The sequence below is a fragment of the Medicago sativa genome, chromosome 5, assembly GCF_051527215.1.
Source record: "Medicago sativa cultivar Bolivia chromosome 5, Bolivia_mono, whole genome shotgun sequence".
Classification (NCBI taxonomy): Eukaryota; Viridiplantae; Streptophyta; class Magnoliopsida; order Fabales; family Fabaceae; genus Medicago; species Medicago sativa.
Window position 1 is genome coordinate 19,380,891 of NC_140753.1, and position 72,089 is coordinate 19,452,979.

General features: G+C 32.5%; 4 protein-coding genes and 1 long non-coding RNA gene across 7 annotated transcripts in view; 4 read left to right on the plus strand and 1 right to left on the minus strand.

The window, feature by feature from the left end:
- The first annotated feature begins 27,063 nt into the window (after nt 1–27,063).
- On the plus strand, nt 27,064–31,788 carry LOC146920810 (Glycosyl hydrolase family protein). Its single transcript, XM_085714257.1, has 6 exons — nt 27,064–27,806; nt 29,399–29,565; nt 29,672–29,769; nt 29,878–30,225; nt 30,553–30,969; nt 31,055–31,788. The coding sequence occupies exons 1-6, from the start codon at nt 27,075–27,077 to the stop codon at nt 31,660–31,662; spliced, it is 2,370 nt and encodes a 789-aa protein (XP_085570383.1). The 5' UTR covers nt 27,064–27,074; the 3' UTR covers nt 31,663–31,788.
- Nucleotides 31,789–37,834: 6,046 nt separating this feature from the next.
- LOC146920811 (uncharacterized) lies at nt 37,835–39,290 on the plus strand. Its single transcript, XR_015011932.1, has 3 exons — nt 37,835–38,300; nt 38,718–38,805; nt 38,979–39,290. It is a non-coding gene; the product is annotated as an uncharacterized LOC146920811 (long non-coding RNA).
- A 17,896-nt stretch (nt 39,291–57,186) lies between these two features.
- On the minus strand, nt 57,187–59,259 carry LOC146920812 (F-box protein At1g47056-like). The gene has a single exon (XM_085710738.1). It carries the CDS (start codon nt 59,239–59,241, stop codon nt 57,505–57,507), a length of 1,737 nt encoding a protein of 578 aa, XP_085566864.1. The 5' UTR covers nt 59,242–59,259; the 3' UTR covers nt 57,187–57,504.
- Nucleotides 59,260–62,325: 3,066 nt separating this feature from the next.
- On the plus strand, nt 62,326–64,128 carry LOC146920813 (uncharacterized). 2 transcript variants are annotated; one of them, XM_085710739.1, is made up of 9 exons: nt 62,332–62,480; nt 62,683–62,739; nt 62,821–62,874; nt 62,965–63,000; nt 63,159–63,194; nt 63,276–63,395; nt 63,508–63,579; nt 63,691–63,720; nt 63,808–64,128. In XM_085710739.1, the coding sequence occupies exons 1-9, from the start codon at nt 62,432–62,434 to the stop codon at nt 63,903–63,905; spliced, it is 552 nt and encodes a 183-aa protein (XP_085566865.1). In that variant the 5' UTR covers nt 62,332–62,431; the 3' UTR covers nt 63,906–64,128. The 2 variants fall into 2 exon arrangements, with proteins under 2 accessions (XP_085566866.1, XP_085566865.1); XM_085710740.1 differs by lacking the exons at nt 63,508–63,579; nt 63,691–63,720 and having other exon boundaries at nt 62,326–62,480.
- A 7,251-nt stretch (nt 64,129–71,379) lies between these two features.
- The window catches only part of LOC146920814 (uncharacterized), a 2,371-nt gene continuing 1,661 nt past the window's right edge, over nt 71,380–72,089 (plus strand). For both annotated transcript variants that reach the window (XM_085714258.1, XM_085714259.1), the window contains exon 1: nt 71,380–72,089. This exon is cut by the window's right edge and continues 525 nt beyond it. In XM_085714258.1, coding sequence (XP_085570384.1) covers nt 71,422–72,089 — 668 coding nt within the window. In that variant the 5' untranslated portion in view covers nt 71,380–71,421.

Genomic DNA, 72,089 nt, shown 5'->3' on the forward strand with positions numbered 1-72,089 from the left:
AAATTAGTCGGGCAAAAGCGGTATGAATCTCTCACTTACAATAAGCTGATGACACTCTGATTCAGGGAGAGAAAATTTGGAAAGACATCATAGTTGTAAAATCCAATCTCATTATGTTTGAAGTAATTTTGTGGTTGAAGGTGAATTTTGTGTTTTGACTGCATTCTTTTCTTGTATCTTGATCTATAGATAGACGGTGATTCGCTAGTTAAGATTTCGGTATTTGTTGGTTCAACATATAAAAAAAAGTCATTTGGGTGAAGAATCGGGAATCAGTCTTTTGATAGTCACTAAGTTCTTCTGAAATCGGTCATGTCCTCGTTACTGATATACTTCATTTCCTTTTCAAAGTTCTGACATATATCATCTCCTCTATTGAGGCTGTTTCGAAATTTAATTTCTAGGTGTTAGAAAGAAAAAAAAAAACTTCTTGAATTAAATGAGACCCTCTTTGTTTGGATAAGGAGAAAGGAGGGATATGGGTTCAAAGGATTAAGGAGTTTCATATGGCTCTGTTAGGTAAATGATGTTGATGTATGTATGTGGAGCAGAGGACCATTAAGTTTACAGTTTTAGGAAGGTCCGTATCGGGAGGAATGTGGCTGTGTGAACAAGGGAGGGTGAAGGTCAAGTTAATGGAAATAAATGGTGGGTATTCATAGAGATGTTGGGCTCGGGGTTGACACTTGGTTTGATGATTATTTGATGAGGGTTGTGGGGCAAAAAAGAAATTTTTTATCAATGATTGGAAGACAGTCCTTTACTAGATAGATTCATACGTCTTTATGATTTGTTTGATAATCGTTTGGTGTCAGTGGTTGAGATGTGTTATTTAAGGTGGGGGTGTTGAGGGAAGAAGACTGGCCGGAAATGGCGAAGGAGGATATTAGTTTGGGAGGATGAGCAAGTGGGGGATTGTTATCAATTGTTGTATAACATTTTTTTTACAAGATGGCGTGGAAGACAAATAAGACTGGAATCTTGATCCAGGTAAAGGATACATTTGAAGAAGTGTCTCTCATGCATTTTCTACTCTGGAGTAGGTGGATCGATCTGACACATCTGATATTGTCTAAGACAAAGATGTCCATTTGAAGGTTTCTTTATTGGTTTGGCAGTTGTTACTCAATCACATACCAACGAAGGATAATTTGATTTGGCATGAAATTATTTCGACTAAATTTAATTTGTGTTCGAGTGGTTGTGGGTTGGAGGAACGCGTTGATCATTTGTTTTTGAGTAGTGATTTTTATGGTAGCATATGGTCTCTCATTTGACAATGGTTAAGTATTCACTATCCACATATATATTTTTTATCATGTCATTCAATTCGAAAGTTTAAGAGGTGATCCTAGAAAAAATTGGTCTTCTGTTCAATTGATTTGGTTGTCTTGTTTTTGGGTTATTTGGAAGGAAATGAATTGTCACATTTTTCAGCAAAAGGAGTTGTCTCTACATCAGTTAATTAACAAAGTGAAGCTTCTATATTTTTTTTGTGTGGTTAAAGGCTAAAAACGAGATTTTAGCTTTTGATTTTCAACTCTGGTGTACTAATCCTCTTAAGTATTCCTCCAAACATACCGGTTGGAACCCTTATATCTCCAACCAAGAATTTAACTTCTATTAACCCTTATATAAATCAAAACCCAACCAAGAAAAGGTATATGATCTCTAAACATTATAAATCAAGGAACAATTAAAGAATGGCTTAATAGCACTTTTGGCCCCCTATGTTTGAAAAAATTGCGAATTTGGCCCCCTATGTTTGAAAACTACAAAACCGCCCCTTATGTTTCGGTTTCGTTGCACTTTTGGCCCTCAGGGTCAATTTTGACCTGGTCCACGCTGACATGGCATCCACATCACTTATGTGGGGGGCCAAAATCGCAACTTTTGCAAACATAGGGGGCCAAAAGTGCTATTAAGCCTATTTTTTATTTTTTTAATTCATTTTCTTTTTTTTCCATTTTTTTGTTTTGAAAAAATTAAAAAAAAGAGGGAAAATTAATAAAAATCGAAAATAATGAAAAAAATACTGAAAAAATTTAAAAAAATTGGGAAAATTAATAAGAATGAAAACAAAAATCTGGAAAAAAAAAATTTCGAATGACATGCGTGTATATACATACCACATCATTAAATCATTTTATTAATAAAAAAACATTAAAAACTGAAAATATTTTAAAAATAACAAAAAATCAGATTATTTTTTTAAAAAATAAAAGATTGATTTTTTTCGAAATTTAAAAAATTAGAAAAAGTTCGGTTTTTTTTCGAAATTTAGAAGATATTTAAAAATACTAGAATTTAATTTTCAAAATAAAAAAGTTTAGATTTTTTTGCAAAATAAAAAACTGGAAAATATTTAAACTTTTAAAAATCTGGATATATATTTTTTAAAATCCAATTACAATATGAAAATTAAATTTTGAAAATCATATAATCTGAAGGAAAAAAAATCAATTTTAGTTCAAAAGAGATTGGAAGAGCAACTTGAGGTACTCACTTTTTAAATTTTAATGTCTCCTAAATAAGACACTTTTTAAAATTTTACACGTATTAATAATTCTTTTTACAAAAATATTCCTATGTAATTCAAGCTTCTCAGATTTTTTTCCTAAATTTTTAATTAAGCTAAAATCAATTTTTTTTCTTCAGATTATATGATTTTTAAAATTTAATTTTTCTATTGTAATTGGATTTAAAAAAAATATATATCCAGATTTTTAAAATTTTAAATATTTTCCAGTTTTTTTATTTCGCAAAACAATCTAAACTTTTTTTATTTTGAAAATTAAATTCCAGTATTTTTAAATATCTTCCAAATTTTGAAAAAAATCCGAACTTTTTTCTAATTTTTTAAATTTAAAAAAAATCTAAATGCCTTTTCTGCTTTTTTCTTTTATTTTTTGAAAAAAATAATCTGATTTTTTGTTATTTTTAAAATTTTAAAAAAAATCAATCTTTTATTTTTTTAAAAAAATAATCTGATTTTTTGTTATTTTTAAAATATTTTCAGCTTTTAATGTTTTTTTATTATTAAAATGATTTAATGATGTGGTATGTATATACACACATGTCATGCGGAATTTTTTTTTCCAGATTTTTGTTTTCATTCTTATTAATTTTTCCAATTTTTTTTTAATTTTTTCATTATTTTCGATTTTTATTAATTTTCCCTCTTTTTTTTAATTTTTACAAAACAAAAAAAATGGAAAAAAAAAGAAAATGAATTAAAAAAATAAAAAATAGGCTTAATAGCACTTTTGGCCCCCTATGTTTGCAAAAGTTGCGATTTTGGCCCCCCACATAAGTGATGTGGGTGCCATGTCAGCGTGGACCAGGTCAAAATTGACCCTGGGGGCCAAAAGTGCAACGAAACCGAAACATAAGGGACGGTTTTGTAGTTTTTAAACATAGGGGGCCAAAATCGCAATTTTTTCAAACATAGGGGGCCAAAAGTGCTATTAAGCCTTAAAGAATAAATAGTTTGGAACCCTTCACCTCAAGAAAACAAAACACACAAGGCAACCCATAAGGATTAGTAATAATACATTTTCTGCCAAGGGCTGCATGAGTTGGCAACTTATCAAGTAACAATCGCCTTTTAAAAATTCCCACTTTCGAAGAAATATTGTTCTTCCACAGTTGATTCAACATGACCAAAATATATGGACAAAGATCATCCAAAACAAAACCCTTAAGAGATTTATAGATGGAATTAACTGAAAAAATACATGAGAAGGCTAATCAATTGTTGAATTACACATTTATGTGCTTGAAAAAGGGAAAAAAAATAAAGTGGTATGCTAGACAAAACAAAATGTAACAAAATAACTCTACCTCTTGAACAAATAACATCGATTTCAAACAAATAATCTTTTTGACATAGCCTCTAGAACTGTCCTCCATGTTTCTCATCTCCTTTGATTAGCACCAACAAGGGTACCCATAAATTTAAAAGAAATAGATTCAGTACTACAAGATAGAAATGTTGCAGCAGTTGAAAGAAACTTGTCTTCCAAGTTAATGCTATACAACTTGCTTTTAACAAAGTTAATTTTTTCGATCAAAAAAAAACAAAGTTAATTTTTAACCTAGAGATTAACCGAAATCCTCTTAAAATTGTTTTGGTCGACCAAACATTTTCCCAACTCTCTTCACCTACCATCACGGTATCCTCTGCGAATTGAAGAACATTGAATTGAAGAGAATCATGAGCTTTGAAGCCGATAAATTTACCAATTTCAACGCCTTCTTTACCATTCCAGTTAGACTTTATGTTGCTATTAAAAAGAGAAATGCTAACAGCAGATCGCCTTTACGCAACCATTTACCAACCTTTAAATTTTATGTCGGACTTCCATTCACGAAAACCGACATTGAACTTTCAATGATGCAAGATTGCATCCACTTCAACCCACTTTTTGCATATCCCATCTTCACCATCATAAGCTCCAGGTACTTCCAGCTAAATGCATCATCCTCTTTTTGATGATATCATGAAAATTTTCAATTCTTAGACTAAATATCAATTAGAAAACTTAGCGTTGGAACACAAATAAAATACTCGAATTTGATACATAAAAGTGATCTCAAACTACATTAATAGGAAAAAAAATCAATTTTCTTTCAACACGTTAGGTTTACATATATGAAGTTATAAACTCGTTACTCGAATCAAATCACTTCGAGTTGGTTCGTTTCAAACTAAAAAAAAAGAAAAAGAAAAATGATTATAGTTCATTTACATATTAGTTAAACCTTTTCTTTTGTTACATTTTTATTAATTAATAATATATATTATTCATTACAAATTTTGTTAACATTTAACATAACAATCTCCCCTAAAAAAAACATAACAACCTATCATAAACTCGTATAATATAACAAGTATTTGTCAAATTTGTCTTTAAATTTAAAGAAAATGAAAAGCATTATTATTCTAGATCATAAAATAATGCCACAATATACATGCATGCCATTGACATGTTGAAATTTTGTCCTGCCTCTGCTGCTGTGTACCAGATGAAAGAACTTTGTACTCGAATAATTCTCTCATTGCTATTGGCACCAACCCAGTTTTCATCCTTGTACATATTTCAGTTCACTCAGCTCTCATTTTGTCATTTAGAATCTATTAACTTAATTATTTTACGTGTCGTTTTCACTTAATTTATTCTCTTTGTAAATTACCGTAACTTGAACTACCTCCTCTTTTGCTTCATTTGTTCAAAATTTCGTAAATTGCAATCATTGAGTTATTAAATATATTTTTAGTTTGGTCCTTGAATATAGTTTAATTGATATGAACGTCGCAGCAAGCAAGGGTTGATAGATTTGTAGATACTAGATTATTTTGACAAAAAAAAAATATTTGTAGTTTTCGAAAAAAATATATTAGTTTTTATAAAATATTATTTCTTGAGTTTAATCTTTCTAAAAATTATATTCCTTTTTAATTTTTATATTGTACGAAAACATTATACTTCTAGTTGCTGCAGAGAGAAAGTATCATACCTTTATAAAAAAATGCAAAGATTTGAAAAGGAAAAGGATAAGAAAATGTTAGTACTTAAACTTGAAACTCACTCAACCCTTTATTTTTACGAATTTATTATTATTAAGGCAAGTGATGGCTTTTAAGCTACAACTTGATGCGATCTTTTTATTTTTTAATATATGCATGTTTAAAGTTTTTCCAACAAATCATTAAAAAAGTGAAGTTAGTTAATTAAATCATGCAAAATAAAAATAAAAACTAATAATAACGGCTGGTACGATTGCTTTCACAATTTGCAAGCGTGTGAGAACTCAATTATGGAGATTTTTATGTCTGATAAACATATCTTATATTATTGCTAGATCTCAATGATAAAGTGAGACAAATGAAATTTTATTGAAGGTTGAGGACGATGGCTAAAAGAAGATGATGGTGATATAAGGGAAGAAAAAATGTATGTATATATAACAAGTCACATAATAAGGACTCAAAATCAAGGGGCAGTGCCCACAATATTGAGTTCCATATCGCATTCGAAACCGCTATCTATTTGTCGATTTCCTATGATTTATGGTCCCACTTTTGTTTATGTTACATTAGTTTTTAGACACGTCCTCTACCTTTAGCATGCAAGATGTTCCCAATAATATTTATTTATTTAGGGGGCTCATATATGGTACTAAGTGAAAAGTTTTTATACAGTTAATAATTGGATTGGAAATAGTTAATGATATGTTGATCTTTAGGACATGTTTTGTGCACATAAGATAGCTAAATAGTGGGTGAGTGTTAGGGTTGATTCTAGTTTGACAAGGATTATGTAACACATACGTATATAATTCATGATTATATTTGAAGTATTTATAAAAATAGGGTTTTCTTTCATAGGCCTCATTTACATTTATTTTTTCCAATGAAAAAATTCTTTTGATAAAAAAACTACTATTTAATTATCAATTTAAAAGTAATATTGAGTTTTAATTTATATAATTCGAGCTAACGACTGAAACGAGTCATTTACGAATATAAATCGAATCGAGTTTTGGGTAAAGAAATGTTTGTATATTATATCATACTTAAGTTGAGTTTTGAAATGAATCAATTTTTATAAAGTCAAATCGAGTCAATTTATCATTTCAACTTTATTTGCCTAACCTAATATTAATAATACGGCCCCATAAGATGTTTTTAGGCATCGCCCTAAAAATATTATAGATGAGTAATTCATTTATCCATTTCACATCTATTAAAGAAAAACAATTAAAATTGAAATGGTCGTTCATTTTGAATGGTGGTGGGGGATGATTTTTGGTGGTTTTCATACATGTTGAAAGTTGAATATAGAGATGAGAGGAAGGGATATTGGTAACTTTTAATTTGGACCAGTAAACGTTGGGGTCTAACTTGGACCAGTTGAAAGCTGATATTTGATATATTAATAATTAATACCTACGGTTGAGATTGATTATTTGGTACTTGTTATACAAGTCTTGTGTAAGATTGGCTACATTGTAACATTTTTGTCATTTTGTAAAAATAGGTTTATGACATGGATCTTTGTCATTTTGAATAACTTATTCTTTAAAAAACTATTTTTACCATTAAAAAACTTAATCTTTAAAATAAAAAAATTTACCAATTTTTATCATTGAAAAATTTATTCTTTAAAAACCAATTTTTATCAATTTTTACCATTAAAAAACTTGTTCATTAAAACATTACCATTAAAAAAACTGATTCTTTAAAAAACAATTTTTACCAACAACACAAAGTGGTATTCAAGAATTAGAAGTGTTTAGTGCTTAAAGTGCCTTGTTCGGTAAAACCCTGAAGGTGAAGGAATTATTTAGATCGGTGCCGCGCTTAATTACTACTACCCAGCGTTATATACTGTATACACAACAACTAATTTTGAGTGGTCTGTTTCTGAATCTAGCATTTAATGATTTAATTACTACCCAGCGTTCCTTGATTGTGGAATATCTTTGAGTATACTGTAGCATTTGAGAGAAATATTATGGAAAATCAATTTTACAGCTTACTTGGGATTAATTGGGGAAAAGTTCAAATTAAGACAAACTGTGAATTTGTTGTTCGTTATTGTCAATAGGAAATACAGCAAACCATTCGCAGAACACAAATCAGATGTGAAGATTGGGGGTTTTGAAAGATAACAGTGAATTAATCAAAACCCATAGTTTCCTTGTTTAGTTGCAAAATTGGGTTTTGCATTCATCACCTCATTTTACATCTGAAATTGGTTGTAAGTTAATAGATCTGAAAAAAGTTGTCTCTAAGTTCTAATGAAAAATTCAATTCGAAGCGTTGGGGTTTGTTGGATCTAAACAAAAAATGATAACTTTTAAAATTAAATTAAAAAACGGGATTGCTAGTGTGCTTTTGGATAATAAGGTGTATAGTATGGTTTGACCGGAAGGGAACCTACAATAGTAGGTCATTTAACTGGTGTAAGTTGGACCAAAACATACACTGGTCCAAACTAAAAGGACCCAGTGATATTATGTATGGATGGTGAAGAGAAGAGTGCAGTGTTGCCTTTTAGGGTGAAGCCTGACATAAACGTAAGAACACCGTACAAATCTTGTATCTTACTCCCTCCGTCCCGGAATAACTGACCCATTTTCTAAAAAAAAGTGTCCCAAAATAACTGACTCATTTCAATTTTCAATACAACTTTCATCATTCCCAATACAATATAACACTAAATAATACTACTTTTATCATTCCCAATACAATATATTCCACTTTCCCCTTTATTTATACACTTTTCTTAATCTGTGTGAAAAACCAAAGTAGATCAATTATACCCGGACGGAGGTAGTAGCAATTACTCATGGGGTCGTATCTATCTTCCTATGGATCACCACAAAAGAGATTGAGACCTCCAAATTATGAGGGCAAAAAGTTTCGTAAAAAGATGATAATTCTAACTAACATTTCAGTAGCCAGTAGGAGGGACAGACCTATTGCTCCAGGGTGTTCACGTTCAACATTTTTGGTGTTGAGAATTGCACTTTCCATTTTCAAATCACCATTCATCATTAGGTATTCTACTATTTTCGGTTCTAGAACTGATTTAATTATTTATTTATTTATTTTAGTATTCATTTAGGGATAAATATGTGTTTTCTTTGACTTTTTGAACCTTCAAATTTCAAAAGTTTTTCACCACCGGTCCACCATTTTTGGTCTATGTTTTTAAGTCAACTCATGTCTATCATTAAAAAATTCGAATATTCTTTGCAGGCATGTTTAGTATATTATAGAATTATCTCTTGGAAAAGTATACATTTTTTTAACTAGGGGTGAATTAAATATGAATTTTTATGTTTTTGTGGTTTAAAAATTCATATTTAATTTATGTTTTATTAAAAATTATAATATTTTTGGAAGATATTCTTTTTTTTTTGACAAATTTTTTGGAAGATATTCTTATAATATTCTTAACATTCGTGAAAAAACTCATTAATTTTTTTTAGTGATACATATGAGTTGACTTAAAAGCGTTGACTACAAGTAGGGTTTCAAAACTTGTAAAGGTGGATTTGGCATTTACATGCATCCAACAAATATAATGTTACAAGTGCTTATAACCACTTGTTGTCATCAACAAATAACAACTTGATAGCTAATCACATAACTGAAATTTGGAATAAGGAAGTGCCTTTAAAAGTCAGTCTCTTTGCTTGGCGTCTGATGCGTAATAGGTTACCAACAACAGACAATTTAGTTAAAAGACAAATTTTACAACCAAATGCTCAACTTTGTGTGGGTGGATGTCGCATGATGGAAGACGCAAAACACTTGTTCTTCTCTTGTGATTTTTTTGGTAAATTGTGGTATGGTATTTCTCACTGGCTCAAGTACCACATAGTGTTTCCTGAACATGTGTCAGATCATTTGTATCAATTTGGCACCTTAGGCGGGTTTTCCAAAAGCAACCGCTCAGCTTTTAATCTCATATGGCTTTCTTGTGTGTGGGTAATTTGGATAGAAAGAAACGCTCGGGTCTTTCATCAAAAAGAGGTCCCGTTACATCAATTATTAGATAAAATTAAACTTCAATCATACTGGTGGCTGAAAGCGAACCGTCCTAGCTTTGCTTTTTCCTATCATTTGTGGTGGTTGAACCTTTTACCTTGTCTGGGTATTTATCTGTAATGGGGGGTTTTGTCATTTGAACTTGTTTTTTTGTTACCCTTTGTTATGTGGTTGTAATTTGATACTCTTTCAGCTGGGGTTTTTGCACTTCTTGTGCTGAGATTTCCAGTCTACAGTAATATATTTCATTTTAGCTTCTTCAAAAAAAAAAACTTGTAAAGGACTAAAAATCAAAGAATTTTTTTAGAGGGACGAAAACAAAAAGTTGAAATATTAATTTATAGAGAATAAAATATATTTAACCTTTCTTTTTATGAGTATGGTCATTTTGGTTTGATATACTTTACAACAATAATTCAAATATTTGTTCTATTTTTTTTTGGGAAGAATATGAACTGCCTTTTATCTATAAATATATTGAAACAAAATGTTAGTGAGAAGTTATGAAGCCCGGATACTCTAAAGTGGAGACGTACCTATATCGGATACAGATACTCTGCTGATATTCGCGGATATGTACCCACGAAGTATCAGAATTAATTATTTTAATTTATAATATATATTTTATCGGATACTTATAAGATACTCGATAAATACATGCAGATATTTATAAGATACTTCACAGAGACGTATCCTGAAGAAAAAAATGAAGGGTAAAAAAGTGAGAATGTGTTTGGAAAATTCAATGCAAATGTATATGATTTAATTTAAGATATGAATCACTATAATTGTTTTTCGATTAACCAATTAAAAATTATATATATTTTTGGCAGATGAAAGTAACGAGAGAGAAGATTCAATCAATCAACATTAAACAAACTTTGTTTTATGTTCTTTTATTGATGTATTTATTCATATTCTAACATATGAATGAGACAAAAAGAAAAGACAGAAGAAAAAAGAAAAACAAAAGAACTAACGCCTCATGAAGAGGGTTCCCATTGCGTCCGTCCTGAGAAGAAGGAGTAAATCCTCTGGAGGAGAAGTATGGATTGTAAACTCAGCATTTGTTGAAGCTCCTAATTTAGCCATGAAATCCACACATTGATTGCCTTCTCTAAGGGTATGTTGAATCATAGGTATTCTGGTGATTTAGATTTAATCATATTATTTATAGGTATTTTGTTGTTGTATGCTATTACCTTGGGTGATATGAGTTTGTTCGCAAATTCACCCTTTACGTTTTTAACGATATTGATCATGTTATTGTCTCTGATGTATTCTATCAATTTAAATGAATGAATTGTTTTGTTTTCGTCAAAAAAAAAAAACAATAATGAATTATTAATTTCCTATAACACACTCAAACAAAAGGCTAGTGTATGCCGGTAGCAAAGAGAGGGTGCAACACACTCAAACACACCCTCTGGAACGAAAACTAACCCTAAACACTGAATCATTACTTATAACACACAACACATTACATGCTAGTGGTAAAAGAAAAGTAAAAAAAAAAAAAAAATCATATAAAAAACTTGCTTATCAAGTTTGTTGAGAAGAGATCACATATTAAAAATATATTAAATCAAAATAAAAAAAATTAAAATCAAACAATTAAATATATTTTGATGAGAGACTCTAACTCCCATCAAAATATTCATAACCTTTAATCCTCAATATCTTTTATTGTGGTTTAATACATTTTTAACTGTGCAATATCTTTTCGGAAAACTGGTAAACAAGTTTCATTTAGAATTTTTTAAAATTTGTTTTAACCATAGCATATAATATGACGTGTTTTATAAAAAATGATCAAGAATATTGGGTTAGTTTTGATTTACTAAATGTGTTTTGAGTGTCTCTCACTCGCTCCCTTTGCAGCCACCCTATGAAGCCCCGATACTTCAAAATGGATGATGTATCGTATCCCCTGCGTATCCTGCACCGATACTTGCCCGATACTTTCCGATACGTATCAGGAGAGTATCCAAAGATTAAATTTTATTTTTTTAAAAAATAATTATCCGATACTTCCTGATACGTATCAGCAAGTATCCGATAATTATCTTGCACCGATATCTGTCCCAATACATCCCAATTAATGTTAACTAAAATAACTAAACTCTTGAGTATATTGCTTCTTTTTTGGATCGATATAGTATAACACTAACAATGCTCCTTTTGGATATAGTATAGCACTTATGGTGGTCTTTTTAGGATATATTGTGTATGTAATTGACTAATCATCACTCTCTTAATCGTCAATATTATTTATATTTATATTTATGTTGATGTGTTACGAGCATATGACTGGTTTATTTTTTTTGTTAATATATTTGTATATTAAAAAATGGTTATAATTATATTGTACATTTAATTATATAATTTTTTTTATTAACATATCCCAGCCGTATCGTATCTTGATTTTTGAAATTTTTCCGTATCGGCGTATCGGTGCAATATCGTATCCGTATCGTATCTCGTATCCGGGCTTCAGAGCAGCCACCATGTATATGCTTTTTGTAGTCTATATATATAGTAAATTTAAAAATTGTTGATAAGCTCCTCTGAAAAGAAAAAAAAGTTTGACAAGCTCAATTATTAGCACCATTCTTAGCTAGTAGTAATTAATTTTTAATTTATTATTTTCAGCACAAGACTAAACTAGTAGTGACTAAATTATGCAAACTAAATAACTAAAATGAAAATGATGCTAGATTTTTTTTGTGATCAGTTCCTTTCAGTTTACTGTATTTGCAAACTAAAATTTTGGATTGCTCGAAAATAACGAAGTTTCCGTCAAAGTTTATTAGAGTGGGTTTAAAATTGGAAAAAACTTTTGAGGAAATGGTTTTTAAAATCAAATTTTAAGGAGTAAATATGCTATTACTCCTCGAAATTGTAAGTTTCGTCAATTACCTCCTGACATTAACAAAACTTTAATTACCCCCATAAAATTGCACAACGTTAGTTAATTTATCTCATCCGTCAAATTCTTCAGTTAGTCAACATGACGTTTTGTAAATACCTCACTGAAGTTTTGCACTTACCCCCTGACATTTACAAAACTTCAAATACCCCCTGAAGTTTTGCAAATACCCCTTGAACTTAAAAATTTATATATATTTTTTTTTATACTTGAATCAAAAGATATTAAAGGCAAACAATTAACAGTTAGCTTTAATATTTAATTTATTTAAGACGCATTCTCTGAATTATCATGATAGAAACTGGTACCAAACATAGAACACTACAAAGTAGTCATAATATAGCTGGCTAATCCCGTTTTGTATCCATGTATGCAATCCTACCTAATGACTATTTTGAACTACTTCTTTTTCTATCAAAACAATGTTGAATTGAAATTCTTTTTGGAATTCTAGCTTATGACTCCCAACATAGGTGTCAAACACATCAATATTGCCAAATAGTGTTAGACTCCATAGGGTAATGCTTATGTTGATTGTCACGTGCTCATTGTATTCACAAACGAATTATTATCGAGTTTGGATTTCCCAATCTACTAAAGTATTACAAAGTGGTTATGGACTAGTATATTGTTTTGCTTTTTGTTATCTAAAATACTGGATTGTAATAAAGGATCTAAATGTTAATTGTATTGTAATATTGCAGAGTTTAAGGTATTAAAATTAACTGTTAATTGTTTGCCTTTAATATCTTTTGAATCAAGATAAGAAAAAAAATATAAATTTTTAAGTTTTGGGGCATTTTGCACATAAGTGCAAAACTTCAAGGGGTATTTGCAAAACGTCATGTTGATTAACATAAGAATTTGACGGAGGGGGTAAATTGATCAACGTTGTGTAATTTCATGAGGGTAATTGAAGTTTTGTTAATGTTAGAGGGGATAATTGACGAAACTTACAATTTCAGAGAGGTAATTGCCTATTTACTCAATTTTTAGTTTAAAAGTTGATTTTAGGCAAATAAGATTTTTTTTGTGGTGGCCGGGGTTTGAACCCCAGACCTTGCATATATTATACATTGTTCATAACAACTGAGCTAAGCTCACAAGGACAGGCAAAGAAGATATTAACACCTTAGAACACCGGTTAAAAACGACCACCTTTATTTAATTGTGTAAAATTTATGTTAACAATAAAATATTAACATCCGGTTTAGGTTTTAAGAGTTGTATAGTGAACAAACTAAAAGATGATTTAGAATGGCGACCAGATACAAACTGATTTTTTTCTTCTGCTTTCTTTTAACAAACTTTTGTATTTGAAAGATTTAATTTAATTACAATAAAGAAAAGAAAAGTACTCTTAAACACAACTTTTTTTTTTAAGATTTGGTTGAGAGTCACTAGATAGCCCATTTTCGTTACCCACACTCCTTCAAATCCAATTAAATCAAGAACAAGAAAAGCATGATAATAATAATAATAATAAAACAATATAACAAAAAGCAGTCCATATTTTTGTGTAAACGCTAAAGTAAAACCTCACATGCTGAAAGGGAGAGATGGAATGAAGTCTATATTTTTTTGTTGGGATGAAGTGGTTTGTTGGTGATTATATTTTGTGAGGTTAATGCATGGTGGTTATGACAATATGATGGAAGTATAAGCTAAGGATAATGGTGGTTTGTGGAATGGTGAAGAAGGTTTATTACTACCATTCTCTTCTATATTTTTTGTTCTCTCTTTTTCTTCCTCCCTCTTGTGCTTGATTTTTCTTCGTTATTTATAAACTCTAATGATCAATCTTTATGTTCTAGTTTTTTGTGTGTTTTTGCTGAAAAAAGGGAGATATAAAAGGAAAGAAGAGGTTAACCCTTTTTGATTAAGTGTAAACTTGGAGGAGATTAAGTTTTATTTGGAAAAAGGAGAACAACAAGAGTGTAGTGGCTGATGCAAACATGAGAAGAAAAAAAAATAGCAACCGTAGAAAAGGGAAGTTGGCCTTACACTCAAAGTGTAGTAATCTGCTTTGCCTTGCTTTTCATGTCACTTAATATTAATAATTTACTTAGGAGATGGTTTGCATGCTGAAGTCGTAGCACATTGTTTGCCAAAGATAAGCAACTTGCAAAATCAAAGGATGAAGGTGTATTTTACTATGGGATAGAAATGGCAAGGGCCAAGGAGTTCACCACCTATTTTTGCTATTTTTTTTCTCTTTTGAAATATTACCATTAATTTCTCATCGTTTTTGTATGTTTTTATATTTGTAAGTTTATTTTTACTTTTAACCAATAATTGAAATGAAAGAATATTTTTGAGTTTTTAGGTTTTATGATAAACTTAAAAATATTGGCTAACATAAAAAAAAATTAACATATTATTACCTAATTTATTTGAATTTTTTTACTCGGACAAAATCAGAGTATTAAAAATTTACAATGATAAAAGGCCTTTAGCAAATTTTATAAAGAGGCATTTTAAAACAAATAAAAAAATCAACACAATGCTTACAAAAAACGTAAAAAAAATAAATAAATAATAGTCAAATTTTACCAAGTTTAAGGTTTAAACCTAAAAACTACGGAGATTTACAGCTCCTATCTTACGAACTCCAACTGAGTTAGGTAATATTATATATTTATAACTAAATTAATTTTTTTTAGGATCAATTATAATGAAATGCTAGTGAAGCTATCAGAGAGTATTATATTTTTACCTTGCTAGCTAGTTAATCATATGGATATATGATCAAAATTTCTATACATAATATCATCATATTGAGGTGACCATAGAGTTGAGAAGCCCACAACTCAGTTGTAGTCAAGGGCTAAACATGCGAATATACACTTGATGTAAACTTTATAAAACTAAATTATTATTTTTGTAAAAAAAATCCTTTTTCCATTTATTGTAATTCCATTTTATATTGAAATGATCCAAATAGCTTTATAGGTAACTATTGTAACCTCTAGCTAAAGATCGAACACCATCTTGCTTGGATTTAGTTAGGACAAATTCTTTTTCTTAACAAGCCAAAATAAGATGTATTGATAACAATGATGATTCATCTCGCATAAAGTGTGCAAAAAAAGAAGCGCCCAAAAGAAATACAATGTCACCGGTGCCAAAAATGCAAAGACACCATAAAAAAAACAACAAAAATAATTTCATGTGGACATCTATACTCAATGATGGCATCTAAAATCTCAATGATAAACCAATTGACACATAACTTTGCTTATAAAAGTCCCAACATAGATTTTGTATTAGCTATCATTTCCATTTGCTTTCTTTGCCATGTTGATATCACAATATCGGTACTATATCTACTATCATTGTCATTATCGAATAAAACTCATGATTTTGAGCTTTATAGGCTTCTAGCTATTAATTAAAACATATGTAGCTCCATGTGGAGACATATATAGCTCCAATTTTTCACCTATTTTTTTGTTAGTTTTCATTATCGTTTAATAATGATTAATCTTCGTCGGAGAATTTATAAGACGCATAATATAGATTCTCTCTTTCAAATCGAATTTTATTCATACACAACATTTGGAGATCGAATTTCTGACCACTTGCTTAATTAAAGGGACCAAGTCACTAATGAATCGGTATGTTTTCAACTATTTACAATGCTCAATCACACCCAAGTGAATTTTTTTTTTTTTTGGGTACATAAAATTAAAACTTCTATCAATGTCTGTATTTACTTGTTTGATTTAAATTTCACTAAGTTACCAAATCAAATCATAGGTATTTAGTTATGTCAAAACTCATATGCTAGTTTCAATGGAATATGTGGAAAATAGGATGGTCCATTAACTAAATTCCAAAAATGAGATCATGAATATTATTAGATTCTCGCAGTAACTTGTATTTGCATCCAAGAAAATAATATTATATATGTGCAGCTGTAAGTTCTGTTTACAGTGGTCAATTAACTTAGGCATGAGCTGGATTAGGTCACAGGTTTAACATAATTTCAACCTTCTAATGGACCTCTTCTAAAATAAAATAAAATAAAAACCTTCTAATGTGAACACAAGTTTTGATCAATTATTCTAAATAAACAAGCAAATGTCTGATGTGAAGTGGCTATTAAAAAATTCATTAGGACCACTCACAATAAACATATCTCTTTTAGTGACATTTTTCAATAATCTATCTCATAAATTACTTCTAAGTTTATTCCATGTTTTGAGAATATAAATGTATAATTTAGTAGATTCTCAAGGTTGTTCATCAATGAAATTGGGTCATCATATAAAATGTTCATTTTTATATACTACTAATTAAGCATTGCAACATCACAAAAATTTGATATCCTGAAAAAAGGGACCTTAGGCTATCATCCATGGATTATTCTTGTAAATGGTTGCTATTCCAAATATAAATTTCTCACACACACTCACAAAATCTTTTTTTTTTGAAACGATAAAATTTATTAACTGACAAGCCCGTGCGAGGAGTACTAATAAGCTCGGGTGGGAAAAAAAAAATACAAGGGGAAATCGGTTGCCATACAAAACTTGGCTCGAACAAAAACCCCTTTATTCTATCTTTTATTTGTTTAATCATTTTAAAAACAATTTAAAATTAATTTATACATTTTGCTATTTGTTTTTTCATAAGTATGTCTAAGACATGTATGTGACCAAGAAAGACTCGTTCATCATCCATCTCAACCATGCTCACCTATCCTCAAATGCAATATAAAATCAACTTAGATTGTGGACGAAGTTAACTCTTAGTACTGTGCTGGTTGTCACTTGTCACTCACTTCACTGTCATCCAGCATACACATGCAACATACATTCATATAGAGATTACATATAGGAATGACAATGGATGGCAAATATAATGAAAATTACTTGATGATTTTGTTTTTGTGACTTTGATAACTTTATTGTATTTTGATGAGAAAATTGATTAGAGCATCATTATCGATTGAATATATTCGTGTCTTAATATCTCCACATATGTATTACTTAACTGATTGGTAGCTGAAATATTTGTATCTTCTACCCAAAGGTGCCTGTTACGCTAATCATTTCGTGTTTGTGATAGATTTTATACGTGGATTACTTGCATGGACGAATACACATCTTTGAACTACACATTTTTTCTTTACCAAATCAAACATTAATTAGTTTTAGATAAAAAAAAAGGGAGCTTCTATGGCGCAGTCAGGAAACTGACTTTTTTGGAAAAGTTAATTTTGAAAAAAGTTAATTTTGATTTTAATGTTTGATTCATTTTTAAATTGTTGATTACTGATTAATGATCAATATAATTCATCTAGTAATGCTTGCAACATCTTGGACTTACATGTACCCTTTTTTCGTTGGCATCTTTAACATGCAAACAGAGTTGATGATATTATGTGATAGTCTTAAGTGTTACACTTTATGGGGTGTTACACTTAAAACAAGGTAGGATATAATTAGATCAAATGCAGGCTTGTTAATCTGATGAATTGATGATACCATGGGGACTGAACTTTTGATGTCACTATACAAACAATGGGGTGTTACTCATTACAATTTTGATGTTATAATGTTAACTTCACCAGAAAAGTCATTTTCATGACTTCACCATAGAATTTTTCAAAAAAAAAATCAATATTAAGTTACACCTTAAAGTATCTTTATGAATGGATCTTCTCAATTATTTCTCTCTCATGCTTCTCCATCTCTACCTTAAATTTGTTCTCCATTTATTTTATTGTAAACCATATTTCTCTCTTATTTTCAATGGATGGTGATCCGAATTGGATCTAGATCGATGACCTAAGAGACAATTGAGTGGTTGAAGACAAGCACCGTACCACAAATGGAGTTGTGTATTTGCAATTGTTCGGACGTCGATCAAGTCAGTCAAAGATTGCAAGTGCGAGTGTTTGGGGTTTATAAATTGTGTACCTCGACTTGGGTCATTAATTATCATTTATAAGAGGAGGATTAGAGTTTCTAGGATGAAAATCTTACTTGAACATCTGTGTTAGATGACAATTGTGAACCGACTATAATATGATCTTTATCACACGTTCATGATTTGATCCCTAGACCTTCTTAGATGTGTGGTATGCCTCTAGGACATTTCCATAGCATGTCCATGTTGGGTTGATACATTAGAAAAACGACCCGTTTCGGTGTTGGATTTGGCTTTGGTCGAGTCCAAAATAGAATGTGAGGATTTTAATGGTCTTTCACGTTGCATGAGCGAGCTTTTCTTATACCTTTTATAAATAGACTCTTTCTTCTCCCACTCTATTGATTTCTCGCGCATCATATGCAGTTCGAGTTATATAATCCAAACGACATAAACACCTCATAAAAACCTCCAAAATACGTCAAGACATTTTAGATTTTAGAATCTGAATAGAGCGCACGAGAAACTCATAGAGTGAAAAATGTAATTATCTTACATGTGTTAACCTCATCTTTCTCTAGAGTTTGAAAAGCATACGACTCTTGACAACGTCAGATTAATTTTATTATCTTCTTGGTTAATTTACATCATGAGTGCTTTAAGTTTGAGATTTATAATAGATTGATCGATTAAGTTTTTTTTTGGAGCAAAATCGATCAATTAAGTTATTTTGGTCACACATAAGTCTTTTTAAGTTTGAGGTTTGTAACAAATTGATTTTAAGTTATTTTAGTCACACATAAGTCCTTTTAAGTTTGTAAACGTTTTACAAACTTCAAACTTAGAGGATATGTGGTGCAATTTAGCCTATCTTTTTTTATGAATGATTATTGAAAGGTTTGTCCAAACAAACTTTTAATCGACTAGTACATGGTGTGACTCGATTCTAATTTGTTATTATGGTTTCTTGAAGAATCTGTTACGAGATTACCCATCAAATAATTAAAAACATATGATTTGTTTCTTCGAACCATTGGTCAGATTGGGTCAAGATTCTCCTTATTATGGCATCAATCAAATGACATACTATGCAATATTCCAAGACAAATACTAAATAGAGCCTTACTTACTAGAACTTAGAAGCACCAAAAATAGAGAGGGCCCACCCAAACCAAACAAAACTTTATTCATAATTTTAAGTTTTAACGAATGAATTAGAATTAATTTGGATAAAATAAGATATTGAGGACTAGACTAATGTGGAATATGATTTTCGTCGGTTGAGATTAGGAATAGGGAATCTAACTCATTCCTGCCAAGAAAGGGGTTTGTTTGTTCTTTTCGAATAATGTGAAGAGAATATATTCGCTAGTTTATGAGATTACATTATTCATATAATATAATGTACAATGTTTATATATGTTCTAGTAACAGAAAATAAATATTTAGACGTGGATAATTGCATCAGAAAGGTTGCTGAATATGGTTTTATTGGAAGAAAAAAAATGCTGGTGCATATGGTGGTGGTGTGAAAATTAAAAAAGAATTCTTTGGGCCTATACTGTCCTTTTGTAGTTGGATCATTAACTTAGACGTCATATCCTTCATCACAAAACAAAAAGGTGAGTACTTATATCACCTCCCTAATGTGGGTTTTTACCGTAAGTAAGCTTGCAATGATGTATTTTGAGATATTTGAGCAGTGAAAGATAAGCAATAACCAGAAATCCAGAATTGCTTAAAAAAAAAAAAAGAAGCAATCGCCAGAATTTAATTACCCGGTCTTACTTCAAGCCCAATATATTTTAAGTATTAAATTTGAAAATTTAAGATATAATTGTTTGTTCCAAAATAATTTTGAGTTTTATGAAAATTTGAAAAATTTAATTGTCCTCAAGTAAGCACATTGATTAGAGCAGTTAGAACTTATTTTCATAAATTTTGTTTAGGGTTTATGTTGATTGATGTTTTGTATTAGAATTATTGAAGGAAGAACTAAGTTAACTGTTACTCCTTGATTTCATGCGTGTTTGTTTTTGCGGTGCGTTTACCATCTCCGCAGTGATAAACCACGTTCACGCAGAAACTTAGGTTTTAGAGCTTCTATAAATTGCAGTGAATGTAGCTATAAACATGTGTTTAACGACGGAAACGTAAAACCAAATATGTACTTCATGGACTAATTCCAAAGAGAATTGATATTTGACCAACCACTTTTAAACAACTTTTGTGACAACTCTCTCTCATACTCTCATTTTACTTTTAGTCTCTCTCTCTCTCTCTCTCTCTCTCTCTCTCTCTCTCTCTCTCTCTCTCTCTCTATTGTTATTGTCCAATAAGAAAAAAGGAAAAAAATTGTGACTAAAAGTTGTTTAAAATTAGTTGTCAAAATATCATTACTCAATTCCAAATCGACTGACTAAAATAATAATTGACTCACTGATCAATCTTTATCTATAGATTTTGACATTATCATTTTCAATAACTTATTTACGAAGTTTGTTTTGAATATACTATTAATGTAAAAATGTGCAAATGGTTCAGTTAATTTTGTGTGTTCAGAATAACTTTTCTATAACCCTATTCTTCAAGTTTTTTTTTTTTTAAGGGAACATATTCATCAAAGTTGAAGAGCTAATTTTTAACTACGTGGGTTTTAAGAAAACGGGTCAGAATAATTTGTATATATTGGTGGTTCAATTTTTTTTTTGAATGGCAAAATATATATATAAATAAAGATAAAGAAAAGTAACAGTACAAAAACACCGAAAGGACGCCCGAAGGCGCCACACACCAACACCGAAGGAGGGAATCCCTCGCCCCACACCCGGGGAAAGAGAAACACCAAGGGACAACCAAAAACAACAAAAAAGCACGAGAAAAAGGAACTACAAACACCAAAGAATAAAAACCACCAGAGATGCTTCCCCTAGGGGAAACGCCGCATACACCAGAACCTGTAAGAACACAAAGCGCAAAGAGAAACCTTGAAAGCCAGGCCAGAAAGGTAAAGGCTGCGAACCCCCACACAACCCCCCAAACACCCCGGGAAACCAACCACCACGACCCCCTACCGATGCCAACACAGGACGGGCTGCACCTCCCACTCATGGTAAGTGCAAGAACTAGCAGGGCACTTAGCTAAGAACCACTTCCAAGCCAAAAGTTTCGCTCTATCCACCATAGGCTCCTCTCGAAGGGCGCCACCAGAAAAAATAAGGTCATTCAGGGACATCCAGATGGTCCAAATAACAACATGCCAAACCAGGAGTAAACCTAATCTAACTCGCTTCCCCCCACCTAAGCTCGTAAAGGAAAGAAAATGATGGGCTAGACCTAACGGACGCACAAACTACCAGATGGTACAATTAATTTTGATAATGATGTTGCATCCTATGATGACATATTATTTGAGACCATTGATATATATATATATATATATATATATATATATATATATATATTTTAAGAAATCAAAATGGATTATATAAACACCAACAAGCTATCCCCCAGCACAAGGTGTGCGAGAGAGGATAGTCCAAAGTTTACAACTGAAGAACAAACAAAATAAACAAATAATTAAGTACCACCCAAGCACAACCAATGGTTTTGGCACCAATCATGAAACCGATAAGGGAAAGCTACACAACTAGCTTTACGCCACCAAAAGGAAAGAAATTTTATATTTTCCAAAAGCTTAAGAATTGAGTTCTCTTTTCCCCGGAAAATTCTGTTGTTTCTCTCCTTCCAGATAATCCAAGAAGTCGCAAACCAAATCATAAACATGAAAGAGCATCGCGATCTTGCAAAAGACCTGAAGCCGAACCAAACTGAAGGAAATGATCCTCTGTGTTTGACGGCAAAGCTGTATAAACATGTAACCAATTCCGAACCAAATGGCAAATATATATATATATATATATTTTTTTTTTTGCATTGACTTTCTCTTTATAGGCGAATCTTTCAATAGGAATTTCCCAAATTTTATTCTTGAATTTGATTCTTAAGGGAATATCCAACTTACTGATACAATTATTTTTGCACTAACATTTCTTGATCACTGATTTTTCTCTGTGGTTACTTTCAAGTTTGGACCAGCTTAGGGAAAAAGGTGAATGCTACAACTTGACACCAACAACGTCTTTCTAAACGGCGATCTCTCTTAGGAGGTGTACATGAATCTTCAACTTGAATAGCAAACATCTAATTGACATTTCCTGATCAGTGAATTTTCCCTGTGGTTTCAAGTTTGAACTTTTAGCCCCTATGTTCTTCCTAAAATGACTTCATTGTAAAAATATTTTAGAATATAAACTCAAGTACGACAATTAATTTTAAACTCATTAAATGATGCAAGAGTAAATCAATGGATGTGTATTATTTTTCATTGACAATGAAGTATACAAACAAAATTCATTATTCAACTTGAACAATCTCTTTCTTGTCCCCATTAATGTATTATTGTGAGAATAAACTTTTCTTAATCCTGTGGTACCCTCAATCTTTAATTTTTTTTTTTTTTAAGAACCCTCAATCTTTAAATATGAGTCACTTTGAAAAAAAAACATATCTTTAATTTTTATTTTTTTTGTGTCATTGTTTGACTAACTTCGAACCTCTAAAAAAATGTGGTATTTAAACATATAAATAATGGACATCCTTTAAAAATACACTTAAAAATTGACCAAAAATAAAATAAAATAAAATACACTTAAAACAAATGTTTGTTTGATTAAAAATCTGCCTAAAAAAGTTTGATTAAAAGTGAAAAAAATTAATATAAAAGGATCAAAGAAATATAAATTATTGTAATGAGAAAAAACTTCTATACTTAGCTTATTAACTTGTGCTTTAAGAGTACAAGTTAGCATTTTCCAAAAAGAAATATAAAGTAAGATCTGCAAAGTTCAAACACTTGGCGTTAAGATCACATTAGCAATCCATAGATTAACCTAGTAAGTTCACACAAGAACAACACTAATTAAGAAAAGGAATAGTAATTTTAGCAAAACATCCTTTGTCGAATATTGATGTGTGGTTGGTTGGGTGGTGGTGGAATAGATTTTGATATAATTGATTATGTAGAATTATTTTGGTTAAAAGTAATTTCGATTAAAATTGATTTGTGTTTGGATAAATTTATGTAAAAGTGGGTTGAACCATAAATTTTTGTGTCAATAATCATTTCTATAATCAAAAACTACAAATCCTAGCTTCTATTAGAATCAATTTTAGAGCTGGATCAATTTTCTATTAGACAACAACCAAACATATAAGAATCAATTCTGCACCTCCAGAATCAATTTTGATCTTATCTAAAGGTAGAACCAACCATACATGTATTCACTAATCACTATTACATAAACGGAAAGTTGGAGATATTAATTTGAGAGTCAAGTACATATTTTGGAGTACAATAAAAAAAAATTACATTAAAAATTGAAAGTGACATTTTTTTTTTAATCAAATAGTCTAGTAGTGAGAATCACAAACCTTAAGTGTGGATGAGTGGAGAACATCGGGGTCGAATATGTGTCCCAACATATCAAATGTCCATGCAACTATCAAGAGAATTTTACTTACGAGACAAATTGAAATTGATATTTATTGAAGGAATTTTTTTCTTTTGCAAACGCGACACTTGTTATGAAATAAAAGGAGAAATAATTTTTATATTAGTACTCCCTCCGTTTCAAAATGAGTGTCGCTTTAGCCAAAAATATTTGTTTCAAAATGAATGTCACTTCCAGTTTCCAATGCAATAATAATTTTTTCTTTTCAATTGTACCCTCCAATTAATACTCTGCACACTACTTCCAAAGTATTACTTTTAAAATTAACCAATAGTTAATAAGGATAATTTGGTAAAATAACCATTCTCTTTCTTTTAATCATTGCATTTCTTAATATGTTTGTAAACACCTAAAACGACACTCATTTTAAAACGGAGAGAGTATTTTCTTACGGTATTTCTTAAAGTTTAAACTATGGTGTTTTAACTATTTCAACTAATTTTAACTTAAAGAACTTGTTATCGTAGCATGTGGTGCATGACTTTGTGAACTTTATGGAAAAGTCGTAATCTAGACTATAGCGACCTTAAACGAAAAAAAAAAAAGAGGAGAAACGTTGGGATGAGGTTGATGACAAGGTGCTGCCTCTTTACTCAACAATGACAATAATCTAAATCGGAGAGAAATTCTTAGGTGGTCCAGGACCAAAAAAATTTATTTGGTCACAACCAAAGAAAGAAGAGAGAGAAGAGAGAAGAGAGAAGAGAGAGAAAATGAAAAGCATTTGTGAAGAGAGAGAAGGCAAAAACTCTATGTGTGACCAAACCAAATTTCTTGGTCCTGGTTCACACAAGAGTTTCTCTTTAAAGGATCCAATCAATCAGTAGCCTCACACCTCGAACATCCACAACTCGTTGGCGCAAACCACCTTTTGGGAGTAAATAGGCAATTTCCCCCCCGAAATTGCAAGGTTTGTCAAATACCCCCCTGTAGTTAACGAAACATCAATTACCCCCCTGAAATTGCATAACGTTAATCAATTTACCCCCTCCGTCAATTTTTCTGTTAACTGTTTACGATTATGATCAATTACCCCCCTGAAATTTTACACTTATGTGCAAAATGCCCCCTGAACTTGAAAAATTTAAAAAATTCTGGAAAAATGAAAAATCAATAAAAAAAATTGAAAAAAAATATTAAAAAATTCTGGAAAATTGAAAAATTAATAAAAATGAAAAAAGTCTGGAAAAATTAATAAAAATAAAAAAATCTGGAAAAATTAATAAAAATAAAAAAATCTAATAAAATGAAAAATAATGAAAAAATTCTGAAAAAAATAAAAAAGATTAAAAAATTCTGGAAAAAAATAAAATTTCTAAATTTCTAAAAAAAATTAAAATTCTGGAAAAATGAAATTTTCGAAATTATAAATTTTAATGAAATTCTGGAAAATAAATTTTAATGAAAAATTTATGAAATTTTCATTAGTATTTCTCAAAAATTTTCCGGGAATTTTTGTGTATTTATAAACCGAGAATAAGGGAAAAAATATGTGTATTTATAAACCGAGCTTAGGTTTTTTATGTATTTTTCGAAATTTTGAAATTTTCATTAGTATTTTTTCCGGGAATTTTTGTGTATTTATAAACCGGGAACTTTTTGTGTATTTATAAACCGAGAATAAGGGAAAAAAATACACTGAAAAAACCTAAGCTCGACATATATACTAATCAAAATTTCGGAATTTCGAAAAATACATTTTTTCCAGAATTTCGAAATTTCGACATATATACTAATCAGAATATTTTTTATTTTCCAGAATTTTTTCATTATTTTTCATTTTATTAGATTATTTTATTTTTTATTTTTATTAATTTTTTCAGAATTTTTAAATTTTTTCAGATTTTTTTTAATTTTTCCATAATTTTTAAATTTTTTCAGATTTTTTTATTTTTATTAATTTTTCCAGATTTTGTTAATTTTTTCCGTTTTTTTTCATTTTTATTAATTTTTCAATTTTCTAGAATTTTTTAATATTTTTTTCAATTTTTTTTATTGATTTTTCATTTTTCCAGAATTTTTTAATTTTTTTTTTAATATTTTTCCAGAATTTTTTCAATTTTTTTTTTAATTTTTCAAGTTCAGGGTGCATTTTGCACATATGTGTAAAATTTCAGGGGGGTAATTGATCATAACCGTAAACAGTTAACAGAAAAATTGACGGAGGGGGTAAATTGATTAACGTTATGCAATTTCAGGGGGGTAATTGATGTTTCGTTAACTACAGGGGGGTATTTGACAAACCTTGCAATTTCAGGGGGGAAATTGCCTATTTACTCCACCTTTTGGTGTGTTGAAGTGTGTATAAAAAGATCGCAATGGAAACTTACAATTTATCAGCCATTCTATTAGTTAAGGACAATGAAGTTTACAAGTTACAATTTACTTCAAGCTATCAAATGGGTGGGTTAGCTCAACCTTGCCAATGTTACTCGAACTTGATGCAAAGGTTGTAGTTGATAACTTCAATACTCCTTGTCTTACTTACCTTCATTTGATTATATCATTAGAGATTGTTTGTTTTGTTGATTTGTGTCATAATTCGTCGGTTGAGTTTATTAGGAGACAAATTAATATGGTAGTTTATGAACTAGTTAAGGCCGTTGTATTAGATTAATATATTTTTTTAGCAATGATTTGATGTCTTCTTGTATTGCTTTTTATTCGATTAGTTTTCTTTTTTGAAAAGGCTAAATTACTTATTTAATTAATGTTATGTGATAATTTTAAAACATGACTCACAACAATATTATTATTATTTTTTGTAGAAGATCTATATCATTATTTTTCCCTTAAAAAAAATTCAATATCATTATTTTTGATCAAACTCATTTATACTATCACAATTTCATTATCATCAGTGAACTTTCATTAATAACTCATTCATATAATTGACCCTTTCAAAATAAAATAAAATAAAATAACTCCTTCATATAAGTATTATTTTTTTTGACTTATCTCATTGATGAAACTAGAAAATTATCTACCAAAAATAAAGTACTCCATTATTAGAAAAAATAATATTTCTTTTGATGAAGTAAGCATCCATAAAAGTAGCACTATTTGTCTTTGTTCTGAACTGAACTGTACTTCAACTCAAGTACACAAACCGAAGCAGTAACAAAAAACCATGATGTTTCACCAACAAAGATTCACCATCATCATCTTCTTCTTGTTCTCACTATTTCTAATACACCTCCCTAAATTCTTCACCACCCCAACCCCTTCTCCCTCCTACCCATGCAAACCACCACACTCTCACTACCCATTCTGCAACATCTCTCTCCCCATCTCCACAAGAACAACCTCTCTCATCTCTCTCCTAACCTTCTCCGACAAAATCAACCAACTTTCCAACAACGCATCCTCCATCTCTCACCTTGGCATCCCATCTTACCAATGGTGGTCTGAAGCTCTCCATGGCATTGCAACCAATGGTCCTGGTGTCAACTTCAATGGATCAGTTAAATCTGCTACAAGTTTCCCTCAAGTTATTGTCTCCGCCGCGGCATTTAACCGTTCTCTTTGGTTTCTTATTGGCTATGCTGTTGGTGTTGAAGGTAGGGCTATGTTTAATGTTGGACAAGCTGGGTTGAGTTTTTGGGCTCCGAATGTTAATGTTTTTAGGGATCCTAGGTGGGGGAGAGGACAAGAAACTCCTGGGGAAGATCCTATGGTTGGTTCTGCTTATGCTGTTGAGTTTGTTAGAGGGATTCAAGGTGTTGAGGGAATCAAGAATGTGTTGAATGATCATGATAGTGATGATGATGATGGTCTTATGGTGTCTGCTTGTTGTAAACATTTTACTGCTTATGATTTGGAGAAATGGGGAGAGTTCTCTAGGTATAATTTCAATGCTGTGGTAAGTTTTTTTTACTTGCTCTTTGCTTTGAGCCTTTGACCATGTTTGGATAAACAACTTAATTTGTAGCTAGCTTATTGCATAAACACTTATTATAAGCTATTTCCTTAACAAAAGATAAGCTAAAGTCAATCTGTTTTCGTATAAGCTATCATGGAGAGCAAATAAGCTGAAAACAAATTATAATTTATGAAAATGTATGTCATAGATTGTTATCATAAGTTCTCTCAAACAGTAGATAAGATGCTGGTAGACTAGATCAAATAAGTCAATCCAAAAGGGAGTTATAAGGTTGGCTTGGTAACTGTTTGTATTGTTTCTAAGACTTAGCAGCTTTCACTGCCCCGGGATGAGTCGGTCTTAACTCATCTCCGCAGATCTTTCTCTAATATCTCATTCGTTGATGAAGAGAATGAAATTTCTTGTTACTACTTCAAGACTCAGTTTTCATTCTTCATTACACGAACGAGGGATTTGTGCTTTTTATCTCTAGTAGCAACTTATCAGCTTCGTCGGTGGGGGTTTTCATATTGCCAAGAACATCGTTTGTGACCGTCATCTTTGACAAAATAACCAACCCTCAGTCTGCCGACAATGCTGGAGAGTCAAAAGTTAGTTTCGTAGTAAATTCACTAAAACCCTTAGAACAATAACCCCAGCATTTATGGAATCTTTTGACCGATGTAGTCATCAACTGCTGGATTGAGTATTTCAACGGTCATAATGATTTTTAAGGGCTTCAACAAAAAAACCGCAGAACACCATACTGATGATCAATATTGATCTTTGTGATTTTTGTTGATAACGGTGTGTTGTATATTGACATTTGAGCATCTGTTTCAGCCTAGGAGCCAATGTCCGAGATCCCCCAAATCTATAGTTGGGATTTCAAAAGTTTTAAGGACTAAACCGTTTGAGTTATCTCTGACATGTTATATTCTTGGTGGTTTATTTGCTCTTTCAGTTGTGTTGTCTTTTTCGCATTACCTCTACAGTGTTATCAAGGGTAGGAGAACCCAAAACATTGCATTCAATACTAAATTAGGTGAGTGGCGGAAGCACATACTATCCTCGTGACGACAAAATTACTGAACAAACCCTAGTCAAACCTCTGTCGACATTACTCCAAAAGGGAGTTATAAGGTTGACTTGGTGGCTGGGGTTGGAAAGCTTATGGAAATAAGCTAAAAACAACATATGGACATGTTATAAGCTTTTTTCACAAGCTCTGTCAAACAGTCTTACAAATCCTTATGCTAATAGTTAAGCTCTTCTAGCAAGTCAATCCAAATAGAGAAATCACTTCTATTTTGTTGAATTATTTTGTGTCTACATGTCAGTGTCTGTGCTTTACATGTTTTGGTAAATTGGAAATGCTAATCTAAAATAGTAAATATTTGTTGATAAGTATGAGTTTTGTTTTTGGGGGATTGGCATGGTGTGTTAGTTAAGTCTGTTATTGTTGTTAGCTGAATTTAATTTTGCTAGGTACTTGCTTTCATCGCGCGCGTGTCAGAGATGTGCTTGATTCATTAGTCATATTCATTATTACTATGTTTGAATATGGTGTTGAGTGCAATAGGTTTTTGTAGGTTACACAACAGGATTTGGAAGACACTTACCAGCCACCGTTTCGTGGTTGTGTTCAACAAGGGAAAGCGAGCTGCTTGATGTGTTCTTACAATGAAGTTAATGGTGTTCCTGCTTGTGCTAGCAAGGATCTTTTGGGACTGGTTAGAAACAAGTGGGGATTTGAAGGGTAAGGGTTTGAGGAACTTTTGAAATTTGATTTCATTGAGAAAACACGCGCCAAAGCTTTATTTTTACTGATTATTAGAATTGGTTGTATTGACTTTTGAGTGTAGGTATATTGCCTCAGACTGTGATGCCGTGGCTACTGTTTACGAGTATCAAAAGTATGCAAAATCTGCAGAAGATGCTGTTGCTGATGTTCTTAAAGCAGGTATTTTTCTCTGTCTTTGTAAATTTGTGGTTTTGTTGATTTACTTTCCAAGATTTTATATGAATTGGATGGTTTCCAAGGTATTTTAATTCATCAATTAAATTTTAGGTATGGATATTAATTGTGGAACGTTTATGCTTCGACACACTGAATCTGCCATTGAACAAGGACTGGTGAAGGAGGAAGATTTAGATAGAGCTCTTTTCAACCTGTTCTCTGTTCAAATGCGCCTTGGACTGTTTAACGGAGATCCGAAAAAAGGCAAGTTTGGCAAATTGGGACCTCAAGATGTTTGCACACCGGAACACACAAAATTAGCACTTGAAGCTGCAAGACAGGGGATCGTACTTCTGAAGAACGACAATAAGTTCCTTCCCTTGGATAAGAAGGATGGTGTCTCCTTAGCTATCATTGGTCCAATGGCAACTACGAGTGAATTAGGTGGCGGTTATTCAGGTATTTTTTTTCTTCATATTGGAGCATTGTAATTTGTCAATCTTCATTTAATCATTAATCATTTAATTGCCTAACGATCCTTTTCTCGTGGTACTATAGTACATTGTATTAAGTGAATCAGGGAATGTATTCTTATGGAAATGATTGACCTAGTTTACTGATTTCCGAATTATATGCTATATCGATCACTTGAAAAATATTAGAGCTTTGGTTTAAGTGACTGTGAGTATAGGGGAATGATTTCCCATTTGACAGAAAGGCTGCTTTCTTAAATTTCCATATCATTTGGCCATTAAGATTATTAATGTTTCCTATCTAATAATGTAGGAATTTCTTGCTCTCCAAGAAGCTTATATGATGGACTTAAACAATATGCAAAGACGATATCCTACGCTTTTGGTTGCCGTGATGTAAAATGTGACTCTGATGACGGTTTCGCGGAAGCTATTGACATCGCAAAGCAAACTGATTTTGTTGTAATAGTTGCCGGGCTAGATACCACACTTGAGACAGAGGATCTTGATCGAGTTAGTCTTCTTTTACCTGGTAAACAGATGGACCTTGTATCGCGTGTTGCTGCTGCTAGTAGAAGACCAGTTATTCTAGTTCTGACTGGTGGAGGACCCCTTGATGTCTCCTTCGCTGAAAATAATCAACTAATCACAAGTATTCTTTGGGTGGGGTACCCTGGTGAAGCTGGTGGAAAAGCACTAGCTGAAATCATCTTTGGAGAGTTCAATCCAGGTATGTATTTTGTTAATGAATGAATACAGTGCTCGAAAATATTGTCTTTATACATATTAAACATCTGAAGTTGATTTTGATGCAGCTGGAAGGCTTCCGATGACTTGGTATCCCGAGTCATTTACCAATGTTCCCATGAACGACATGGGAATGCGAGCTGATCCTTCACGTGGTTATCCCGGAAGGACCTACCGTTTTTATACTGGAAGTAGAGTATATGGATTCGGGCATGGCTTAAGTTACAGTGATTTCTCATACAGGGTTTTATCAGCTCCAAGTAAACTTAGTTTGTCTACAACAACCAATGGTGGTTTGAGAAGAAGCTTATTGAACAAGGTAGAGAAAGAGGTGTTCGAAGTTGATCATGTTCACCTTGATGAGTTGCGAAATTGCAACTCATTGAGCTTCTCAATGCATATTTCTGTGATGAACGTTGGAGATTTAGATGGAAGTCACGTGGTGATGTTGTTCTCTAAATGGCCTAAAAATATACGAGGTTCACCGGAATCCCAGCTTGTCGGATTCAGTCGTCTGCATACAGTTTCTAACAAATCTATTGAAACAAGCATTTTGGTGGATCCTTGTGAACACTTCAGCTTTGCAGATGAACAAGGAAAAAGGATATTGCCCTTAGGCAGTCATATTTTGAACGTAGGGGATGTTGAACACATTCTTTCTATTGAAATTTATTGATTATTGATTGGTTGTAGAATGTCGACTGTGTAATTCCTTGATGAGTTGACATTTTACTAAAAAAATAATAATCAAATAAGTGTATTGTAATGTTCAATTTATGTATAATGTATATGTTCTCACATAGTGGTTTATTGTGAACTCAACTTATATAGACATTTCAGTCCCAAAAAAAAAAAAAAAAAAAAACTCTATAGACATGAATTTGTCTATAACAGTAATTTTTGTATAAAAAAAGGAACAGGGAGGTTGTTCAATGTCAAAGTTATGGTAAAAAAATATGAATCAAACCCCACACACTTATTGAGTTTTTTTTTTTTTCCTTTCTTTTTTCCATAAGGACTTATTAGACATGAACCACAGTAATGAATGGAATACTAATTTTAGATGTAAATTATGAAGTTATATGCTATTAAAAATGAACAAGTTAATATAAAAGTTTTGAAATTAATAATTACATGTTGAGAGGATATTAGAATTCAGAACAATAAAGGATGCAAAGTAGCCAAGTATAAAAATATCATAAATCTTCTCAGGAAAAAAAAAAAAACAGCAAATTAAAAACTGAGTATTAAAATCCAACTAGAATTCAATTATTTCAATATTTTTTGTGTGGTAGAATTCAATTTTTTGTTGTTGACTGTAACTAGAATTCAATTATAAAATAATAGATAGAAAGAACTGCAAAAAGGGCAGAAGAATGAAACTAATATATCAATTTTATATTTACTCAAACCTACATCTATTCTCACCTCTCTCATTGTTTCTCAAGATTAACCATTTCTTCCTCCATCAAACCACTAGATGTGAAAAATATGCGAGTCTAGTTAGACTTTGCAATATCTGACTTAATAAAAAAAATGACCATACTCAAACCCGTACCTTGTGACAACAAATTAGTACATGTCCTCGTACCTCTGCGCCCTAAGCATCCACACAGCATACTCAAGACAATAAATAACAAATAAAATATTTGCCATTCAAAAAAAAAATTAAATATCAAAATATAATTAAAATATAATCCAAAATCTTGCCAATCAACTTGTAAAACATTAAAAAATCATAGTTTTTGGATGGATAAAAAACTAAAAAAAATGCATATTAAAATAAATATAAAAGTTTAGGATTAATTTGTTTTTTATGACAGAAAGTTTAGGATTACTTACTTAGTTTAGTTTAAGTGTTATGTAAAATTATAATTATATATTTATATATGTGTTGTTCAACATTATACTTTATGTATCCACTCTCATATTCATTCAAATTTGCACGTAATTACTCGAGCTCATACTTAGGGCAGACCCAAGGCATAGGCCGGGAGTTCTGCAACCTAGAGCCCATGCTCGTAGGGAGCCCATTTTTTTTAATATACGGGGGGTTTATATAGAAATAATTGTTTTATTGGGAGTACATATAGCACAAATCGCAAAGAGAGCCGAACTATTTATCAAACTTCAGACCAGTAGCCCTTCACCCTTTTTATTTTACATATCAACAACATTTCATTTTCACAGCCCAACACTTTAATTTTCACACCCCCAACATTGGCCAAAACACTAAACTTAGTATTAAAACATAAAACACATAAGCAACACGTAAAAAGAAAAATCTATACTCCTTTCCAGAGATTAAATTTGTTTTTTTATTTTGAGGATTCTTTTTGGTGTTTTAAATTCAAGATAACATGAATTTGTATTTAGATTTCATAATATAGTATGACTTTCATCAGAAAGTTTCATGCTTGCAACACCAAATTTGATCTTGTATGATTTTTTTTTTATAAGTAACATATCATATTCTATTGATAAATGATAAAAGGTTATCATGTTACTGGGTTTGAGGGAAGTGTATTTTATACTATAATAGATTTATGTTGATAAATGATTATGAAGCTCTTTGAAATTTTTTAGAGATAGTAAAAGCTGAATTATTAAATCAAATGATAAAACTTATTTAAAAATTAGTATGTCCACCTATCATTTAAGATAGCTATGCTTGGTTTGTTTTGACCCCTTAATTTTTTGTTTTGTTATTCTTTTTTATTACTCCCTATGTCCTATAATAGATGACCTGTTTGACAGTCCTCGTGAGCTTAGCTCAGTTGGTTGGGACAATGCATAAAATATGCAAGGTCCGGGGTTCAAACCCCGACCGCTACCAAAAAAAAGATGACCTATTTGGCAATGTAGACTTTTGACCTAACATAATTTGACCACATTTTTCTACTAATATACAAAGATAAATAATATCATATAAGTTGTTGGGTTCGTCTCGATGAATTTTTTTAAAATATTAAATTTTCATAATTTTTTTATAATAGAGAATCGAAGATATTAAAGATAAAAAATATACATTGGTATGTGTGACAGAGTCAACTGTGTCACTTAATATGGAACGGAGATAATTTATATGACAAAGTGTATTTGACACAGTGTTTTGGGGTGTCAACATAGATGGGTTTTTTTTTTTTTCTCTCAAAAAAAAAACATAGATGGGTTTTTATTGTATTATGCATAGTTGTGATGTCAACTACCATGATTAATGCATGTCTCACTTATCATTCATAAAAAAATTATAATATAATTATATAAAGGGATCCTTTTCTCAAACTCGGTTTAATGCCCATAAAATGCTAGGGATGGGGCTGCTCATACTCAAACTAAAAAATGCAGATATTACCTTATTGCTGGTATTTTTTTTTTTTTTTTTGTGTTGCACAGTGAACTTGTTGGATGTTATTCTTGTCTTGATTATAAACAAAAATATTAAATTTTATACTTATTAATTTGAAACTTTTTACTATAAAGAAATAATTATTTTTCTTAATCTAACAAAAAAGAAACTGTTTTTACTAAAAAAAAAATATTATGAGAATCCATTCCATTAAATGAAAATAGTTATTAAAAATTAAATATATATTAAATATGTTAAATATCTTACTTATATTCACGACCACCTAATATGAGTATTTTTTAGTTTATCAATCCGACCAAAGAATTAATGTGTAAAAAAAACAAGGAAATAAAACAAAATACTGACCATATTTTGACCTTAATGGAGTTGTTGAGCTTTTGCATAACAATTTAAAAAATAACAACCATTTCTGTAAAAAAAACGATGACCATTTTAGTTTAAAAAAAATATACTCCTTGGTATGCATTTAAAAATTTAGAATCGAATCAACAACATTTTATTTTTACCTTAACAACTTCTCCCTCCGGTCCTTATTATAAGAAACATTTGACTTTTTAAGTTCATTGTGTAAGTGATGTATCTAATCTATATTTATAACAAGATACATTAATTAATCTATGAACAAAAAAAGTCAATTGTTTCTTATAATAAGGACCGTATATTCTTGTTTATAAATATAGGCTTATGTTGTTGGCATCAGATGCTCACCATGGTTATTTATGGTAAATAGACCTCAAGACTACGAGAGTGTTGACATATATATTTACACGAAGTCTTAACGCTGTTATCTTTAGTTAAACTCATGCTTTATGAGGTATAAATCAACTTATTGGATCAATCTTCGTCGACTACATCACATCTATTACATCTTAACAAGGCTCTATCAGATTGTGCTAACTAAATTATAACAATTTAAAAATAGTAGTAAAAATAAATTTATGGTTGCTAATTTACACGCCTAAGGATATTTTTTGACTAAACACATCTAAAAACATTAAAGAGTAAGTTAACAATTTACATCCACCTATTTTTGACCAAAATATAAACTTGTAATTTGATTTTATTTCTTAAAAAAAATATTACAAACATATTTTTCCTTAATTGTTATTGTCTCAAACATATTTTTTTCTTAGGTTGTGTAGATTATTAGCAACATCCTTAAATTTATTATTAGTTCATATTATTTTTTTATATTTTTATATTTTTTTTATGTAAACCTGATATTTATTTCCAGTGTTTGACTTGAAGTCAAACTTATGCGTAAACAAGAAGTTCTTACCATCTAATTCAATAGCTCTAAGATATTTTTCTAAATTTGTTATTGATTTCTTTTGACAAGTTGATAAACTTTTGCTCAAAAAAAAGTTTTTTTTCTTTCTATCAAGCAAAGAAATTCTATAAAAGACTTAGAGAGGGCCAGAACCCTTAACAACAAAAGCGCTTGCATCAAAACAGTGCTAAAAAAAATTGATAAACTTATCTCCTCAACAAAAAGAAATGATAAACTTTTCTTTTGGTCATGTGTATATTTGGACTGTATTGTACACACGATTTGATTTGGAGGAGTACAACGCCATCAAATCAATAATGGTCATAGCTACTTCACAATCACACATTAAACGACTTCGTGGAGAAGATTGTCGATTTCTCTAGATTACTACCATTTGTGCAAAGTAGTCTACATAAAATACAAGACAATTTTTTTTATGTACTAAATAAGTTTTTCTTTTTTATAAATATAACGAATTTTTAGTTTAATTCTGTTAAAAACAAGAAATTTTCATCCTCCAAACAATAAATATAAGCTGTTGTGGCAAACGTTATATGAGTTAGAAGTATTTTATTAAACAAAAAAATGAATAATGAACAATATATAAGTGTGAGAATTCATAAATTATTTGAACAATATCTTAAGGTTTGAAGTAAAAAACGTGGCGTTCATCTTGTTCGTATGTTTCATTTGTGTGTTTGATTTTGATCTTATATAGTACTCCCTCCATTCATTTTCTTTTGATGTTTTAAAACTTCAATTATATTCCAAAACTTTTGATGTTTTAGTGAATTTATTATTGTTTTCTCAAGTTTACCCTTGTTGAAAAACACAATAAACTATTAAAGTAGTTGTGATCTTTGATTTATCACATGTGAATTTAATGATAAATAAGGACATTTAAGTAAAACACACACAAATGTTTATATACTTTAATTACTCCTTAAAACTTGTGTCAATAGCTAAAACATCAAAAGAAAAGGAATGGAGGGAGTAATTGATTCCCGAATTCCCCTCTTGATCTAACACAAATTAATCAATTCTCATTGAGAAGAGGGTTTGGAATTTGTAAACCAATCTTTATCAGTACACATTAAACAACTGAGCTGAAAGTCAGACACAAAATTAGACTTTTGCCATCTTTTGACAAAAACAAAATTCTTGATGCTGCGGGATAAGGTTCTTTCTGGGGAGTATATGGATTAAACAGGCTCTTTCTCAAGTGGAGTAAACACCACGTCTCTATGGATTTTGTAAGGCTAACATTAATTTAGGGAACTAGTAAATCATATAGAATTCGTTGTTAAGGTAAAAATAAAATGTTGTTGATTCGATTCTAAATTTTTAAATGCATACCAAGGAAACTACAGAGTATTTATTTGTGGGACTCACGTGTGAGAAGGAGAGAGAGGCATTTTCTCTCCTTTCATTTCAATATATATATTTTTTAAGTAGACCTTTCATTTCAATTAAGCATGCTCTCTAATTACCCTCCAATCAAAGTAGCTATTAAGCATCACTTGCTATTAAAAAAAATACCTCATTAGAGATACTCTATACTAAAATTAATATTTTGATCTTCATCTACAACATAAAAATTAACAAAAGAGCTAACATTTTAATCTTCGTCCACAACATAAAAATTAACAATACAAACTGTCTAAAAAAATACAAGCAAAATATCCCTTTTGATCCTTTAAGTTTGACAAAAGTATCGGATTAGTTTTTTAAGTTTTGTAAGTTTTAAATAGGTCAATGTTACCCTTTTAAGGATTTATTTAAGAAAAAAAAATCAAATTGGTGCATTATATTAACAACTTAAAGGACTTATTTGAAATTTAAAAAACTTAAAGGACCTATTTGCAACTTCGAAAAACTTAAATAACCTATTTGAAACTTAAAAAACTTAAAGGATTAACCCGCTATTTTTGTCAAATTTAAAGGACAAAAATAAATATTTTGCCAAAAATATAATTGTATTTTTGTGTGTGTTCTAACCCTTATATTCTCAACAAAGGCTTGCCAATTTAGAGTTTGGAAGAGAGAAATAAAGTTTTTTCAACAATTGAACTCGAGTTCTTTTAAACAATTTGTTCTATAATAAAACTTATTAGTCACGTAAATCCAATAACTTGATTAACTCATATTTTCATAAAATATTTTAAAATAGAGACAATATTAAGAAAGAGGATAATTTAGGCCTCTATTATTCTTAAGAGTACCCCTCATTTTTTGTATAGCCAAATACTTTGCCCCACAACTGTTTTTTTAATCAACATACTGTCCCTTATAAGAGCATATTCTAGAGCCAAATTCATTGAAAAAAAGGCTACCTTCCTGGGTTGGTCCTGGGTGTAGAAATAGTAGGGCTCCTATTAGTTTGTTCACTGTGAAGTCTCTCTTTTTTTTTTTTTTTTGAGAGAGTCTCTCTTTTTCTAGAAAGTGCTTTGTTACCTAAACAAGAATAAACCCAACTACCTCAGGTAAAGGGTTAGAATTAATTATAAGTTATAACCGTGGAGAAAACATAGCACTAGTACTCAAAAATCAAGTCTCTTCTCCTCAAGTATATATTTGCAATTTAGAACATAGAAATTGTGTATCATATTATGCTTTGAGTCCAATTTTCCAGAAATGAATGACCCCAAATATGCCTATCCATACCCTGCTCAAGGTAACTCTTCCTTCTCTTGATACAAAAACTAGATCTTATAGCTACTTAACCATGATTATTATCATATAATATTTGAGGTCTTGTTTAATTTTGAATCACAAAGTTATTTCTTTTTTTAATATAAGACCTTTCTCATTTCTATCATACTATGCTTAAAAATTTCATCATCTGAAACCAATATTTTTGTTTTGTTCTTTCTCATATGATATGATTTTTTATGGTGTACAAAACTAACCCCTTAATTTGCTTTGTCCTTTACTCACTTTATGGATTTGCATTTTTTTTCATCCTAATTTGTTCTAGGGTATTCTTTCTATATAGTACGTATTTATTTCTTCATCTTTACCAAAAAAAATATATTTATTTCTTCATAAATTAATCACGTCCTTGATTTAAGGGGAACCTTTTTGTTGGCAGGGTATTATCAAGGTCCCCCAGTGATGGCACCACCTCAATATGCTGCTCCACCACCCAGAAGACAGAATACCGGATTCCTTGAGGGATGGTGAGTCCATAAATCTCAACTAAATTAATTAAATTATTCAGTCTAAATAAATAAAACTAGATTATTTTTCTTTTCTTTTTCCATCACAAGGAATAAAAAAGATTATATTTTAATTTTGTTTTGTTTATGTTCTTGTCAACTTCTATTAATTTTTTTTTCTTTTTTTGTTTCAGTCTTGCAGCTCTATGTTGTTGTTGCCTCTTAGATGAGTGTTGCTGTGACCCGTCAATCATATTTATCAGCTAAAAATATAGAAATTCCTGCATCTAGAAAAATATAAATAATGAAGCTAAATTAAATGATGCTTCAAGCTATAGCTTTAGGAAATAATTTTACTTTGTTTGAAGTTTATAATTATGCTATGATAAATCTGGTTTTCATTTTCCAACTTGTTGTAAGTTGTTTTATCTACAGGCGTGGTTTTACAGATTCTATCGTGATTTGATTATGTAATGCAATGTGGAAAACAAAAAATTCTTGAGTTACATTGGGTCCCCTATGTTCCCTTAATCATCTTCATATTTGTGAACCATCAATTTGAATTGGATTTGGATTTTAATTGAAACGCGGAAATGTAACTTTGGCAAACCGTCAACGTGGATAAGATGCATGCAACTTTATGAAAGAAATTTGTGGCACTTAGATAATTGATGAGACATTAGGATTGCATCAATGATAACAAATGTCCCAAGGACACTTCTTTTTTAAGGATTCAAAAATGAAAACAATTGATAATTTTAATGTATAAAAAGTTATTTTTTTGATGTTTTAATGTGTAGAATACACAAATCCCAAAATAAAATTTCTATGTGAAGCTTTTTATCAAGTGCCCTAAAGGGCAAAACATGATTTCACGAGTTTATCCCAAATTTACTGTCACCGTTGGATCTTAACTATAGCACAAAACATAGATGGTGGGATAAAAGGATGATGTCATGCTACATACACACGCCAAAAAGCTAAAAGATAGTCATGATGTTTTCACTCAGATTTTATTGGCTTAAATGTGTGTTTAGTCCCTGCGCTTTCACCCAATTTGGGCATCGTTCCCTGCACTTTTTTTTATTTGGCATTGGTCCCTGCACTTTGTAAAACCTTTGACTTTGGTCATTCTGTTAACTCTCAACTAAAAAAAATCAAAACTAACGGTGTGCCACATGGGTCAATCATGACAGGTCACGTGGCATACTAAAAGACAAAAAATTCAACTTTTTAATTATTATTTGAAGGACAAAAATTTGAATTTTTTTGTCTTTTAGTCTGCCCACGTGGTGTGTCATTATTGGCCCACATGGCACACCGTTAGTTTTGTTTTTTTTTTTTAACTGAGAGTTAACTGAAAATAGAACTTCTTATTAATTGTTACAAAATAACTTTAGTGGCCTTTCAATTTATCCACTATTTGTAGCTCTATGACACAATTTCCCAACCAAGTTCTATGATCGGAAACCTCATAATATGCCATAATCGAAGCGGCTATGAGATATTGTTCAATACTCTTCTATAAGATAACTCGTCCAACTTGTGCGTGCATGTACACACAAATATATAGACAGCAAATCATAGAACTTTTTGAAGAGTTTGTCTTTTAGACGCTTCTAAGGTGTGTTTTATCTTGGTTTTTCGGGTGTCAAACATTGATTACGTTTGAACCTTTTTAACCTTTGATATCTCATTTTTTCTTGGGAAGGGAAAAATAAGAAAAAAACCCTTGAGAATCGAGGTCCGGGAGTTGTTTTCGCTACGGGAAGGTGTTAGGCACCCATAACGACTATAGTATCATATAGGAACCGTCTTTACTTTCTACGCGCGCGCTTTATTTTTAAATGCTATTTGAAAAATGATATTTACACCTAAGAGTTTACTAAGTCAAGAATTGGAGGGAGAAAAGATGTGTTTGAATTTTTATTTTATTTGAATTGAAGGAATATTGGTTCCTTGCCTACGTACCCTTTTAAGGGATCAAATCCACCGTAGTTCTCTTCCAAAAAATGTTTTTGTTTTTGTTGGTTGATTTTAAGTTTGAAAATGGGATTTTGAAGAATAATAGAGAGAGAGGCCTCAAGGGCATGAGATTTGGAAATTGTGAGGTGGAATTAGTTATTTTGCAAAAAAAAAGTCTAAGTATGATTAAAATTCATTAAGGTTTTTGTTTAAGAAAATAAAGGGAAAATCAATGGGATTTTGATCCCAAGGTTTATTTAGAAAATTATTTGAGTGAAGTTGTTCATATTTTTTGGGAAAAGAGAATTTTTCTAAGTGTCGTGATTCCTAAGCATACATCTAAGCATTCAATCACCTAAACATATATCTAGGCATGCATACCCTAAACATACATCTAAGGTATCCATGTGATGTGTGTGCATGTGTCGGTGCTTGTGTCGGTGTACATCATTAGAGTCCATTGTCCTTTACATATGCCCTAGTTTACATTCTATGGTCTTTCAAGAAATTAAAAGCATAAAGAAAATTACAAAATCCCTAGGTCTTTACATACTAGGTCTTGGCAAAATTTAAAGTGCAAGGAATGAAAGCTAAGAATATAAGATGGAGGATGAGATGCTTATGAACGAAACATGAAATGAAAGGATTAGTAGCATAAGGCATAATAGACTAGAAATTATAAGCAAAAGAAGCACTAAAAAAAACTTGACAATAAGTAACAAAACTCTTAACATAAAAAAGGCAAATATTCCTAAAATTTATCATAATTTCTAAACAAGTATATGACCTATAATCCTCATATCTTGCCAATCTTCCAAAGGTTTTATTACAATCAATAATGTGAGAATTATAAGGACGTATTCAAGTCAAGAATTGTGACATATTTTTAGACACATTTGGCACTTTATTTTCACAAACAATTATTTACATGACTTGTAAAACAAGGAACTAACACCACACATCACAAACAGTACCAAATGCACTAAACTAAAGGCAAGCATATCACAAAATTGATTCATCAAGTATCAATCTGTTGGAACAAAATGTGTTTGACAATGAACCTTAAAGAGTTTTGATGATAACAAGGTATTAAAAATTGTAAATTGGACTAGCTAATATTTGTTCAAGTGTACAGGACCATAATTATAAAGTTACATCATCATTGGTTCTGAATGAGCAAATAAAGAGCTATGGAAACAACAAAAATTTGAAGCTTGGACGCTCCTGAAGGCAACTTGCTACTGAAGAGAAAAAGCGCTCCTGAAGTCAAGCTGCTCTTGAAGAAATAGCGCTCCTGAAGTAAGCTGCTCCTGAAGAATAGTGCTTCTGAAGACAAGAGGTCCAGAAGCCACATCATCAGAAGCTGCGTCATCAGAAGCTGCAGAAGTCATATCATCAGAAGCTGCATCATCAGAAGCTGCCTCATCAGAAGCCATTTCACCAGAAGCTGAATATCAACTGGATTTGCAAAGAATCAAGAATTGAAGAATTATCAATGCAAAAGCTGTCTATTGGATTCGAAAACACAAACAAAGGATTAGTGGAGTTTGCAACGGTCATTTCAAAGGTGTTTGAAGGTGTGTGTTTGCAATTTGGACGAAAGCGTTGACATTGTACTTTGTACGAATTGTACAACCACGTTCTCCACTACTCTGTTTTGTGTCTGCGCTACAGGACAAGAAAACAGCTCCAGAATACGGTTTCGCCTGCATAGATGTTCCTTTGGATAAGGAATGGATTTCAAATTTGTTCTTCATAGGACAACAGCCAAATCAGGCAAAAGATTATTGGTGAAAGATCAAGCTTCAACAACGACTCTTTGGTGTGCTGGCAATTTCACAACGTCTCTTTCACACCACTATATAAAGGAGTGAAGACCTAGAGAATTGGTAATGCAAGAACGCTGAACGAAAGACTCACAAGATTTTCACAAGTACCAAACCTCTGCTGAAATTGTTCTGCATTCACTTAGAATTTCTGTATCTCAAAGTCATATCTTAGAAATTCTTAAGTCCATTGAGTCTGTATCTGATTTGTATTGTGAGCACCTCTGATTGTATATCAAGTGTTCAACCTTAAACAATTTTCTGTGTAATTTTGTTTAGTTAGGAAGTCTCTTGCAGTTGTGCTTGAGCAGGAAGTCTCTTGATTGTGTTCTTGAGCAAAGGAAGTCTCTTGCTTGTGTGCTTGAGCATTGGAAGTCTCTTGCTTGTGTGCTTGAGCATTTGTAATCAGATATTACTCATAGTGAAATCTCCTTGGAAGTGCAAGGGGGACTGGACTACTTCCGGTTTGTGGAAGGAACCAGTATAATTGCTTTGTGTCGTTCTTCTTCTCTCTCTCTGTTTTATTCCGCTGCATTTAGATTCTGATCATCACTTCAGAAGCTGTCTCACTTAGCTTCTGATCAGTGTATTCAGTTGTTTAGAGAAACGAAGAATTTTTCAAAACACAATTCAACCCCCCTTCTTGTGTTTTTTCTCACCTTCAATTGGTATCTAGAGCCTTGGTCTGTTGTGTAACACTTAACCGTGCAACAGTCAAAGATCTGAGAAAAACATGTCTATTCCTCCTCCTAATGGCTCTGGTTCTAGTGATACTAGCTATAAACATGTCTCACATGATTATAGTGATAGTAAGAAAACCAGTGTTGGAAAAGTTCCAAAGTTCAATGGAGATGCTGAAGAGTTCTCTTGGTGGAAGACCAACTTTTACAGTTACATCATGAGCCTGGATGAAGAATTATGGGATATTCTGGAAGATGGTGTTGGTGATTTAGTCCTTGATGAAGAAGGAGCTGCTGTGGATAGAAAGAAACATACTCCAGAACTGAGGAAACTTTACAAGAAGCATCATATTATCAGAGGAGCTCTTGTCACTGCCATACCCAAAGCAGAATACATGAAGATGAGTGACAAATCCACTGCTAAAGCTATGTTTGCTTCTCTCTGTTCAAATTATGAAGGGAGCAAGAAGGTCAAAGAAGCAAAGGCTCTCCTGCTTGTACATCAGTATGAGTTATTCAAGATGAAGGATGATGAAACTATTGAGGAGATGTACTCAAGGTTTCAAACCTTAGTTTCTGGTCTACAGATTCTAAAGAAGAGCTATGTTGCTTCTGATCATGTAAGCAAGATACTCAGAAGCTTACCTGCCAGATGAAGACCAAAAGTGACTGCCATTGAGGAAGCTAAAGATTTAAACACTTTAAGTGTCGAAGATCTTGTTAGTTCTCTCAAAGTTCATGAGTTAAGTCTTAATGAACATGAGTCTACTAAGAAGAGTAAATCAATAGCTCTTCCATCCAAAGGCAAGTCATCAAAAGCTCTCAAAGTGGTTGAATCTGAAGAGGAAGAACAGTCAAGTTCAGACTCTGAACCAGATGCTGAAGAAATGGCCATGCTCTCAAACAGACTTCAATATCTGGCCAAGAAGAACAGAAAGTTTCTCTCCAGAAGGGGTAACTCCAGAAGCTCAAGGAAAGAAGATCAGAAGGGATGCTTCAACTGTAAGAAGCCAGGTCACTTCATTGCTGAATGCCCTGATCTTCAAAGAGAAAAGTCAAAGGACAAGTCAAAGAGGTCTACATTCAAACCAAGCAAATTCAAGAAGCAGATTAAGCAGAGTTTAATGGCAACCTGGGATGATTTGGGTAGTGAATCTGGATCTGATAAAGAGGAAGCTGATGAAGATGCAAAGGTAGCTGTTGGGTTGGTAGCAACAGCAACTTCAGAAGCTGGGTCAGATTCAGACTCAGAAGATGAAAACGAGGTATATTCCAAAATTCCCAGAGATGAACTTGTTGAGTCACTTAAAGAACTTCTTACACATTTTGAAGTAAGAACCAATGAGTTGAAGGATTTAAAAGAAAAATATGCTGATTTGGTACAACAGCAAAAATCAACTTTATTGGATCTGAAAGCTTCTGAACAAGGACTTAGGGGCTTTGACTTCATGTGTAAAACATATGAAGATCAGCTCAGGTACTTATGTCAGAAGCTACAAGAAAAGTGTAATGAAAAACCTTTAAGTAACCATGAAATTGCTCTTGAAGATTTTATTATATCTGGCATTGACAGAAGCAGAGTGGCTTCTATGATTTATAGCATTTACAAGAACAATGGCAGAGGAATTGGTTTTCCAGAAGTGAAACTGGAGAAAACCAATCTAAAGTCTTGTTGTGAATGCATCAAGGAAGGTCTGAAAACATTCTTTGTACCAGAAGGGGCTGAGTTGGAAACTGTTGTTCAATCAGAACCTGAAGCTTCTAGTTCTAAGGCTAAGATTATTTCAAAGCCAAAGAACTCTAAGTCAAAGGCTATGATCAAATCTGATTCCAAGACTTCAAAGGTTAGGATCCTGAAAAGATCAGAACCTATTCCTCAGAGTCTGGTGAAACCAAAATCTGGGGTTCTGAAGTCTAAGTTTCAGAAGAAGACAGTTACTGCTTCTGAAGTACCAAAACCTAAGGTGATGGTTAATCAGAAGCAACCCAACTCACAGCACAAGGTACAAGAAGTGAAGAGTAAAGCCTTAAGTACTAACCTTCCAGGACCCATAGAACAATGGGTACCTAAAACTAAAAATGTCAATGATGCAGGTATGTCTAAGAGCAGTGCCAAAGCAAAGATCATGGTACCTAGACAGCGGTTGCTCAAGACACATGACAGGAGACAAGTCCATGTTCCTCAGTCTAACAATGAAAGAGGGAGGAAATGTGAAATTTGGAGGCAACCAGTCAGGCAGGATCATAGGTACAGGAACTATTGGTAATTCCTCTACCTCAATTAATAATGTATGGTTGGTAGATGGTCTTGAACATAACCTTTTGAGCATTAGTCAATTTTGTGATAATGGTTATGATGTGCTTTTTGAAAAACCCAACTGTACAGTAATCAACAAGGAAGACAAATCCATTGTGTTCAAAGGAAAGAGAGTTGACAATGTCTATAAAATCAATTTTTCTGAACTGGCTGATCAGAAGGTGATTTGCCTACTATCAGTGAATGATAAGAAATGGATGTGGCACAGAAGGTTGGGACATGCTAACTGGAGATTAATCTCTAAGCTTAGTAAGTTACAACTTGTGAAAGGGCTACCAGACATTGACTATCATTCAGATGCACTCTGTGGTGCATGTCAGAGAGGGAAAATTGTGAAATCATCTTTTAAAACCAAAGACATTGTTTCAACCTCAAGACCTTTAGAATTACTCCATATTGATTTATTTGGACCAGTGAATACTGCATCCTTATATGGAAGTAGATATGGATTAGTCATTGTTGATGATTACAGCAGATGGACTTGGGTGAAATTCATAAAGAGTAAAGATGTTGCGTGTGATGTATTCAGTAGCTTCTGCACTCAAATTCAATCTGAAAAAGAATCAAAAATTTTGAAAGTCAGAAGTGATCATGGTGGAGAATTTGAAAATGAGCCATTTGAAGCTTTTTGTGAAAAACATGGAATTTTCCATGAATTCTCTTCTCCTAGAACACCACAACAAAATGGGGTTGTAGAGAGAAAGAATAGAACTTTACAAGAAATGGCCAGAACCATGATTCATGAAAACAATTTACCAAAACATTTTTGGGCAGAAGCAGTGAATACAGCATGCTATGTTCAAAACAGGATCTATATTAGACCTATTTTGGAGAAAACAGCATATGAACTCTTTAAAGGAAGAAAACCCAATATCTCTTACTTTCGTCAATTTGGATGTACATGTTACATTCTGAACAACAAGCTCTACCTAAAGAAATTTGATGCCAAGGCCCAAAGAGGAATCTTTTTAGGCTACTCTGAAAGGTCAAAGGCATACAGAGTGTATAATTCAGAGACACTCTGTGTTGAAGAATCTATGCACGTTAAATTTGATGACAAGGAGCTTGAAGATAAAACTTCAAAGCAAGGTGAAAGTTTTGCAGAGATACAGGTTCCTGAAGCTACTCCAGAACCTGATCAGATAGCTGAATCTGAAGATAGTCCAGAAGCTGAACCCACATCAGAAGCGCAAGATGAAACTGCTTCTGATGAAGCACAAGATGACTCACATCAAGAAGATCCTCCCAGAAACACATTCAAACACAAGTCTTCACATCCTGAGGAGCTAATCATTGGAAACAAAGATAGTCCAAGAAGAACAAGATCACATTTCAGACAAGAAGAGTCAATGATTGGACTAATCTCAATGATTGAACCTACAACAGTTGATGAAGCACTTTCAGATGATGGATGGATCCTAGCTATGCAAGAAGAGTTGAATCAATTTCAAAGAAATGATGTGTGGGATCTGGTACCCAAACCTCAGCACAAGAACATTATTGGAACAAAATGGGTATTCAGAAACAAGCTGAATGAGCAAGGTGAAGTAACAAGAAACAAAGCCAGACTTGTTGCACAAGGGTATAGTCAACAAGAAGGCATTGATTACACTGAAACGTTTGCTCCAGTTGCAAGATTGGAAGCAATCAGGTTACTTCTTTCCTATGCAGTTAATCATGGCATAATATTATATCAAATGGATGTCAAGAGTGCATTTCTAAATGGTGTCATAGAAGAAGAAGTGTATGTCAAGCAACCTCCTGGATTTGAGGATATTAAATATCCTGACCATGTTTTTAAATTGAAGAAATCACTATATGGCTTGAAACAAGCTCCCAGAGCTTGGTATGATAGACTAAGTAATTTCTTAATCAAAAATGATTTTAAGAGAGGACAGGTTGACACTACACTCTTCAGAAGGACCCTTGGGAAAGATATTCTTGTTGTGCAAATATATGTTGATGATATAATATTTGGTTCTACTAATGCATCTCTTTGCAAGGAATTTTCTGAGTTAATGCAGGATGAATTTGAAATGAGCATGATGGGAGAGCTGAAGTTCTTCCTGGGCATTCAAATCAATCAATGCAAAGATGGAGTCTATGTTCATCAATCAAAGTACACAAAGGAGCTTCTGAAGAAGTTCAAACTTGAAGATTGTAAAGTGATGAACACTCCAATGCACCCTACGTGCAACTTGAGCAAAGAAGATGATGGAGCTAAAGTAGATCAGAAGCTGTATAGAGGTATGATTGGTTCTTTGTTATACCTCACTGCATCTAGGCCAGATATTTTATTCAGTGTATGCTTGTGTGCAAGATTCCAATCAGATCCTAGAGAATCTCATATGACTGCTGTCAAGAGAATCTTCAGGTATTTGAAAGGAACAACTAATCTTGGACTCCTTTATAGGAAATCCTTAGATTATAAGCTAATTGGATTCTGTGATGCTGATTATGCTGGTGATAGGATTGAAAGAAAGTCAACCAGTGGCAATTGTCAATTTCTGGGTGATAATCTTATATCCTGGGCTAGCAAAAGACAAACAACTATTGCTATGTCTACAGCAGAAGCAGAATACATTTCAGCTGCAAGTTGTTGTACACAACTACTTTGGATGAAACATCAGTTGGAAGATTATCAGATAACTGCTAACAGTATTCCCATTTATTGTGATAATACTGCTGCTATTTGTTTGTCTAAAAATCCAATTTTGCATTCAAGAGCGAAGCACATTGAAATCAAACATCATTTTATCAGAGATTATGTTCAAAAAGGAATTTTAGATATACAATTCATTGATACTGAAAATCAATGGGCTGATATATTTACTAAGCCTTTAACTGTTGAAAGATTTGATTTTATAAAGAAAAATTTGAACATGCACTTTGTATCTGATTAAATGCTTGCTTGCTCCTGAATAGGATTTTAGGTTCTGAAGTTAGTTCAGAAGCGGTAGTCCATCAGAAGCTCTTTATTGAGGTTCTGAGGAAAACTTGCTTCTGATGATGACGTCAGCATCTGAAGTCCAGAAGCTGGATTTGTTGCTTCTGAATAGTTGAATTAGTGGAAACGTTGGAAGTTACCTTTTAAAAAGTAACTTCTGGCCCACTAACTTGGTAGTTACTCTGTGAACTTCTTACGTGGCCTGTATGTGTTAGTGTATAACTAAAAGGGCAATGATGATTTAATAGCTTTGAAAGTACTTTTCACGCGCCCCCAATTTTGTCATTAATGTTATGTTTGTTTGTCTCTTTTGAATTGCAATCGTTTTACTTTTAACACTTTGTCAATTCACACACTACTCACTCACAACAAACACATTTGCTCTCAAACCTCTTGCGAAGTAAGCGCATTCTCTCAACCTTAGAACCCTAAAATCTTCATCTTCTTCAAATCTTCATCTTCTTCAAATCTTCGTCAATCATCAAATGGCATCATCAAGCTCAAAAGTTTCAGAATCTACATCAAACAAGCAAAGCGTATCAGAATCTGGGTCCATCTACAAAGAAAAGACTATGGATATTCCATGGGAATCCTTAATAGTTCAAATAGAGTCACCGGTGGATTTTACTTCACTCAAGAAGTACGAAGTAAACATGGAAGGATTGATAGAGACACAGGAGCTGTCTGAGTATTTCAGGATGCTAAATGGGCCAACATATGTGAACTTGGTCAAGGACTTTTGGTTAAAAGCTGAAGTGTACAATGAAAAGCCTGCAAAAGTCGTAAGCAAACAAGCTGGGTCAAAGAAAGGGAAAATGGTCATGGATATGAATCCTACATCTTTTGACAGCTTAGAAATAAGGTCTGAAGTGATGGGCATTCCTATAACCATCACTGAAGAAGTTATAGCTAAAGCTTGTAAAAGGCATGCAGAGGGAAGATTCCAAGAAATAGTCAGGAAGGAAGATGTCCTGCTACAAGGTTACTTCAACACTCTTTTGGGTGGGAAGAAAGATGCAAAGCCTTCTGAAATGGAGATTCACAACAGGATGTTGGTGAAATTCAGTAATGATTGCTTCTTTCAAAGAGCAGGAGGATCTGATCAACCCAACAATCAACAGAAGCTAGCAATCTACTTCATGGCTATTTTGGAAAAGATAAACTTCCCAAGATATGTAATGGATCATCTCTGCTGGGCCATAAACGAAAGCATTACAAGAGGAAGAAAACAAGTACCCTATGGAAGATTGCTGTCTGAAATCTTTCATCAAGGAAGGGTGCTGGAGTTCTTAAAAAGGACAAGGAGTGCTTCTGATAGTTGTTTCGAAGTCTCTACTGCTGAAAGGACTATCAGTAGCAGGAGCTTATGCTCTATGAAGTTCATCAAAGAAGCCCCTAAAGATGAAAAATGGTTAGAGATGACAACTGCTGAAACTGAGATAATCAGGGACTTTCCTCACATCTTTAAGGAAAGTGACTCTGATTTCCTAGTTCAATCAGTAGCTGAGTACGTCTTGGAGGAAGCTGCTCATGCTAAAGGGAAAGGCAAGAAGGCCAAGGCAGTTGCTGTGTCAGAAGCTGCTGCTTCTGATGCACCTAAAGGGAAGAGGACCAGAACTAATGCAGAATCTGATGCTGCTCCTGCTAAAGGAAAGAAGGCCAGAACCAGTACTGAGTCTGAAGCTGTTGTTGCTAAAGTTGCTAAGTCTGCAGCTAAACCTGTTTATATCAAGGATAAAGGAAAGATGCAGAAGATTGGTGCTGCTTCAATTCCACAGAAGAGGAGAAAAGGTAAGGCAGACTTGGTAATCACTCAAGAGCAGCTGGATGAAGCTCTTGAAGAAATAGAGAAAGAGGAGGCTGATCCCAAGCTGAAGAAGAAGAAGGCTCCCCTTCAACTTGTGAGTCCTATGGTTGAGATGACTCGAATAAGGAAAAGGATGGCAGATGAACGAGCTTCTGAACTTATTTCAGACAACAAGTATCTAAAAGCACAATACACTCATCAAAGAGATGAAAAGCTCAAGGCTTTGGGATTGGAGGACTGTGATAGGTTCTACAAAGATAAACTGGCTGAAGTAAGAGCCATTGCTGGTAAACCTACTGAAGACAATGAGGAAGACGATATGATGCTTGTCTTTGAAAATGCTCTAGAAGAGGGAACTTCAGAAGCAGTTTCTCAATCTGCTGATCCACAGAAGATCACTTCTGAAGCTGACCCTGCAGATCAGGTAATCCAGATTCCAGTCACCTCTATCCCCACTTCACCCTCTTCACCATCAGCACCTGAACAAATAGAAGACACTTCTGTCTTAGACAATCTTGCTCTCCACTACTCAGGTGAGTTACCCATAGACAAATCTACCTCAGAAAAGGCCTCTGAAGCAACTCCAGAAGCAGCTGCTTCTGAAAATGTTGTTTCAGAAAACCCCCATCAACAAACACCTGAACCACAAAAACCCACAACACCCCCACAATCACCAATAGCCATCATTGACCCCCAACTCAACAATCAAACAACAACTTCACTACAACAACCACCAACTGAAACTGAGTTTCAACCTTTACCTGAACACTCTCCAGAACCAACTCCCATGGATGTTGACATCTCTCTAATCAATGTTCAAGCCTCAACCTCCACCACACACATTGCCTCTGACCAGCCTTCATCTTCAAACACACAAACACACCTTACCTTTCCAATTCCTAACCCCATTCAAGATTTAGAAATCAGTGATTCTGATCTTGAAACCCTTGATCATCCACCCACAAACATCCTGGAATCTGGATATATTAATTCTGAGCTTCTCACAATCTTGAGTCAGATGCATAATCTGGTGGATCAAAGAAGGACAATTGATCTCACAGGTGCATATGAAGACTCCTGGGCATCTCTTCAAAACCGGGCAGCTGGGGTTATTGAAGAAATCAAGGCCAAATGCATCAGAGTCAAGCAAGCTTCAGTCAGAAGGCTAATGGAGCAAGTGAATCAGAGTCTTAGAGTAAGAAGCTCTACACTGCTTCTGGCAAACCAGCCTTTCTTCTTTGAAACGGATTACTTGACCAGAGAAGCAAGGCTGTGTAAGCTTCTGAAGAAACAGATGGCACAGCAGCAGCAAGAAGCTAAGGAAAGGGAACAGGCTCTTCTTCAGAGGCAACAACAACTTGAAGAACTGTTGAAGAAGAAGATTGAAGAAATGGAAGAGATGAAGAAACAACAACAAACCAACCCTTAGTTGCACACCCTTGTGTTTTTCTTTGTTTGTTGTCTGTTTTAAAATTTCTTAGTCCTTGCTTCTGAAACCATCTTGTCTTATTTCTCTTGCTTCTGAATGCTTACTGATTCTGACTGTTTAGCTGCTTCTGACAATTGATATACATGTTCATATATTTTGCTCTGACTTATTTAGTTCACTTTCTTTTATACTCTCTCCTGTTTGAGTTTTTCTCATATCTTTTTGTCTTTTATGCTTAAATTTATTTTTGATAATGACAAAAGGGGGAGTATATGTGACAAGTATTTAAAGGCTCTGAGCCCCATTAATGGCATTTGAAATTTTTGAAAAACTTCTATCTTTTTACCTTATTGGTATAAGCTATGAACGAACGAAGGAGTATCAAAATTCAAGTAAAGTTAATTGAACCATTCTTCTTATCTATAAGTTAATTCTTTCAATGATTCAATTTTGCTTTTAAGCTCTGATAATATTATTGCGCGAAAAATGAATTTAATTAACCTGGATAGAACTTAGGGGGAGCTTACAAACCTCACCTTAAAGACTATCAGACTCAGGGGGAGTTTGAGCTTACAAACCTCAGATTCTGAGCTTACAAACCTCAGAACCCCAAAGTCAACTTGTTAATTAGATTAACAACAATTGATCAATTTTAAATACTTTTGTTTGTCATCATCAAAAAGGGGGAGATTGTTGGAACAAAATGTGTTTGACAATGAACCTTAAAGAGTTTTGATGATAACAAGGTATTAAAAATTGTAAATTGGACTAGCTAATATTTGTTCAAGTGTACAGGACCATAATTATAAAGTTACATCATCATTGGTTCTGAATGAGCAAATAAAGAGCTATGGAAACAACAAAAATTTGAAGCTTGGACGCTCCTGAAGGCAACTTGCTACTGAAGAGAAAAAGCGCTCCTGAAGTCAAGCTGCTCCTGAAGAAATAGCGCTCCTGAAGTAAGCTGCTCCTGAAGAATAGTGCTTCTGAAGACAAGAGGTCCAGAAGCCACATCATCAGAAGCTGCGTCATCAGAAGCTGCAGAAGTCATATCATCAGAAGCTGCATCATCAGAAGCTGCCTCATCAGAAGCCATTTCACCAGAAGCTGAATATCAACTGGATTTGCAAAGAATCAAGAATTGAAGAATTATCAATGCAAAAGCTGTCTATTGGATTCGAAAACACAAACAAAGGATTAGTGGAGTTTGCAACGGTCATTTCAAAGGTGTTTGAAGGTGTGTGTTTGCAATTTGGACGAAAGCGTTGACATTGTACTTTGTACGAATTGTACAACCACGTTCTCCACTACTCTGTTTTGTGTCCGCGCTACAGGACAAGAAAACAGCTCCAGAATACGGTTTCGCCTGCATAGATGTTCCTTTGGATAAGGAATGGATTTCAAATTTGTTCTTCATAGGACAACAGCCAAATCAGGCAAAAGATTATTGGTGAAAGATCAAGCTTCAACAACGACTCTTTGGTGTGCTGGCAATTTCACAACGTCTCTTTCACACCACTATATAAAGGAGTGAAGACCTAGAGAATTGGTAATGCAAGAACGCTGAACGAAAGACTCACAAGATTTTCATAAGTACCAAACCTCTGCTGAAATTGTTCTGCATTCACTTAGAATTTCTGTATCTCAAAGTCATATCTTAGAAATTCTTAAGTCCATTGAGTCTGTATCTGATTTGTATTGTGAGCACCTCTGATTGTATATCAAGTGTTCAACCTTAAACAATTTTCTGTGTAATTTTGTTTAGTTAGGAAGTCTCTTGCAGTTGTGCTTGAGCAGGAAGTCTCTTGATTGTGTTCTTGAGCAAAGGAAGTCTCTTGCTTGTGTGCTTGAGCATTGGAAGTCTCTTGCTTGTGTGCTTGAGCATTTGTAATCAGATATTACTCATAGTGAAATCTCCTTGGAAGTGCAAGGGGGACTGGACTACTTCCGGTTTGTGGAAGGAACCAGTATAATTGCTTTGTGTCGTTCTTCTTCTCTCTCTCTGTTTTATTCCGCTGCATTTAGATTCTGATCATCACTTCAGAAGCTGTCTCACTTAGCTTCTGATCAGTGTATTCAGTTGTTTAGAGAAACGAAGAATTTTTCAAAACACAATTCAACCCCCCTTCTTGTGTTTTTTCTCACCTTCACAATCATCATGAGACTAAGTATTGGAATCAATTTATACAAAAAAACTTCACCAATATTTGACAAAAGGCACCAAAAAATCACAAACAAGATCACCTATTTTTTATCCATTTTTTACATGTCAAAATATCATAAAAGACAAGTATTAAACATCAAACATAATTGCAAGAAAGTTCACAAGATTTTTTAGAACCTTTTTAACAAGATTTTTTAACAAGAAATGAAAAGAAGTGAATTAATGAAGAACAAATTATTTCCTCATATTTTGACCAATGCTTAACATGTAAAACACATCAAAATCCATCAAAAATAACAAGAAAATGATTTGAACATTTTTTAGGAATTTTTTAAAGGTTTTTTTTTTTTTTTATAAAACAGAGGTGCAAACGTCAAGAAGCAGTGTGGGAATAGCAACAAAAATTCAAGAACACAAGGTCTGCGCAGCAAAAGGCCCAAGCCCACACATGTGAAAGGATCTTGGATCATCCAAACGCATCAGGAGCGTTGGATCGATCCAGATCAACCTTGACCTAGATCTAACGGCAAAGGTCCTGGTCCAGGGGTGAACCAGACTGGTTTAAACGAACCGGTCCGGTTCACACTCCTTTATAAGTACAAATGACCGGTCCAAAATCATTTCACCTCTTTCTTTCTCTCTCTACGTCTCAGACTTCTCTCCCTTCTCTCTAAAACTCCGTCGTCTTCTCCGGCGGATTTGACCACCGCCGGTGAAGATTCCGGTGACGGAACCCTAATCTTCTCCGATCTACATGGATCTAAACCCTAAACTACTCTATTTTTTATGCTAATTTCAAATATGAGCTTAAATTCGAAGAATAAACGGTGAATCTTCGTAGATCTACATTTTAGGGTTCGGCTTCAAAACTTTTTCGATCTTTTTCAATCTTTTTCAAACGAACAAGTCTCAGAACTTGTTAATCTACTTCGATTCACCGTTTATTTACGTTTGTGGACCTTCGTTGAGCTTTTGCGATGAGAAACGAAGAAGTTTTGGTGATTACCTGGTTTTGATCGGAGATTCGAACGAAAAGATCCTTAAGAATGCTTCAGATCCTTCTGGTAAGTGCTTGAACCGAAAATAAATCGGTTATTCTCTTCTTCTTCTTCACTGATTTGATTCTGCTTCGTTTTCACTTCAATTCTTCTTCTTCTCTTTTCGAACACTGTGATCGTATGAATTTATTACTTTGGTGACGAATTCATGCTGGAATTGCAGTGATTTTGGTTCGGTGATGAAGATTCAGCTTTGAATCTCTGAGAACTTTCCGAAATTCACTGCAATTTGGCTCAATTTGTGATTCTGGAAAATTAGGGTTTGATGAATGTTCTTGGTGATTTCTGAAAACGGTTATGATCTTGATCCTGGATTCTGGAGAGAGAATTGTGGAATGGTGTTTGTGATTAGGGATGGCAATTGGATCCAAGCCCAATGGGTACCCGCAAAAAATACCCACGATGGGCGGGTAAATACCAACATTGTTGGGTATGGGCCTGGGCACGGGTAATTGCCCACAAATTTGAACGGGTATTGGTACGAGTACGGGCACTCTAGTGCCCACCCCGCCCCATGCCCGCACATTATATAGACTATACAAATAATTTTATTTATAATAAATTTAGTTAATTAATCTTAAGTCTTTGATATGAATTGTAATATGCATTTGTTTTTTATATTTTAGATTTTTTTTTTTGGTCAAGTTATTTTAGATATTTTTTATTTAGCTAAATAATATGATGCATAATATTTTATATGTTGATTTAACAGATTTCATAGCATATTTTAATTATATTGTGATATTTTTTTGCTATTTATTATCTTTTTGTTGTGAAAGTGCGAGTAATGGGTGCGGGTACGGGCACTTAGATACCCACAGGGTATGGGGACGGGTATCAAACTTATTGCTCACGAGGGTATGGGCTCGGGTATGGGAATTTTCTTAAAACGCGGGTATGGGGATGGGGACTATGGTACCCTGCCCAATGGGTACCCATTGCCATCTCTATTTGTGATGTGGCGTGTTGTGAATGGAATCTGTTATTGTGCATTGATGAGTTGGCCTTTATATAGGTGACAAGTGTGATGTTTTGGCCAATGAGCTTGTGACATGTGGACTTGAACTTGGCTTTGCTGCGTTTTAAGACTTGGGACCTTTCTGCAATTCTTGAAACACTGGGACTGACCTGCAATTTTAAAAAAAAAGGACTGGACTGCAAAATTTTTTTTAAGACTTAAAGGACTGAAGTGTAAATTGAAAAAGATTTTAAAAGGAAAATAAAAATGGGAAAAAGGACTAAAGCGCCATTATTAGAAATTGAAGGACTAAAAAGAAAGATAACAAAAGGACTAGAATGAAAATAAAAGGAAAATAGGGGCTAAAATAAAAATAATAAAATTTGGTAATTTTAAAATAAATGTATAGTGAAACAAATAAAAAACACAAAAAGGACTAAAATGAACCAACTACTAAATGAGGTACTTTAAAGTAACCTCTCTCTGTCAAAATTTCATGTGAAATGACCAAAATGCCCCTAGGGACTAAACTGACTCAAAATGACTCAGATGCAATTTTTGAAATGAATTTTGACATGAATTAAAGCAAGGACTTATACAAACCAATTGAAAGGACTCAGAGACAATTTTCAGGGATTTAAAATGAATTTGAATGCATGAAATGACTAAAATACCCTTTTTCATGAATTTTGCAAATAATATTGAAATAGAATGCAGAGAAAGATGTAATTGATCAAAGACAATTTCAAATGACTTGGAATGCAAGAAAGACACTTTTAGATGACTTGAAATGCAAGAAACATGGTCAAAGTCATATTTGAAAATATTTTTAACACAGACAGTAACATATGCAGATAAAGCAAAGTAAAGTATCAGGGTAAGGAGAAACCATTTGACAATTATCAGAGATAGAAAAGAGTTTTAGCAAATATTTTTAGGTCCAAAATTAGGGTATGACATGTATAACTAAAGCATTTCTAGTATTTTTATTGCACTGCTCACTGTTTTTGGATGCAGCTTAAAAGAGAGAAATAAGATTCTCAAACCTTTAAAAGATTGAGGATACACTTCCATGATGATGTCATAATTATTTTGTATATCTAAATTCAAAACTTATTGACAATTTGTGCAAAGAATGAAATAACTGCAAATACCATTCAGTACCTGTTTTAGTATTCTTGTATAAAGAAGATAGGTAGCTAACTTGACATCACACTCCCACATTAGTTTATGATTATGGATGACAATATATGTAAATATGATTTCAAGTTTTATTTTGAGCTAATGGTCATGAATCTGTAACAAAAGTGCAAGCTCTAATCTCATGAACCGAAACGTTTACTACATAAGTGCATTATATATTTAACATGAATTTCAAGCAAATTAAGAAAAAAAATGAAAGGAACAATGTTAAGTATTACTCTTTTTCTATTGAATGAAGTCCAGCAGAACAGATGCATAACAAAGCTCCCAAGAACAAATAACTAGCATATTGGAATCTTATATAACCAAACAAATATAACTAATGTAAAATGGCATTTGCAAAAGTCTCAAAGAAGTGCATAAGCACTAAGAAACAAGGCATCCATGATGCAAGAAAAGTTCCCTTTCATAATCACTAGGATGATAAAAAGGGGGAACTGTTATCTTTCTCAATGATGGCCTTGAAAGTACCATAATAGAAACTACATTACCAGCCACATTGTGACAATCCCTCAAATTGATCTCTCTCAGCTTTGTGCATTTTTCTACCACTTGCCTCACTCCTTTCTCTGTGACAGCATAACAATTTTCCAGGTCCAGTTGCAACAGGCCACAACAGCTCAATGAAATTGCATAGAGTGCGTCATCATCAGTTGCAGTCCAGGACAAGTTCAATACCTCTAATTTGGGAACTAGAGAGTTCATTTCAAATAGCTTAGCGCCGAAAGAGGAGGCTAAGCTTAAATGTCTAATATTACAACATCTCCTTAAAACTTCAGCAACACCATCAAATATACAACAACAAGAGCTCAAATCAAGAAGCTCCAAATTTGGGAAAAATGTAGCAAATATTTGGATGCTTTCGTCCATCAACCATGCATTGCCCTTCAAATGAAGAGACTTCACTTGAGGGCTTGCAACAAAATCTATCGAAGAATTCAGATTTTCCGCAACCATTTTCCCAATACTAGTTTCCTCCATATTGATATCGGCGAGTAAAGGACAGTGTTTAGCAAATGCAAACAATGTTGATTCCGTGAGATTGCTACAAAAACTAACGTTTATAGAAATCAAATCAGCAAGGAGCAAAGACAACCTAGCAAAATGTTGGTCATACAAAAAGTTGGCCTTTTGAAGATTCAAATGTTGAAGAGATTGACACTTAGATAACAAACGGTAGATTCCACTATAACTATAACCAAAACAACATTGGAAGCCAAGCCTCCTCAAAGGAAGGCATTCCTCTGCAAGAGAGAACAAGAGTTTATCCTCGAGACACGAAAAGGACAAATCAAGACAAGTCAAACCCTTTAAACTGAACAACGAGGCAGTGAAAAGGGCGTGAGGCCGATCTAATGCTAATACTGGTGAATTAGAGATGGTAAAAGACAAACACCTCAAACCTGGTCTCTCGCGGATAGCAGAAGCAACTCCGGCAACAGTTATATCATATACAGATATCATCTCGATCTCTTCGAGAAACTCACAATTCTTGCATAAATAAAAAAGTGATTGATCCGAGATGTTATTACCCGATAGATTAATTTTACGGAGCTTGGGGAGGGCCAAGGACACCTCCTTTAACTTAAAATCAAGCAGACCTAGCGAGTTACTGAGGTCGAGTTCCTGGAGGAAAGGAAAACAATTGAAGATGGGCGCCAGGTTGGGGAGTCTGCGACCATCCATGTCTATGCATTTGAGAGAGATCAAGGTCATCTTCATCTTTTCATTCAAAGCTTGCAGCCCATTGCTGGGCATGGCGGATCCGTTGGAGAGGTTGAGCGATCTAAGATCCAAAGAAAAAAGTGATATCTGGGTGAGAAGGTCGTCAAGGTCACCATGAAATCGGGAGAGGTCGAGGGATGTGAGGTTGGGAAATCTGTGGAGGAGGCGGGGGAGGAAAGGAATGGTTAGATCGCATATAGTGAGGGATGATCGAAAACGGTTGGTAATGGAGAGAAACTGTTTGGAAACGAGGGAGAGATGTTCCAAGTAACGGTGGTGGTGGTCGTGGCCGTCGTTGAGGAATTGAAACACAGACTCCCAACACTCGTCCGGTAGATACAAACCTGCTGCCATTTGTTTTCTTGGAACACACGTCATGTGTTGGTGGAGAAAGGCCACAGGGGTCGACTCTGTGGAGAGTGTGAATGAATCAATGTATATCGTGGGTAGGGTTTGTAACTTCAAACGTATCCGCTAGGTTTGGATTGTTATTTTTTTTTTTAATAAATAGGTTTGGCTTTTTTGAAAAGATCTTAACCATTTAAAAATAGTCAATTGGTTGTAACAAAAAAAGTAGTCAATTGGCAAAAATATATTTATTTACATTACTGATCTTTTTACTCAATTCGTTTTGATGGATTTATCTTCTAAAAGATTCACTTTTGTCCTTTATTTTTAGAACACTACAAAATTACAATTTAAGGAAATGGAATTTGAAATGTCTATTCTATTGCCCAATCTACTGCTGAACTATATATGGTTAATTACTTACTATGTACTCATATTAATCTTGAAACTTTTGTTTTGACTATTTGTGCCTTGCTGTTGAAGTGTCCTGTAGTTCCTAGAAAGTCGTTGAAACCTGATAACAAAAGGATTGGATTTTCCTTCAAAGAAAAAAAGAGGATTGGATTTAAATGCACATATTCAATATGCATGTAATACATCAGTGGCATTTGAACTTAATGAAAACATATTGATAATGATTCATTAGCACATGTTGGTTGGATAGTTTAACTGATTTGAGCATGGTTAAATTAAAGAATTTGAGGTTTTAGATTCAAACATAGATAAATAAGTAAATACTCCCTCCGTTTTAAAATGAGTGTCGCTTTAGCCAAAAAAAATTGTTTCAAAATGAGTGTCGCTTTACATTTCCAATACAACTTTAATTTTTTTCTTCCAACTTTACCCTCTCCAACTTTTCTCTCACACAATTTTCAATGCAACTTTAATTTTGTCTTTTTCTTATAAAGTAAGAGCAGTTTAATAAAAGCGTTATATCCAATGATTATTTCATTCTATTTCTTAATCTGTGTGTCAAAGCCTAAAACGACACTCATTTTGAAACGGAGGGAGTATTAATCTAACAACTAACTATTAACACTTGTCATTAGAAAAAACAAAAAAAAAATCATTAACACGTGGCACAACGCCATTTCTCAACCATTCCATCATCATCGTTTTCTTCATTTTTATTTTTAGTATCTTAGCAATAATGACTCTTGTTTAGGTTGTTTTGTTTTGTTATGTGTTTATTATAACACAATAACTAGTGATTGCTTCTTTTGTAAAGAAAAAAGCTCTAAATCCCATTCAACTTATTGATGTAACTTGTGTCCATAATCTTCTTCTGACGCATGCTTTACATTTTTGGTTAGTAAATCTTTGAAGCTTTACGGGAGCAATTGCTTGCATTTATATAGGCTATCTTTATGTGCCGTAAATATGAAATCATAATCTATCGGAGATGTTGTTTCTATGCTAATGATTGATCTATAAAATGCATGCTGGTCATCAAAGGAGCATGCATGTTGTGGTCTATCTTTTTCTTTATTTATTATTTTTTTCCAGTCTCTGGATTCATTTTGTCAAAGATTCTTTATGTTTAAATTACTCCCTCCGTCCCTCAATAGATGACCTAGTTGATTCAGACACACGTAACAATGCATATGTTTTATCTTTGATATCTTCAATTCTCTACTAAAAAAATTATAAAAATTTAATTATTTAAAAATATTCATCGAGACGAATCCAACAACATCTTACATGATATTATTTATCTTTGTGAATTGGTAGAAAAATGTGGTCAAAGTATGTCAAGTCAATAATATATATTGTCAACTAGGTCATCTATTGAGGGACAGAGGGAATACTTTTTAAAATATTCGGTTTATAACTTCTGTCCGTTATTTATTGGTAGTATCAATTTCTATTTCTATGTTCTAAGCTTTCGTGTATATTAAGAGTGCTAAGGATTTACTTACGTTACTATTGATATTGAGTGTAGTTGATTATTTATGGTCACATTAATTTTTGAAGTGTTGAAAGGCTTGTATGACTTGTGTGGTCTTGTTACAAAGTATGGATGAAAATAGGTTAGATTGGTCTACGATCTAGCCTACAATGTATTAAGGTAAGACAAACTCTTCTTAGACAAAGAAGAATTGAAATTGTTTTAAGTCTATTTAACTAAAATGATCAAACAACTGACCATTAAAAAGACTATTTATCTTATCAAGTCAACATGCTGAAGTAAACATTTTTTTAAAGATTCTTACTTACTTAAGTAAATATGAATAATAATGTTTACTACTAATATCATTATATCATATTTTGCATTTTAAATTAAATTATTATAAGTTTATTAAATTTTTTAACAATTTAAACTTCATCAATATATTAGCCACTTCAACCGCTTTTTATAGCCTAAGTTTTTTTCCTTGATGAGAACTTATGTGAGATTATGTATAGGTTTTAACGTCAAAAAAAAATGTATAGGTTTTAAAATTATAAAGGGTGTCCGTGTAATTTTAACATATCTTAGAAGAGATGAGTGTAAATTTTCTCTTTCATTATTGATTAATTCCATTTATACTTCTAACTTCATTTTGGAGCTGACCATGGGTAAAAATAATATCAAAACTAATAAAGAAATATACGATCTACATCTTACATAAGTGGTATAATAATGTGTATCTTCAAGTAAATATGCATAAAAGTACATTTTATCCATCAAGATTTTAAAATTCGGATATATGAAATGGACTTTATGCACATCTAAATACTAAAATTTCAAATAGTTAAAAACAAAATCCTATCTTTTCCTTTTTAACGACGGACTTCTGTCCTCGTGAACTTAACTCAATTGATAAAGACAGTGCATAAAAATATGCAAAGTCCGACGTTCAGACCCCAACTACCACAAAAAAAAAAAACGGACTTCTCATAATAACGCGTCTCTATTTTAAAACACAGATCAAATGTCATTGAAATTTAAAATTTCAACGAGGCTATTTTTGGAAAAGAGTTTCACTACCCTCCCGTCCAACTTCCCTCTCATCTTTGTCCTTGCTTACTTAGTAAAATGAGTTTCAACTTGCATGTGTCATTACTCATTCCCCATTTATTTAATGAAATTGCCAGCTCATCACTCATAACCGTTTTGCTTCTGAACTTCTTACTATATATACTATGTTTTAGCGCCATTTCACATATTTGAAAGTAGAAAGAAGAAAACGATAAGAGAGAGAGAGAGAGAGAGAGAGAAGAGAATTGAAGGTTGAAGATGGAGAAGAAAGGATCTGAGAAGAAAGATGAAGTTCCCAAAGTTTCAGGTAAGCTTAGTTTTCTTTGATTTCAACTCATCACTCTTCATTCTTCATTTTTCTTTTTGGTGATTTTCACCGTTTCTTCTTCTATCTGATTTTGAAAATGTGAATGTAGATCTGAGCGATTTATCAAACATTGTTAATTATTAACCGAAATTTTCATAATTTTTCTGTTATATTCATGTTATTTCTTCATCTTGTTGTGTAGTTGTTGATGATGGAAGCTCTAAGAAACCAGATCTGGTGAAGGATTCATCAAACACTGGTGATTATGAACTGAAACTAACAAATCATATTTTATTATTAATTTTAGTTGTATGTTCATATTCTTTTTCATTTTCTGTAGTTGTTGATGGAAGCTCCAAGAACCTAGATCTGTTGAAGGATTCATCAAATTCTGGTGAATAAACATTATATTTCACTAATCATATATTCTATTTCATTCACTCTTTATAATTTATTTTTTATTTTATTTTTTTAATTTTTGTAGTTGTTGATGGAAATTCTGAGGACATTGCTGTTAAGCGTGAGTAATCTTTTACTGTAATTTTTTGTAACTTCTATTTTTGTATTTCAATTTCTGTTATGTTTTTTTTTCTTTTCTAGTTGCTGTAAATTCCTAAGATTATAAATCGAAATCTTCAATTGTTATCATTTTTTTTTTGTTCGTATGATTTTGTGTAGCTGCTGATGGAAGTTCTAAGGATCTCAGTGATAAGCGTGAGTAATGCTTTTATGGATTTTTTTTTTTTTGTAACTTCATATATTTTGGTATTTCAAGTTCTGTTTTGTTTTTTGTAGTTGCTGAAAAATCACATGACATTCTTCAAAGGCTTCAGAAGGCTTGTGGTGACGAAGATCCTAATACTGAGGTTAAGGAAAGACTTGTTGATCTTTTCAAGAACAAACCTGCAAACTCTGGTAAAAGTGAACCTGCAACATTTTTAATTTTGTACTGTTTTTAGCGATATTAAGTTTTTATTGAACTATATAAATTTGTTCTTATTTTCTTTTATCTTCTCGTTGTTTATAGTGAATGATGATGAAGAAGTAAATAAGGCGTGTGATGTTATTGATGAATTTCTGGAGGGAGATAATCGTTTAGGTGATGAGAATAAAATCTTCAATAAGAAAAGGAATTTTCGATATAGTCAATTTACATTATTAGGTTATTAGATTAAATTATATTGAACTGTTTCTATGGTTTTTGATGTAGCTGCTGCGATAAGGGAAATGGAGACTGATGGTGATAGTACATAATTATTTTTTATTATTATGATTCTTCCATAATTTTACTTCAATTTTTTTCTTATTATTTTATTTATTTCTGTAGTTGGAGTTGGAATGTTGCTTGCACAAAAGGAACTTGGTGCAGTTATAAAGAATGATGAGAAAGAAAAGAAGGCTAAGAAACAGAAAACCACTAAGTAGGTTTGTGGTCTTGTGGAGCATTGATCAATTGGATTTCTTGGATGTCTAGCTTGTGTGGATACATTGAATTTCTATGATGTTTAGCTTGTGTGGATACATCACGTTACATTGGATTTCCTTTGATGTAGCCTGTTTCCAACATGTTTTGGGCTCAAATAATACTTCATTTCTTGTTAGATACTACATATTATTAAATCTTGTGCCTTTTGTTTAGGAGAACAAATATTGCGTCTCTGCTTCCTTCAAAAATAAAATATTGCGTCTCTGCTTGCGAGTTAGTAAATTAATTTACCAACGCTATGCAATATATTTTTGAACGACGTTACCTTCAAATAAAATGATGTTCGTATTAAATTAAGCGTAGTGTTTTTATAGAATACAAATTTCGTCTAACAAATTAGTCAAAAAAATAATGTTTGACCGTATGGAAAAAGAAACTGTTGAAAGTATATGTTTAAGTATAATTTTAAAATGACGCGAAAAATGACAAGTCAAAGACTCAAAGAAATGAAAGCAAGAAAAAAGTGACTTGAAACAATTTATCTTTGAAATTTTACAAGAATGAGGTGACTTAATCACCCTGATGATGGCAATCCTCTTAAGCCTAACTATATGTTTCTTCTTCTCAATCTCTGTAAAACCAAAAAAACTCGGTATTACTTTATTTTTATTTTTAAGTTGACCATAGCTAACAAGTAACAAGGTTAATAACCAATCCATGGTTTATAAAGTTTTACATAAAATTACATGTGGCATTTACCATGGGAAGGGCTAATCCCTTCCCACCATGGGAAAGGTGGTATTTTACCTGCAACTGCCAGTCAAACAGGTTGACATTGGTTTTGTTTGGTCTTTCAATTCAGCCAAAAAAATCATTAAATGACTTATTATACTAGATTGTGAACTACACCTCCCCTTTAAAAAAAGTACTATCCACACCACAAAATCCACATCAAAAAACAGACTCCACTCTTCTCTCCTTGTTCACACGAGCTCAGCAACAACACCCATGAAGAGAGGCTTGAGAAAAAATCATGAAAGAAAACCCCACATCTTTACTTGTTTCCTAATTGCTTCTTGAAGAGAGACTTGTTATCTATCTTCTGGTTGTCGAAAATTCCACACCTTCATCCACTTGGTTGCTGAAAATCTTCAGATCTGAGCCATATTTGTGAAACTTCTGGCTAATTTTTGTCATTTAGTGTCATTTATTCTTCTAATATTTCTGAATTCTCAGTTGATGGTTCACACTGTTTGTCATTTCTTAATTCTAGCTTTAGTAGTTTACGTGCATACATATGCCTATTAATGTTGTCAAAGAACATATAATGACAAAATTGCTACCAAGTGTTATAGGTTTCTCGAATGCCCGTGTCTGAAAATGGACGGTGGCGGGCGCTTCTGATTATTAGTGATGATGATGGCGATGCGTTTATTCTGATATTATGTGTGCCTTTGGCATCAATTAGTAGCATGTTGGTTTTGATTTTTGCTACAAATATTAAAAATATAAATAAAATAAAAGTGAGTAATTTATAATAGTAAGGAAGGAATACGTCCCTGGCTGTAGATTATTTAACTGCTCTAATGAGCATTTAGAGCTTGAGAATCAACAAGTTATATGAATGATATTTAAAATGGACTGGTCTGGTGTTTTTTGAGCTTCGTTAGTAAGTTATGGCAGCCACTAATTTATTACAGAAGCATGAAAGGGAAGTAGCTACCTGAGAAATTTAGTGGGTTGGTTGTAATAATTTAGTGGGGTCAAATTTTTTGTAAAATTTTAAAAACAAAAAGTCATCAATAAGTTGCAAGTGGACAATCTCAACCATTCAATATTTTTATTAATATATCAATGGTTCACATTCACCTTTCCCATGGTGGGAAAGGATTAAACCTTCACATGGTAAATGCCACCAAAATTACAAGTAACAAATTAATGGTGCACTTGCCTGCCTCTAGAGTCTAGACCCTGGTCCCTTAACACTAGCACGCCACTAGAGTCTAGGATCCAACATTCACCTTTCCCATGGTGGGAAAGGATTAAACCTTCCCATGGTAAATGCCACCAAAATTACAAGTAACAAATTAATGGTGCACTTGCCTGCCTCTAGAGTCTAGACCCTGGTCCCTTAACACTAGCACGCCACTAGAGTCTAGGATCCAGGTCAAATAGGATATGGACGTGACATGCCTTCAGGTTGGGTTATCTACATTTGTGACGGTGGGACTAAAATGGCTAAATCAATTGGATAAGAAACGAATTGGATTTAGTTCACCGAAAAGGTTGGATTTTTTTTTTTAAGGGAGAAAAGGTTGGACTTTAGTTCACCAAAAAAAAATTATGGTCATAATTCTATTGGTTTCTCCTTAAAAAAAAAAATTTATTATATTGGTTTCTCGTAAGTATTTTTTTTTATATTCTAAAATATCATTTTTTTTAAGGAAATTCTAAAATATCATTTGTTTAGCAAATATAGGTTGAATTATATTTTGGTTTATATAATTTGAAACTTCTATTTCTAAAAATTTCAGAACAATATTGTTCATAATAGTATGAATGCAGAGTGAAAAGGCGGACACTCACGTATTCGTCTTTTCGCTCTTTTTATTGCGCTAACGTTTGAAAATTCTGAATGATATTTTTTTATGAAATTTTAATATTGATTAAAAGTAAAAATATAAATTTTTTTTCTTTTAAAATATAATAAATCAAGCTAACCATGATTATCTATTTCGATGAAACCAACAATATAACACAAATATATAATCTAAATTCTTATTTTTTAATGACACCAACAACGATATTCATTATAAAAAAAAGTTGTTGTTTAAGGATATAATTGGGATAATGAAAAAGTAAGTATATATACACTTATCTAGTTTGTTATACTTTTAAAATGATAAATGAAAAAATTTGACAAGTTGTTAACACTTTTATTTTAATATTTAAATTTATTCTTATCTATTTGTTACATGTATTATTTGTATTGAAAATTGATAGCATTTTTTAAAAAAGAAAAAGAAAAAGTTAGCACAAAAGAGTTGAAATAAATTATTTTCTTTATATATAGTATAAATAATTAAAAATCTTAAAAAAAAAACACAATTGAAAATGTATAAAATTAAAAGAGACAAAAATGTAAAGAGACAAAAAATGAATAAGTAATTAGTCAAGGAATTAAACATCTTTTGATAAATTGAAGCAAATGCGTCGGAGTTCGAAACCTTACAATTATGACATTTTCGCCCATTTGAATTAAGATTTGTAAATTTGAGGAATTACTCCCTCCAATCCTTTTTAAGTGTCTTTTTAGGGTACTTTTTTCGTTCCTATTTAACTGTCTTTTTGATGTTTTAAGGGTACGATTTATCAATTATATCCTTTGTCAATTACTCTTATCTTTTTCAATAAAACTAATTAATGTTATCTATTTGAAAAACTAAAGTTTGCTTTTGTTTCTTGTTATCTTCAAATTTAAACAAAACTTTGTTACAAACAATGGTTCCAAGAAGAGTTAAAATTCTATAAAAAAAAAAATTGTAGCAATTGTTAAAAAATTCAAGTGCAAAGTAAAATAACAGATTTGAGAGAAGAAAAATAAAAGACTCTATGAATGTTCAAAAAGAAGAAAAAGTGGAAGACTCGTTGAAATTGCTGATGAGAGGTGAAGAGGAAGCAATAGTTGAAGACTCATTTGACAAGATACAAGAACAAGATGACAATGAAGAGTAAGAAGTCTCATCAATATAATTTTTATATTGACTTAAAATAATAAAAAAGATGTGCACAATATATATTTAAAAAATTGACAATTTTTTGTTATGAGAGAGAGAGAGCGCGCGCAAAAAAATAGGAATTTGTTGGAGAAAAAGATAATAACCAACAATTGTTTGTTACAAGAGAAGGATAACATATTAAATTTATTGGAAAGATAAAGTGTGTGCAAAAAATAGAAATTTATTTGTGGATTAAAATGAGGGTATAATAGGAAGAAAATGTGAAAAAATACACATAACCATTTTAGTGTTAATTTTCTAAAAAGACACTTAAAAAGGAACGGAGAAAGTAACATTTATTGATAATCCACTTGAATTAATATAGCGGTGTTGGATTAATGCTCTTGATTGTGTTTATCATCAATGTCTAAGGTTAGATTTATTTTGATGTCAATCTGATTAGTAATTTTAATTTTAAAGTGAGAGTGCATGGTATTAATATCATATTATGTTGTCAAAAGAAGAGGAATAAATTCTACGTACTTACAACAACAATTTTATTTCTACACAAATGTGTTTTTTATCATGTATCATTTTTTTTTAAAATTGGAGTTCATATCACGTATTTTATCAGGATGCCCTTACTTAATAACCAAGTTGAGCATCATTTTAAACATGATGCCCATAGATACATGCAAATAACATTATATTGTTAGAACGTGATTGTGTAAATTGAAAAGTTCAGGGTTAATAGTGTTTTTTTGAGGGAGGGTTAATAGTGTTTTACCCCCTGTAATATATGTCATTTTTGGTTTTACATCCTGTAATTTTTTTTTTTGATTTACCCATGTAAAAAAATTGTTTTGATTTACCCCCTAATAGGTCATTCAAAAACCAATTTTTATTTTATTTTTCAGAAATTTTAGTTTTTGAATGACCTATTAAAGGGCAAATCAAAACAATTTTTTTACAGGGGGTAAATAAAAAAAAATTACAAAATGTAAAACCGAAAATGATCTATATTACGAGAGTAAAGCACCGTTAACCCAAAAAAATTATGTCATACATATTGCTAGTTTATACGCAACACTATTGTTTGTATAATAATGGAAGTATGATTTTTATGAAGATTTGTAAATGAGTGATGACACATTTAACATGACTTCTACATATATGCGCGTCGGATCAAGTTTGAGGCTTAAGTTGTGTGATGTGTTATTTTTCAATGATCTGAAACCTTAAATTTATACAAAAAATAAATAATAATTAAACAGTTTAAAAAGGTAAAATAAACAATATATGAGTAGTCCCTAGTATAACTAAGTTCAGAAGGACATATCATTATATATATTGGATTTGATGTTTGAGCACAAATTTTCTGCTAAATACTTAACTTAAACATGAAGTTTTAATCATTAGATTATTTGATAAGAAAAACATTTTATAAGTGTAAGTAAGAAATTTATATTTGATATTGCAATCATAAACAAGAATATCCATGGTTGATAGCCTAACGTCCCCTTTTTCAGGACATCAAATTTTTATGATGTCGCTTAGTAGTTTATAGAAACTTATATTAAAATAGACAGTTTATATAATATTTCTATAATATTATTCTTTTAATATTATCTTTCATTTGATTATGTTTTACAATTTTATCGTTCTTTGTCTATGCCGAAAAACAAACACATAAGTGTCTGTGTTGACATTCGTGATCAAAGAGTAATAAAAGTAGTACATATTCTATGAAGTTCACATACTTCAAATATGGAGACGGATTTGTATCGTATATCAATACTCCATGGATACGTACCCACAGATACTTATAAGATACTTCACAGATACGTATCTTAGAAAAAATGAAGGGGAAAAGCAAGTATTTGTTGTGAAAATTCAATGGACATGTATATGATTCAATCAAGATAATTGTTTTTCGATTAACCAATTTAAAATTATGTTTTTGTTGGATGAAGGTAACGAGAGAGAGATAATTTAATCAATTAACATTAAACAATCTTTGTTTTGAGTTCCTTTATTGATGTATTTGTTGATGCCCTAATATATGAATAAAAATAGAATATGATTTATACGAAAACTTCACATTTTTTATTTTATCACATGTATTATATATTGTAAATTGTAATTTTTATGTTTATATAGTAATAAAGTCTAGTCAATGTTTTTTTAAAGTAATTTAAATGCATATAAATTTAAGTATAATTTTTTTTAACGTATTTTAATCGTATCGTATCTTAAATTTTAAATATTTCGCGTTACATGCATATGACAGGTAGTTGGGCTTCAATAGATATCCAACTCGAACCAATAAGTTAAAGACTTACTTTTCCCACTCTATCCAATTCTCACACACCCTGTAAAATTTCCAAAAAATGTCCTTGGTAGTTCGGATATAAAATCCAAAAACATCCAAAGTGAGTTCGGATTCTAAAATCCGGACAATGCTTATTTATAATCAGCCATCAGACTCTCACAATTCAGCAGTTTTGAGTTTTGCTTTTAAAAACAACAAAAAAAACTAAGTAGAAAATGCAAAAAACCAGTCAAATAAAATCATAAAAATTTAAAAATACGACCAAAAAATTCTAAAAATCAAATAAAACTATTGCAAAAAATTTCTGAATTTTTTGAGAATAAGAAAAATTTAAAAAAATGAAAAATGGGTCTAAACGATGGAATTTTGGATTTTGATCCTTGATTTTTTTTTATTTGCTGGGGAAGTTTCAGAGTAACATGATCAAGTAGCCTGAAAACTCAATTTTTGACTAGGAACAGCTAACAATGACCCAAACCAGAAGGATGGGAGTTGAGAAGATTAATATTGTCCATAAAATGACTATCCATGTTACAAACATGTTCAGAATTTGTGCTGATACAGTTCAGATTATATAATCCGAACTGTTTTTCACTTGAAAAAAAATAGTGTTTAGGGTATATTCGGATTATATAATCCGGAAAAATCATATAGCGCGTCCTATTTTTTGAGGATTTCGGATTACAAAATCCGAAATTATGACTCATTTTTTCACCCTAGGGCGCGCGAGAAAGTGAGAAAAGTAATAGTTAAAACCCTAATATACGTCGACAAAATCACACTCCACAACCTCCTATTCCTTTCTCTCAACCTCGACCACTTTGTCGTACCTCCACCACCAATATGCGATGGAACTCGGAGAATATGGCTGATGTTTCAAGAAAAAGATTGGCAGTAGATTTGTATTTACCCGACGAGTGTTGGGAGTCTGTGTTCCAATTCCTCAATGAGGACAACTACGGTGGCCAGAGTTACTTGGAACATCTCTCCCTCGTTTCCAAGCAGTTCCTCTCCATCACCAACCGTCTCCGATCATCCCTCACTCTCCGTGGTCTTCTTTTCCTCGATAGCTTCCGTCTTCCTTTCCTCGCTCGTCTCTTCCACAGGTTTCCCGCCCTCACATCCCTCGACCTCACGCAAATTCACTGTGACCTCAACGACCTTCTCAGCAAAATATCACATTTTTCTTTAAACCTCGTATCGCTAAACCTCTCCAACGGATCATCCGCCATTCCCGACAATGGGTTGCAAGCTTTGAACGGAAATATGAAGAAAACTTTGACCTCTCTCAAATGCTTTGACATGGTTCCTTCTAGAAACAACGACTTGTTACTCACTCTCAATTGTTTTCCTTTCCTCCAAGAAGTCGACCTTAGTTCCCCGAGAGGTATACTTCAGGTTGGGGTAAGGAAAGTTGTCTTGGCCCTTCCCAACCTACGTAAGATTAATCTCTCCGGTAATTTCATGTCAGATACATCACTTTTATATTTATGCCAGAACTGCAAGTTTCTCGAAGAGATCGTGATGATTCGCTGTTTTGTTTTAACTGTTTTCGGAGTTGCTTCTGCTATCCGTGAAAGACCAGGTTTGAGGTGTTTGTCTATTAGCATGGTACGGTCATTAAAAAAATTTGAATTACAAAACCCTACTGCCCTTTTAACTGCCTCCTTGTTCAGTTTGAAGGGTTTGACTTATCTTGATTTATCGTTTTCGTATACCCCGGATAAGCTCTTCTTCTCTCTTGCAGAGAAAGGACTTCCTTTGAGGAGTCTTGTTCTCCAAGATTGCTTTGGTTATAGTTATACTGGAATCTTTCACTTGTTATCCAAGTGTCAATTATTACAACATTTAGATCTTCAACTGACTGAGTTTTTGAATGATCAGCATGTTGCTAAGTTATCTTTGCTTCTTGGTGATTTGATTTCTATAAACGTTAGTTTTTGTAAGCAGCTAACGGAAACAACTTTGTTTGAGCTAGTTAAAAAATGTCCTTTACTCGCTGATGTCAATATGGAGGAGACTAGTATTGGGAAAACAGGTTGGGAGAATCCAAATTCTTCGGTGGATTTGGTTGTAAGCCCTCGAGTGAAGTCTCTTCGTTTGAAGGGCAATGCATGGTTGACGGACAAAAG

Coding starts and splice junctions, on each gene's coding strand:
- LOC146920810 (XM_085714257.1), top strand. CDS start 27,075: ATGATGTTTCACCAACAAAGATTCACCATCATCATCTTCTTCTTGTTC. Junction 27,807..29,398: donor GGTATAATTTCAATGCTGTG/GTAAGTTTTTTT, acceptor AGGTTTTTGTAG/GTTACACAACAGGATTTGGA. Junction 29,566..29,671: donor AACAAGTGGGGATTTGAAGG/GTAAGGGTTTGA, acceptor TTTTGAGTGTAG/GTATATTGCCTCAGACTGTG.
- LOC146920812 (XM_085710738.1), bottom strand. CDS start 59,241: ATGACGTGTGTTCCAAGAAAACAAATGGCAGCAGGTTTGTATCTACCG.
- LOC146920813 (XM_085710739.1), top strand. CDS start 62,432: ATGGAGAAGAAAGGATCTGAGAAGAAAGATGAAGTTCCCAAAGTTTCA. Junction 62,481..62,682: donor TGAAGTTCCCAAAGTTTCAG/GTAAGCTTAGTT, acceptor CTTGTTGTGTAG/TTGTTGATGATGGAAGCTCT. Junction 63,721..63,807: donor AAGGGAAATGGAGACTGATG/GTGATAGTACAT, acceptor TTATTTCTGTAG/TTGGAGTTGGAATGTTGCTT.